This window comes from Erpetoichthys calabaricus, chromosome 1 (genome assembly GCF_900747795.2).
Source record: "Erpetoichthys calabaricus chromosome 1, fErpCal1.3, whole genome shotgun sequence".
Lineage (NCBI taxonomy): Eukaryota > Metazoa > Chordata > Cladistia > Polypteriformes > Polypteridae > Erpetoichthys > Erpetoichthys calabaricus.
The window spans coordinates 326438966-326511054 of record NC_041394.2 but is presented as its reverse complement, the minus strand read 5'-3'; the positions used below and the strand labels follow the sequence as shown (position 1 = coordinate 326511054).

Below are 72089 nucleotides of genomic sequence, written 5' to 3'. Positions count from 1 at the left end.
TAATGAGTGCTCAATTGGAGCTTTTTACAATGTTCCAATCAGAACGGATGCAACATTTATCTCATAATGTAGTTTGTCACTGTATAAGCCTTGAATCGTAGCACTATGTATACGTTATATAAATAATATTTTCTTCAATGCTTTTCTTTTGCAGCATTGAACAGTAGTTGGGCATTGACAGGTATATTTTGGTATTTCATGGTAATATGGACAGGGCAAAATGGAATGTAAAACGCATTAATCTGAGAAAAAGGGCTATAAAGAGGGTGAATAAGTTGATAGATTCATTGGAGAATGAAAGGCAGGTTAGTGGTGGGATTGAAATCACTCACAGTGAAATACATGTGGATGAGATTCAAACTTCTCAGTTTGGTTGTTCTTGTGATGATTTGGAATCCAGTCAGTCAGAGAGTGACAGTGATGATAACTTTGATTGTGGGCAGAACGATTACCAGGACACCCTCCAGGCAAGTTTGAGAAATTGGGCTGTTCAGTTCAGTATCCCTTAATTGCCTTATCTGCATTACTAACTATACTCAGAATTAATCATGCTTTTTTGCCAAAAGATGCAAGGTCCTTACTGAAAACTAAGACTGCTTACACAGTTGAAATGCTTGGTGGTGGTTCATTTCATTACTTTGGCATTAAACATTCTCTGAGAGCTTTCTTTGAAAAGGTATGGTCAACTGTTCCAAGTGGACACACTTTTAATTTGCAACTTAATTTTGATGGGCTTCCTATTTTTAAGAGTTCTTCACTTCAGTTTTGGCCAGTTCTTGGAATTGTTAAGAATTATATCAAGATTCCAGTTTTGATTGCATTGTTCTGTGGATGTTCAAAACCAAACTCACTTTCTGAATACTTGAGTGCTCTAGTTAATGAGTTAAAAACAATTGGAAAAGGATTTCCTGTGAAAGGAAAAACATTTTTCATCACTTTATCTTCAGTTGTTTGCGATGCACCTGCTAGAGCCTTTATTAAGGGCATAAAATCACACACTGGATATCACAGTTGTGATAAGTGTGTACAAAAAGGAGTATATGTAAACCACCGTATGACATTTCCAGAAACCACTGCAAGTCTTCGAACAGGTGAATCATTTAAAACATTAGATGATGATGCACACCATGTAGAATCTTCACCTCTCTCAGAAATCATAGATATGATTAAGGGATTCCCGCATGATTACATGCACCTTGTATGCTTAGGAGTAATGAGACGTCTCTTGGGTTTGTGGATAGGAAGCAATGGCCCACTACAGTGCCGTGTTTCAGCCAGTCAAGTGTCGTTAATTTCTGATAAGTTGGTAGCGTTACGTGGTTTCATTCCTAACGAGTTTGCAAGGAAGCCCCGTTCACTTTTTGAAAGACTACGGTGGAAAGCAACTGAGTTGAGACAATTCTTATTGTACACGGGTCCAGTTGTTTTGAGAGAGATATTGCACTCTGAGGTGTATCAAAATTTCATGCTGCTCTCTGTGGGTATATACATTTTAGCAAGTCCTGAGTACTGTTCAACTATGAATGATTTTGCTAACTCTCTGCTAGTGGCATTTGTCAAGCATTTTAGTGAGTTATATGGTCCTGAGTTTGTCAGCTATAATGTACATGGGCTAACTCATTTAAGTCAAGATGTTAAAGTCCATGGTAGTTTGGATGTTATATCAGGTTTTCCATTTGAAAATTATCTAAGAAAGCTAAAGAAAATGGTTAGACGACCTCACTGTCCTTTAACACAGGTTATACGTAGGATTTCAGAGCTTGACTTCTTGCATTTAAATTCTGATTTTAGCATACACCCTCAAAAGAGGTTTAAAATGCAACATTCAGATGGTCCAGTTCCATTACACTTTGAGGTAGTACTCCAGTTTAAAGAGGTGGAGTTTAACGGATTTGTCATCAAAGTTTCTACAGGGGATTCCTGTATTAAAATTGACAATAAAATTGTCATAGTTCAAAATATAATTGTGCATGAAGACAGGGAATATGTTGTCTGTCAGGAATACCAACACAAGGCCATATTTTTTGAATATCCAATTGATTCTTCATGCCTGGGGATTTTTGTTGTGTCCAAGCTTTCCCCAAATCTTCATTGTTTACCTATTGGTTCTGGCATGCTGAAATATGTCCGTTTGCCACTAGATGACAAATATCTTGTAATCCCCCTACTTCATATACAGTAAATACAGATTAATTGGTACAGTGTTTTTTTTTTGTTTGTTTGTTTCTTCCTTCCTGTTGTGTTAGAGTTCAGAAGTGCTTTTTTCTAATTAGTTTTTTAAACTCTCATCAGCCCACCACTTGCATTCTTTATATTCTGGACTGATTTATGGTGGTGTGTGAAGTTGCTAGGTAAGCAAATTTGATTATTTCAACTGTACAAATGAAATCATGTTTAACTAATATAATTTACTGTATATATTAATCATATGTATTATTATTGTTACTTATATTTGATTAGTAATTGTAAGCATGCATGCATGTTGTAAGTGCATTTATCAAGGACTTTTATAAATGTTTTAAAAAAATCTTTGTTTTTAGTAATTTTTGTAGGCTATGTATCACATTGTGAATTTTTCGGAATGCAATGAAGTTGAGTTGGTGCCATCCAATTGGGTATCCAATGGAGTGTGTGCTTGGCCACCATATAAAACTGGAGATATCCATAAGGCTATAATAAATAAAGAGCAGCCGAAAGAAAACTGGAAATCATTTAAGGTTGAAGTTATGTACACGACAGGTTTGTATTTATAATATTTGGTATAATTGTCATATCATGTCATCTTCCAGCCCACTATATCCAGAAAAGGGTCACGGGGGTCTGCTGGAGCCCATCCCAGCAGGGTGCAAGGCAGGAACAAACCCTAGACAGGGCTCCAGTCCATCGCAGGGTGCACACGCATACACACACTAAGGCCAATTTAGGATCTCCAAATCACCTAACCTGCATGTCTTTGGGAGGAAACCGGAGCACCCGGAGGAAACCCATGCAGACACGGGGAGAACATGCAAACTCCACACAGGGAAGACCCAGGACAGGAACCCAGGTCTCCTTACTGCGAGGCAGCAGTGCTACCACTGTGCCACCCTGGTATAATTGTATTCCTGAGTACTGTATATCCATATTATAGAGTAAATGCTCTTACATCTGGAATTTAACAGATAATTACAGAACTGCAAGACTGAAGCTTCCAGTTGCCGAAAGACACTCAGATTTGCAGACAGCAGAAGATGAAGAAGACGATGAAATTCCAAAAAGGACAAAAAGAAGGAAAATGTAAGCCTGAAATAGTTAATATGCTTGAACTGTAGCATCACCTGCCGACTGTTGCTTGTGTTAATACAGTGAATTTTCAAGCTGTAATACTTGATCTTTTAAAGAGAAAACACTAAGTTTAATGATCCAGTTATCTCATTTTATTTATATACTGTAATTTAATTTAGTATAACTACCACAAGGCTAATTCATGAAAATTTGTCTAAATTGGTAAAGCATTTTTTCTCATAATTGTACAGTTGTATGTTGTATAACTGTGTATTTTGTCAATAATTTCTTAATCTTTTCCCAAAGAGCAAACACAAGATTTGACAGTGATAGCGACGGTGATGTCTGTAGCAAACCCAAAAGCCATCTACCTCCACCACCCAAGATAACCCTTCCTCAAAAATTTTCAAAATCAACCACCAAGATATCTGCTGACCTTGGAGAACTTGGACGAAATGCAAAATCAATGTGCAGGATGCATCAACCTGACAGTGTTCAGCTACATTCTGAATGTAGGTCCACTGAATGTGGAAGATGCACTCAAGAAATGAAAAGCCTGAGAAATTATTACAAAAATCAAAGTGCATCTACAGTGGAAGAGCACCTAACCCCAGAGTGTGTGGAAATTACAAATACTGCATTTAGACACTGGTCTACCTCACAACAAAATGATGGACCAAATCAAGACATTAATGGCCGTAAGTGTTTTATCTCAGTTTCTCTTTAATATAGCTGCCTCTGTGTTTGTCACTTTAAATAAAGCCCTGATAACCAGACTCAACTGTGAAGCACGAAAATAATTACCCTAAATGTTTTACATTTTGAGTAAAAGAATTATGAATCTGTGCAACTTTGTGTGTGTATTTAATGTTTCTCACAGGACCCACTTTTCATTACCTTTATTCATTAATACAGCTAAATTGATTTTACCTTCTCTTTTCATTCCACGTCCCAAGAGCCAGCTTCTGTAGCCGAGGATCGGACCGCTAAGGTCCCCGCCTTCAGCCACCACCCAACTCACACTGCACCCGACCTCCTTGGCCGCTCCCATAGGTGGTGAGCCCATGGGAAGGGGGACTCACGTTGCCTCTTCGGGCTGTGCCCGGCCGAGCCCCATGGGTGCAGGCCTGGCCACCAGGTGCTCGCCTTTGAACCCCACCTCCAGGCCTGGCTCTAGAGGTGGGCCCCGGTGACCCACGTCCAGGCAAGAGAAAACGCCGTCCCAAGTTTTCATTCATCATAGAAGGTTTTCAGAGTAGAGCCGCTGCTCCTCCACATCGAGAGGAGACAGATGAGGTGGCTCGGGTATCTGATCAGGATGCCTCCTGGACACCTCCCTGGTGAGGTGTTCCGGGCATGTCTGACCGGGAGGAAGCCCAGGGTAAGACCCAGGACACGCTGTAGGGACTATGTCTCTCGGCTGGCCTGGGAACGCCTTGGGATTCCCCCGGAAGAGCTAGAAGAAGTGGCCGGGGAGAAGGAAGTCTGGGCATATCTGCTCAAGCTGCTGCCCCCGTGACCCGACCTCAGATAAGCGGAAGAGAATGGATGGATTCTCTTTTCATCTGTTTCCTTTATTTTTCCACTTTTCATCATGCCAATTTTTAGTTTACATTTCATCCCCTTTGGTAAATGTCTGTGACAATTATGATCTTATTTTGTTTGATATTAATTTTGTGGTGTTTGTACATTGTTTTAGCCATTCTTCGAAACATTCTGGTTAAGCAGGAAATGATGATGGAGCAAGTCAAAGTGATTTTAAAAACCGTACAAGACCTACATGAGAAATGCTGTAGTGACAGTGGTTCAGATCCAGTGCTGGAAAAAGACATTCTTCCACTTCAAGATCTCACATCCATGCAACAGCTTGAAAGTGACCTAGCGGTTGGTGGAGATTTAAAAAAAAAAAACTAGTAAGGAAGAACTTTTTTAATAACAACTGAAACATATACCTTCAAACAACGACAGCTTCAAGTTGTATTGTCTTAAATGCCCAAATGGCGCTCATCAGATATGCACAAGCTGTGATGTGTAGTCAAAATCGTAGGCATAGTTAAAAAATAAATATATTGTTAATTATTTAAGTCAGAAAAGCTTTTAACAGTCTACAACATTACATTTTTAAAAGGACTGAAAAAATTCCTATCCGAGCATGGTTGTCAGTTTTTGGGAGTATTGAAGACTGCTACTGTAGTCAAATCTTTGTTGAAAATTAAATGAAGTGCTCATAACTTGACATGTCTGACCACAGATAACATCTGTAAAGGCCGTCAGTATTGGGCATGACAATATGCTAAAGGACTGTCAAAAGCTTTTTTTTATTTGACACTGCTGGCATATCATATCAAATGGTGCTTGGAGTCCCATGTCCAAGTTTACCCCAAAGATTCAGCATGTACATTTTATTATATAGCTCCACCTATATTAGCTTTATTGGAAAGCTACCTAAAAACATAGGTGCTTGAACTTCTAGTATATTTTACTTTGTTGCTTGTTCCGATTCCTCCTAATGTTTCTATTGCATCGAGCATTTTAAGAAGTTATGAACTCCAGTGAATTATTATTTTTTCTTTCTGTAAACCTTTGGCAGATTACATTGCTTGGGATTCAAGGAGGCATTGATGTGAGAGACACGGTGTGGAGAATCATGAGGCAAACTTTCACCAATTCATTGGCCAAACAACTTAACTGGAGGGGAATAAATGGAAAAACATGTTTTCATAGCCTTCACATTAAGGATATTGTGATTGGTGAGTATTTATAATGATTTCAATATGCATACACTGCCATTTAAAATGAAGTAACCTGTGACTGAAAATTTCTGTGAGATGAGTATCTTTTTGTTGTTTGTTTACAATAAATCAAGCTATTAAAGGTAAACTATATGCATTATGACCAGATAAAAAGTGTACATGTTCTCTGCATTAACCATCTTAGGTTTCACAATGACATGGACAATAGTTCCTTATTAAATGTCACTTTCCTTGTCAGAAACTACTGTTTGAAAAAACCTTAACACACAAACATTTTTTTAATAGCCAGGTCAAGATGTAAACAAACTAAGTGGCTGCTCAGGGCCCTCTGGCCACCAAGGAAACCCCAGTTGAATGGGGGGGGAAAAAGATCTAATGTTTAACATTCAACATTAAATGAAATATATCAGGCAAAATACTAAATGGTGTTAAAAAATAAAGGGAAATTATAGCCATGTATGATAACTACTTTACTTTATTTTCCATATACAAGTTCTTACATTAGGAATTTGTCATTTTTGCATACCCCAGCTTGTTCTCCAGAGACACAGAGAGAGGGAAAGAAGCTTTTGCATCAGAGTGCAATCTATTTGTACAGAATAAAATTCTACTTTGGGTCTTAAAGTCTTCAGCCAGCAGTGATGCTAACCTGTAATCGGGTTAAACATTAGTGATAAGCAATTGGTCATGTTTGTGAACTAACTACAGGAAAGTATTTAAAGCCAGTCATTTAGGCAGTAACGAATGCAAATACTGTATTGTACAAATATCTCTAGTTGTAAATATTGTTTCTTGTCAGAATACAACTACATTTTATATAGTCGCTTTGTTTACTGAAAATAAACAACAAAGACATAGCCTACACTTGCAGCCTGTTTCTTTACCATTATGGTTGGATGCAGTCAATGCTCATGTCTGACAAATAACCAAGTATCAACTGCTGATTGACTCAGACTGTATAATGACTGTTCTTTAGATGCAGTACGAAGAAACTCTGTAACATCAAGAGCCACAACTCAGGAAATAGAAATGTGGATTAAGAGATGGCTTCATCTGGCTGCAGATAGGGATGGAGGGAGACGAGCAAGAATGGAGCGTCAGAGGAAGAACAGCTATCAAGAATCAGGTGAGCACTATCAACCCTCAAACAGGTCTAGTAAGAAGTTAATTAGGAAATTGTATAATTTCAAGTAACTGATCAACTGTTGATTTCTTGGCTGCAGGTGAAATGCATGTTCTTTCAAGTCATCATTAAGACCAGCCTTCTAAACCTTTGCTGAGGACAAGCTGGACAAATGTGATACCTTGATCTGCCACAACCTTCCCAAAGAGATTAGTGCTCATTCAATGCTTTCTGAGTTCTAACATCAGGCACCATCTGGAACTGTGTGTAATAGTGAGTATCCAATCATGGACTTTATAAAATTAATGTTTGTACATTTTGTTGACTGAAATTTTTACCATCACTGTTTGATACATTCTTGTTTTGTGCTTGTTTTAAAGACTTACATTTAGGAAACCTTTCCCTGTTTGTTTATTTAAATAATTCGTTGTGCAAGACAACAGTTAAAATTAAGTTCAATATGTAAAGTAAAAATCTATTTTATAATATGTGTATCTCACCTATGTGATGTTTTTTAGGCACATACAGGCTTATTTGTTATTTTTCCATGTGTATGCTCACATGATTCATAAGAAAATGGTAATGTAAAACTGTATAAATTGTAAATGTATTATAGACTATTTTGTCATGGTGGTTTATTTATTTGGATATGTCAGAAACGCAAGGAACTTTGTTTTGTTTGTTTTCTATATAAATAAAACATTTACTTTTATTATTGTCACATCTACAAACTTTAGTATTAGTAATTTTGTTACCGATTATGTAATGCAGATTCAGGATTGTTCTGTTTGTTGAAATGCATTACACTGTATATGACAATAAAATGTAATAAGTTTAAATATGCGTATTTGGGTTTGTTTGTTCATATTAAAGATATGCAGTAGATAATAGTCGGATAGCGTATATGGAAAGTAAGAGTAAATAATTGGTATTTAAATAAGTAATAGTGTAACTTAAAATACTATATACTATTATACTATGTAATACTATAGTCATATAGAATATAGAATAGTATAGAACTATATAGTATAGTATATAGTTATAATATTATTTACTCCATATTTACTACTACTTATAATTATATTACTAGGGTGTATAATTATATTTAAATTATAAATTATATATTTATAATTTATTATATACAATTATATTAATTGTATATTTAAATTATTTTAATTATATTTAAATGAGCAAAGTGAAAATCTGACCTGTGGCCCACATGAGGCCCAGTTAATTTTCATCTGGTTCAGTGCTGGGCAGACTTCGGCAGGTTTGGCTGAGTTTTAATTTTGCTTTGGCTGGGATGCGGCATCCGGATGTGGTCCACTCTCTTGCCATCAATCCATGTGGTAAGTGGGCCAGAAAGTCCTAGCAGAAGTGGACCAGATTTGGGCCAGATGAAATTTGCTATCTGGGAAGTATCGCTGCGTCCACTTGCTATCGGACAGACGGGTTTCCGAGTCGAGAATTTCACGTAAACGTTCCAAGAAGTCGTCGCTCCGAGTCAACTCCAATTCTCTGAGTTGTGACGTAACTTTAACCTTTCACCGTAGTCGATTGTATAATATATAAAATATCATCAGGTCAGATTGCATGTGTAGCAGTGCGATCCACCTTAATATAGTACGTTTAGTTTATTTTTATTTTCCTCCAAAAATGTACTTTACCTTGATTATTATTATTAGTAGTAGTAGCATTTTCAGACCATATAACAAATAAATAGCTACCTCACATTCCTCCCAAAAATCTAACCTGAAACTGACGTGAATGCGCTGAAGTGGGAAGGTGAAACGTCACAAATCAGAGCTCCGAAAATGAACTGTACAAAGTTTGTATATTTTGTATTTCATTTCCTTATTTGTATTTTTTAGGCATTTCATATTGAATAATAAAAAAACTCCTATAGCATATGAAAACAGCATGTGAGTCATTTTAGGAGCAACGCATCACAGATCCGGTAAGGACCGTAAGAAGGGACTGGACACAACTCCAAACCTGTCCCACAAGAAGCATCACGGACTTTACGAACAAACAAGAATAGTCCAAGTGTGCAGCGATTCCAAATATTCCAGCGTATTTGTGTGTGTAGCACTTAGATTAGAGTTCGGGCGCTTTAAAGTTGTAACAGGGGTCGTCGTAAAAGTGAGGCGAGTGGAGTGGACACTGTCTAGACCTGAACACACTCAGCGCAAGAGATGTGGCTTCAATAAACCCTAGACAGCCCCGATCAGTAACCTCAAGTCCTCGCCGACCGTATACTGCCTGTTATTCTGTGCATGTGCGTGCTTGCTTAGCTGTTGTGTTTATTTTTGCACTACTTTGAGCCCCTCAGCTGTAGGCCTATATTTATGTGGTATAATACTGTTATGCATCACTCGCGCTGCTGCCGTTTTCTTTCTCCTTTGTGCTGTATTATTTTAGCACGTACCAATCTCTCGCTCGCCTTTTCTTTTTAAAGTGCAGAGCGCGAGACACAAAATCCAAGTACGGACTGACCATTGGTTGGTCAGTGACCAACCCGATACCATCAAGTGATGACGATACGACTGATTGATGGCATTGTGAGATCGTTCATGATGCCTTGATGCTGCCATCTGGTGGACGGAGGATCTCAGATGCTAGTGTTCTGATTTTAACGTTATCAAATAAATGAGTACACCACCTTTCAACATAAAGATGCTTAAACCAAGACTATTGCAAATGATTTAATACATTTATTAAACGGTAACATAGAAAGATATCGGCAAAATAAGTAAATTAGGCACCATTGTGCAAATCAGGGGCGGCAGTGATAGTGTTGCTGCCTTGTCTGGTCAGCATTGAGAGGAGGATGAATACAGCCAAATACGAGAGATCTTTGAAGAAAGCCTGCTCCAGAGTGTATTCATCCACAGACTGGGGCAGTGGTTCACCTTTCAGCATGACAGTGACCCAAAGCATACAGCCAAGACAATGCTGGAGTGGCACTGGGTCAAGTCTCTGATTGTCCTTGAAAAGTCCAACCAAAGCCCAGAGTTAAACACCATAGAATAGTTGTGGACCAACCTGAAGATGACAATTTACAGAACCTTCCCATCCAATCTAATGGAGCTTGAGAGGATTTTCAGGGAGAATCTGATAAACTGCCCAGACCCAGGTGTGCAAAGCTTGTAGAGACTTACCTAAGAAGGTAATTCATTACAGTTATTATTACTTTATCAATATTGTTCACTACCAAAATCACACATTATCAATATCTTCTTCACCAGTGAGAAATTGCTCAGAGCTTTACATGGAAAAGCTGGCTGGCTAGGCCTCAGCCTCTGTAAGTCAAAAGTGAATACTGTAATTTCAAATTAGAGGCATCAGAAAGAGGCCACAAGAGTGCATATCAGGACCAGAAGATGAACAATGTAACTAAACTCACAAGGCTTTGTTAAAAATGAAAACAAAAATAAAGGAATGAAGTTCGGGGTCCTGGAGGATGTTCTGCTTTATGTTGATGCAAAGCTCTACTCAATTGAGAAGGTTTTTACTTTGTCTTACATGTCAATGATGTTATGAGATAGATGTGGTTACACTATGGTTAAAATTAGTTTTGTGGGAGGGTTATCTGAATCAAATAATGACAACTAAGTAAGGTAAACATGCTGTCTACTGTAACTGGCTGATCAGCAGAGCTCCTGAACCATTCTCTCAGAAAATGTTCCACAAATGAAAAGTGACTTCCAGTGAGGGTTCCAGTTATACAGTATAAGTTAGCGACTAGGAAGGGGTGTGGTTTTGTGGATGACTGTCATGACCTCATCAGTTTTCTGAGGTTTTCTCCTCCTGCATCCTAAGGAGACAGATGAAGCAAAAATGAGTGACTGTGTCATACTCATCTCTTCCTCTGTATTCTCCTGACACAAACTTGTAAAACATTTCCCACGTCCACATGTCAGACACCAGGAAGTCAATGATTTTTAATTCAAAATCAAAGCACTAACTAAATTCATGGTTAAGCACAAGTCAAAAAATTGTAACACTAAATGAGAAGCAACCTTTTTTGTGAAAGTCTCTTGAAAGCAAGAAGCAACGATACTCACCATTAGCTTTTAAAGCATTGTGTTAGTGATTGTTAGATTGTGAGTCTTCTGGGAACTGCACTCCCAACAACAGAGTGCAGAGCCCTTAACTGGAGACCCCAGGAATGGTGGCACTCGCCCAGACACAAAATGGCAAAGTGGTAAATATGCAACATGACAGAACTCAAATTTCATGTTTCAATTAGTTTCTGTACTCACCCACTAGGCAACCTCATTTTTGTTGGTATCATCGGTTTAGAGTGTATTTTGTGTGGTATATGATGTAGTTTGTGTAGTTTTGCACATTTTGTATGTGTATGTGAGTGTGTGTGTGTTTTATTACTTGTTTTCTTTGTTTTTTTTAAAGTTCCTCTTGGTTCTTCACTCTCCATTCCTCACCCAGCCTGTGCTTGTCTTGTAGTGTAATGTTTGGATTAAAGTGCTCTGACAACTCTGGCTGAGCAGACTCCTCAGTTGAGAGTCAAACTTTATACACTCTTAAAAATTAAGGTACCAGAGTGGACCTTCAGACTGATATCAGAGAGGAATCATTTCGGGTTCCCAAAAGACCCATCCACATGAAGGTTCCAGAAAGGTCATTTATGTATTTGGATAAGTACCATGCTCCATACAGCAATTAACCATGAACATGTAACAGATTTGTTCTATGCCAGTAGGTTTGTAATTTTAAAAGGACTCTTGCTTCATATAGTAATACTAGCTAAGTTCAGGATTTCTTAATCTGTTGGTGTCCTGCTAGGTAGCCTACTTTAAATGAAAGTTTTTACTGTTTTTTAGACATATTAGAATTTTTTTTTTTAATATGAACTTCATAGGCAAAAACCCCTTCTCAGAATGAAATGGTGTTTGGTCAAGCAATGGAACTGCAAGGAACAACACAACCCAGTAAAGAACCATAAAGTGCCATTAAAGAACCAATTAAGAGTGTAATTATTTGTCAAATCCAGAATTTGTTGGTTAAACTGTTTCTTTTCTTAAATAGAATTAATGTTGCTCTTTTTACGACTTTGTTGTGCTGTTTCCTGTAAAAATTAATCAGAGCATCTGCATTAAATTCATTTAATTGAGTTAGACCTTATGTTATTGACATTAGAGGAAGGTGACCGCCTACAAACTAGGGGTGGTGTATTCTCCCTTTAATTATGTGCAATAATGCCCCCTAGAGGGCGGCACGGTGGCGCAGTGGGTAGCGCTGCTGCCTCGCAGTTGGGAGATCTGGGGACCTGGGTTCGATTCCCGGGTCCTCCCTGCGTGGAGTTTGCATGTTCTCCCCGTGTCTGCGTGGGTTTCCTCCGGGCACTCCGGTTTCCTCCCACAGTCCAAAGACATGCTGGTTAGGTGGATTGGCGATTCTAAATTGGCCCTAGTGTGTGCTTGGTGTGTTTGTGTGTGTCTTGCGGTGGGTTGGCACCCTTCCCAGGATTGTTTCCTGCCTTGTGCCCTGTGTTGGCTGGGATTGGCTCCAGCAGACCCCCGTGACCCTGTGTTCGGATTCAGCGGGTTGGAAAATGGATGGATGGAATGCCCCCTAGAAGCTACAATAGGCCCACTTCGATTTTAAATGGCTAATTGTAGGAATCATTTCTGAGTATTCAGCCCGCCACCCAAAATGTTTTCCCAATGCTGTTCTACAACAATATTTCAAAACCGCCGCTCATCAAAAATCAGGCATTATATATTCTAGCAGGCTTAGAATTTTCGTGCAGAGGGCAGAGCTGTACTGTTACCAGTCGATCGGCTCAAAACTCCACGAGCAATACCCTCGTAACGATCCACGAAAAAAATTACTAAAACTAAAACCCCGTCCAATTGTCCAAAATCATAAAGACCACTTATTCTACAGGAATCCTGGACTTCCAGCACAACTGGGAGGGACAGTATCTAGGGGACTTTTAGTTTGACACATTCTAATTCCCGGGAAGGGTCTGCAGGCAGATACTCAGGAATTTACCGTTCGTACCGGAAGTAGTTATTTTCTATTTCTCTCCTCACGCTGCAGTTAGAAGAGGCGGTCTCCTAATGAGAGGTACACTCTTGTTTGTTTTTTTGGTTCAGTAATTCATTTTATTCCCCAGCATTTTGCCAGACTTAAATCACAAACCTCGGACTCTATCTTTAACATTGACCGTAACCGAGGAAAATGGGTTGGCTGCTTATGGGCGTTGCTCGAGCCGCTACCAGTGTTTCCTTGCCCAGTTAAGTGTGGTTCGCTTTCAGTACCTTGATCTGCCATGGTCGACTCCCGGTGCTTAAAACAACACTGCATACCGCAACGTTATTATGTCGTTTCTAACAGACTTGAATCTCATCTCAAGATGCACTGTCGCCAGAGGCTCTTCTGGTTCACTGATTGCTGTGCTGTGTTTTAAGTTCGTGCGTTGGGTGTCCACTCGCCGGTACGATGGTGGAGGCTCTGCAAACGGGGCTTCCACGTCTTTGGTGTTGTCTCTGGGGGGATTTCTCTGGTAGTAGGTATTGTACTTTTTTTCTCTCCCATCCCAAAGACATGCGTGTTACGTTAAATGATAGTTGTAAATTGATCCAAAGTGGGTGCTGTGGTGGACTGGTGCCCAGTCTATAGTTGATTTCTGCCTTGCACACAATGTTGCTGCGATAGCTCTGAGCGAGTTTGGAATGTTTTTTTTTTCTTTATTTGTCCGTCTATGATTTTAAAGAGGTTTGGATTAAGAAAATTCATTTAAAGTTTAAATATACATACAAAGGATGGTTGAAAAAGTTTGAGCTCACCCAATTAAAGAAGTATTCCACCCACAAGTGATCCCTTTTTGTCTGTTACTAATTGTTATTAATGTCTAACTACAGTATATCAAATGTTTTTACTGACACTTTGTGACCAAGAGCAAGTCACTTCACCTGCCTTTGTTCCAATTGTAAAAACCAAATAAATGGAACCAGTTGTATCTCAAATTGCAAGTCACCTTGGATAAAGATGTTGGACAAATAATAAGCAATGATGATAAAATGTTTAACCTGGCAAGGAAGTTGTCTATTAATCTCTCAATTTTGAAATGCAAAGAAGCAGGATAAGGCACATGGACTTGCACATTTACTGTATATTCTAACTAGATCAGGTAAGAACATTTGTGAAACACCCTTTGGGTTTAAGACTTTGCATCTATCTAGTAGTAACCGGTTTCATAAGGGTTCTTTGCTATAACCCAGTGTGGACGTATGAGGAGCATTCTTTTAGTTTATACAAGTAAACCTTGCAGTAGAGGGGATCGGATAAAATTTATGAGACCCCAAAAGGAGGACACATTTTAACACCTTCCCTTCTAAGATAGCCTGGGGGGAATAAAGGTGTTTCAGATGAAGGGACATGAACAGGTCTGTGTTGGCCAGCCGCAGGAATGGTGGAGGGAAGGGAGCAGTTGTGTTAAATCAAAAATAGCCCCCACTTTTGCAAGAGGTGTTTCAAGGATAGCAAGACTGGACTTAAGAGAAGGGCTGAGAGAGTTGCTAAATGTCTCTCAGCTGTTCCATTCATGCTGAATAACTTTCCTCTACATGCTCTGATTATCCAGAAGTATTTATTGTAAAAAATATTTTAGCAGACAATGGGTGTGTTTTGTCCATTGTGAGCAAATGAATGGTTGACTTGACATGAGTAACTTGAGAATTTTTTCATGGAATTTTTTTTATTAATGTTTGCTGTTATGCTGTGGGGGTCCACATAGACGCCCATTACTAACAGAACATTTATTATCTCCATGCAGCATGAAGACATGAGGCTGACATTTTTTATCCACATTCACTAAAAACTACATGGGGTAAGTAACATACACATTTTTTTGGGTGGAAAATTATTTTTATTATTCAACATAATCCCCATGAACATATACATATATATGTACATACAGTCATATGAAAAAATTTGGGAACCCCTCAATTCTTTTGATTTTTGTTTATCATTGGCTGAGCTTTCAAAGTAGCAACTTCCTTTTAATATATGACATGGCTTATGGAAACAGTAGTATTTCAGCAGTGACATTAAGTCTATTCGATTAACAGAAAATATGCAATATGCATCATAACAAAATTAGACAGGTGCATAAATTTGGGCACCCCCCAGAGATATGACATCAATACTTAGTTGAGCCTCCTTTTGCAAATATAACAGCCTCTAGACGCCTCCTATAGCCTTTGATGAGTGTCTGGACTCTGGATGATGGAACCTCCACCAAATTTGACAGTAGGTAGCAGGTGTTTTTCTTGGAATGCGGTGTTCTTCTTCCATCATACAAAGCGCTTTTTGTTCTGACCAATTAACTCAATTTTTGTCTCATCAGTCCAAAGCACTTTGTTCCAAAATGAATTTGGCTTGTCTAAATGAGCATTTGCATACAACAAGCAACTCTGTTTGTGGTGTGAGTGCAGAAATGGCTTCTTTCTCACCACCCTGCCATACAGATGTTCTTTGTGCAAATTGTGCTGAATTGTAGAACAATGTACAGATACACCATCTGCAGCAAGATGTTCTTGCAGGTCTTTGGAGGTGATCTGTGGGTTGTCTGTAACCATTCTCACAATCCTGCGCATATGCCGCTCCTGTATTTTACTTGGCCTGCCAGACCTGCTGGGTTTAACAGCAACTGTGCCTGTGGCCTTCCATTTCCTGATTCCATTGCTTACAGTTGAAACTGACAGTTTAAACCTCTGAGATAGCTTTTTGTAGCCTTCCCCATAACCATGAAACTGAACAATCTTTGTTTTCAGATCTTTTGAGAGTTGCTTTGAGGATCCCATGCTGTCACTCTTCAGAGGAGAGTCAAAGGGAAGCACAACTTGCAGTTGACCACGTTAAATACCTTTATATCTCATGATTGGACACACCTGTCTATGAAGTTCAAGGCTTAACGAGCTAATCCAAACAGTTTGGTGTTGCCAGTAATCAGTATTGAGCAGTGACATGCATTCAAATCAGCAAAATTACAAGGGGACCCACATTTTTGCACAGCCAGTTTTTCACATTTGATTTAATTTCATACAACTAAATACTGCTTCACTAAAAATCTTTGTTTGGAAAACACCCCAGTACTCAGATGTTCCTAGGAAATGAAAGACATACCACTGTTATCTTTTTTGTTGAAAGTAGAGTAAATTGATTATGCAGGCTGAGAGGGCTTCCCAAGCTTTTTCATATGGTTGTATATATGTATATATATATATATATATATATATATATATATATATATGGTATCTATACTGTATATAATGTTCACAAAGCTTTTCCATTCCATTCAACAAAAATGTGCAGCCAAGAGGAGGAAATGGCAGGCCACAAAGGCAGTAAGTGACCAGTGAGATGTTAGTAATGTTATTAGTCAAAAACAACAAATCATGTCTGTTGTTCACTGGAATCAAAATGTAAACCCGAGTCACTGGCATAAACACAGTCACTAATGTATTATCCAGTTACCGATACCTAATTACACACAAGCCTCTTTAGAGTGTATCCACTATTCTTGAACATTGGGTAATTTGTGTATATTTTGTCACTTGCCAAAATGTTTAAGAGACCTAGCACAGCAAACGCATCATTCACAAAGGCTATCCAGAATGGGGGCATCACTAGTGGTAAACAATAATTTATTTATTTAATGCCGTACCAATATCTCATAACAAAAGTAATCAAATGTTTGCAATCCTTATGTTTCAAAATATATGACAGTCCTCATAACCAATACAAAATTTTCTCAAGCCTGGAACAAAATAACTAAGCTACATAATCATAACAGGAAGCATGTAATCTTTTTCATGTAACCACTCTTCTGTAGCCAACTTGATATTGTCATCACTGACACAGGCACACCTCACAGATACTTCCCAGGCGAAGGTAACACAGGGCCAAGTCTGGGAGAAATGCGTGGATGTGACTTGTCATTGAATCTATGATTTCTTAGAGCAGCATTTAGCAGCCCATGAAATGTGACAAATGGGTATTGTAAACGATGAGAACTTTTCTTCCAACCTTTTCTGATTGACTGCTGTGTACATCAAAGTAAATCTGCTTATTATTGAGTAGTTATATGGACCTATTGAAGAATGTAGCCAATATGCAGTACATTGTAAACAAATGTGCATGTTACTTTTCTGGCACAAACGTGGACCTTAAATTATTTTAGTGTTGCAGAATCATCTGCCTTCATTGTCTGTTTCGTTGTTTGAACTCCTACTGATGAATCCCAGTATTTTCCCAATCTCTCAGTTGGAATTCATGAGTTTGTGATTCTTCTGTAAACACTGGATGTGGTGAGGCATCATTTCAGGAGTCAACACTTTGGTCACCCATCTTTCACTTAATTGTCCATGAGACTGTGCCTTAGCTGGCTGTCCTGTGTAGTGTTTGGACCCAAACTAGAGGTCTTTAATGTAAGACAAGCCACTGGCCTTTGAATAAATAACAGCAGAGTACACTAAATGCTCGCACTAAATGTGTGGGTGATCATATGTTAAGACCAAGCATTGCTGATATGCGAGAATAATATAAAAACAGTATAATAGGGTTAATAGGAGTTGGACTCTTGTTTTGAGTCTGAGTGTTTATAAATCCATCTGTATTGTTTAAAAATGTCAGCCTTCTAAATTTTACCACCCTAGGCGACTGACTAGTTTGCTTAAATGGCAGAGCTGGCCCTGACTGTGGATCCCCAACTCTGGTCCTGGAGGGCCGCAGTGGCTGCAGGTTTTCATTCTAACCCTTTTCTTAATCAGTGCCCTGTTTTTGCTCCTAATTGACTTCTTTTGTATTAATTTTAATTGACTTGCTCTTGAAGACTCAGACCCCTTAATTGTTTCCTTTTCCTTAATTAGCATCCAAACAATAATGAGATCTAAAATGAGCCAAAACAACTGGTGTCCATCATACAGTATCTGAAAATAAAGCTGAAGGTCTTAGGAATGCCTATCTGCTCAGGTTCCCAAAACATTTTCACAATGCTCTTAGAAAAGAGAAAATCAGCAATTTCAGAAATGTCTGTTATTGCACAATGAGGGCAGCAACAAGCCATGGAATTTAATTACGGGTTTAATTAACGACAAGACTTGGTGCCTGAATAAGCAGCTGGTTGGAGTGAAATTGGTTGGATTTTGAGGCCCGGACTTCTGTTGGCTCTTTCACTTCACATTTCATTTCTGAAAGAAATGAAGCAATTCAGAGGAATAATGAAGAAATTCAGGGGCACAAATCTTAAAAAAACAAGTCAATTAAAATTAATTCAAAAGGAGTAAATTAGCAGCAAAAGTAGGTCACTAATTAAGAAAAGGGTTAGAAAGAAAAACTGCAGCCACTGTGGCTCTCCAGGACTGGAGTTGGGGACTCCTACTCTAAACCATTTAATTCAGTTCTGTCATTTACTGAAGAGGGTCTACAGATGAAGGTAAAACATGAGCAACTGCTTTTGTTGTATCCAGCAGGGGCTCATGCATCCTGGGAAGAGGTTTGTTAGAGATGGCAGCCATTACTAACCGAACAATATACATAAAGATATACAGTATCTTTCCCTACCGGTACGGAGGTGATTATAAACGGAATAAAGAATTGGTTAACACTAAAAGAAAATTATACTTGCTTCTATTTAATATAGACGTAACACTCACAAGAATATAATACTCAAAGGAGAGCTATACTTGTCCAACATATAATACAGTTGGGGATTAACACTTGTCCAACTTTAAGACAGAGTGTGGGAAAGCACGTTGTTCTTTGCTGGTTCATCACTCACAGAAAATAGAATGGCCATTTTTAAACCAGAAACTGAACTTCTGGGTCACTGCACACTCCTTCTTTCCTTGAATATCCTGCTTTGGCTGTGAACTGTTGCTTGTTGCTTATCATCATTTCATATCACTAACCCTATCGTATCTGCCCCCTCTGCCAGTCAGCTTGCCCTGTGTGTTATCATTTTATTTCAGCTATCCAACCTAAATGTGTCTGGTCTCTGTTCATATGAATAAAATCCGATATGATGAAATAAACTTTACAGATCTCAGTGACATACTTTAATTTGGTTCATTCCATAAGGAGTTAATCTTTTTTCTTTTTTTTACATTGTAGAAAAAAAGAAGCAGCTGCCATTTCTAGTAATGCTTACATTGTCATGATGGAGGGGATGTGCCAGACCTTTCAAGAGCCTCTGAAAGTTGAATTTAAAAGTGAAGAGGGAGATTCTGAAGAGAAGGACTTTGAAGAGGAAGGGAACAACCCCTCACAAGATATGAGCCACCTCTTAATGACTACCTTGGAAAACAGGTCTGTGCACATTAAGGAAGAGGATTGTGAATGGGAGCCCATCAACTGTAAACAGGAGGGAATGTGCATTAAAGTTGAGGATTTTGAACAGAAGGCTGTAGGCCTTGCAGATTATGAACAGAAGTCAGTTGGCACTGAGCTGCAAACTCAGGCATCTCTTAACATTGTTAAGGAAGAAGACATTAAGTCAGAGTTTGTCTCTCATTTTTTATCCATTGGTCCACTTCCAGAACCTTCTTATGTGTATCCAAATGGAAAGGCTTTGGGACTAGAATCTGGTCTTCAGGAACATCCCGTCACTGCAAAGTGCGAGACTTTGGACTTTTATGCACAGAGAACTGAGAAGCCATCATCTCCATGTTGTTCTGAAGAAGGTAGGTATTAAATATACATTTTAGGCATTGAGCAGATTTCATTTACCTGAAGCTGGTGGTGGGATGTGCGAGTTCTTGTTCTGCACACTGACCGTGAAAAGTCAGACTTGCTTTGATGTATAATGTGTACTTGAAGTCCGTGTCTGATCCATATATCTCTGAGCCTGATGTGTTTTTATTGTAACATCCATCCATCCCATTTTCCAACCCGCTGAATCCGAACACAGGGTCACGGGGGTCTGCTGGAGCCAATCCCAGCCAACACAGGGCACAAGGCAGGGAACCAATCCCGGGCAGGGTGCCAACCCACCGCAGGACACACACAAACACACCCACACACCAAGCACACACTAGGGCCAATTTAGAATCGCCAATCCACCTAACCTGCATGTCTTTGGACTGTGGGAGGAAACCGGAGCGCCCGGAGGAAACCCACGCAGACACGGGGAGAACATGCAAACTCCACGCAGGGAGGACCCGGGAAGTGAACCCGGGTCCCCAGATCTCCCGACTGCGAGGCAGCAGCGCTACCCACTGCGCCACCGTGCCGCCCTTATTGTAACAGCACTTGTTAAATTATGTACATGGTTTAAAGTGTGGGCAACAAGGTTTCAGGTTTTGAGAATCTTTCTCCCCCATATATATCCGGGTTGAGCGGGAGTCTGCATATAAGCCTGTTCACATTTTCAGCTTCTTTTCTGGGAGTTTGTTAGAAGTAAGCAGCTGGAGTTGATATCCTGAATAGGGAAAATGTCAGCTGCACTGATCAGGGTGGTCAGTTTGAATCCTCTATGTCTTGCTAATATGAAGATGCAAGTGTCACTGGGGTGATTTAGATTGGTGTAATAATACCAAAAATCTATATTTTGATCACTGATTTAAGCATTGAACATTCTGCATGTTTTTGTAAACAGAATTCCTCTATCCGTGTTTTTCCAGTTCATGATTGCAGTGTGCAAGGCCTGGTCTCATCTACTTGTGGTTCAAGGCAGGAACCTGTCTAAAGTGCTTACACCAGTTTAGTGCCTGGTGCTTTATTTATTTATTGACCCTCACTGAATTCTATATTTAAGGTAATTTAAATTAATTACAAACATAAAACACAAAATAATTGATTGCATAAGCATTTACTGTTATACTGAATCACAGTGTGTTTCATGACTTTTTTCACATCGATCAGCAGGAAATGTCAAAGTGACGATGGATCTCTGCTAAGTGGTCTAAATTTACAAATCTTATATTGTTTTTGCTTATAATGTTCTGCCTCTGAAGAAATCCTATTCTGTGCTATTAAGGTACAGTGACATTGCAACTGGTGACTTTTCTCTGTACATTTAACAAGCAGCATTTTATGATAAATGTTCCATTATTCCTTTTTTTTTAAACTTTATTTTTCTATATCTTTTTAAATCACCAGAATAAGTTACATGACCTTCAGGCTCTTCAGGGTTTATTGTTGTGTAAATTACTAAAGCTCACAATCATATGCTGAACTTGAATTTTAGAATGTTAAATAAGACCCAGTATGCAACTGTGTAACACTTTTCTGAAATCTTGAAAATGGAATCATATTAACAAAAAAAGAAAACCAAACATTTCCAAATTGTAAAAGGTGCCTATGGCTTGAAAATGCTTTTTTTTTTTTTCTTATATTTTACTATTCAGTATTGATAACATCACTGTGCTATGCCTGATGTTGCTTTTTTCCTTAATCAGAAGATTTTAATTGTTATATGGAGTCAAAGTAAAATGAAAAAGAAGGTTCATTGTTTCGCAAAAAAAAAGACATTTTACTAAACTCACAGTCTACTGTGCTTTTAATGCCATGATATTTTTGGGGGGGATTAAGAATCACAAACAGGCAGACATACAGTATAAAGCAAAGGAAAATGAACTGAACCTGTTAACAAAGTTAAATTCAATACTTAAACTGGGACAGTGAGCGAACAGCCATAATCTGTTTACGCTGATTGACATTTGTTTCCATATCTCTGTTTCCGGTTCTGTTTTATTTATTTAAAATACATTCAAATGTAAGGGTGTGCTTTATCTTTCTACAGGTTTTCAAGAGACTGGCAGCTTCTCCCAATCTTCATTTGCTCCAACATCTAACCAATGCAGATCACAACTGAAACAACTAGATGAAAATATGAAGAAATTGACATCAGGATTAGAGAATTTAGTACCAGTCTCTTTACAATATTGTTCTCCACTTATGAGCAAAACAAACACAGATGGCATAAACACTCATGGAGTGTTACAGAATACTCACCCAGCAGATCTGTTTGTCTGCCAAGAATGTGGTAAAAGTTTTAAACGCAAATCTAATTATAAAGATCATCTGTGGATTCATACAAGAGAGAAACCACATTCCTGTGCTGAGTGTGGCAAGCAATTCTCTAAAATACGGTATCTTCAGAGCCACAGAAGAGTTCACACCGGAGAAAAACCTCACTCCTGTTCTGAATGTCATAAACGATTTTCACAAATTAGCAGCCTTCAGAAACACACAAGAATACACACAGGAGAGAAGCCATATTGCTGTCCTGAATGTGGGAAACGATTCTCACAAATACGAAATTTTCAGAACCACAAAAGAATTCATACTGGAGAGAAACCATATTCCTGTTCTGAATGCGGCAGACAATTTTCACAAGTAAGTAATCTTCAGGCACACACACGAATTCACACTGGGGAGAAACCATATGCTTGTTGTGAATGTGGCAAACGCTTCTCTGATAATAGCAGTCTTGGAAAACACAAAAGAGTACATAATGGAGAGAAGCCATTTTGGTGTCGTGAATGTGGCAAACGGTTCTCCTGTAGCAGTAGTCTTCAGATACACACAAGAATTCACACTGGAGAGAAACCATATTGTTGTTCTGAATGTGGCAAACGATTCTCTGACAGTGGCAGTCTTGGGAAACATCTAAGAATTCATAGTGGAGAGAAGCCGTACTGCTGCTGTGAGTGTGGTAAGCGATTCTCCTACAGCAGCAATCTCAGAAAACATATTAGAATTCACACAGGAGAGAAACCACATTGTTGTATGGAATGTGGCAAAAGTTTTTCACAAATATGCTACCTCCAAAGCCACATAAGAATACACACAGGGGAAAAGCCGTATTCTTGCTCAGAATGTGGAAAACGTTTCTCAAACAGTAGCAGTCTTGGGAAGCATACCAAAATTCACACTGGAGAGAAGCCTCATTGCTGTATTGAGTGTGGCAAGCGATTCTTACAAATAAGCCACCTTAAGACACACTCAAAAATTCACAATGGGGAAAAGCCATTTTCTTGTTCAGAATGTGGAAAACGATTCTCAAGCAGTAGTAGTCTTGGGAAACATAGAAAAATTCATACTGGAGTAAAACCTCACTCCTGTAGTGAATGTGGCAAGCGATTCTTGCAAACAAGCCACCTTCGGGCACACTCAAAAATTCACTTGGGAAATAAGAGATGAGCAGCCCAGGAGCAAAACAAAAAAAGCCACCAAAATTACAATGGCTGCCAGGCTTTTTTTTTCCCCCATAGACTCAATCCTGAAGCACAACAGAAAGATTAAAGTGTAGAAGCAACACCTGTGAAAAATGCAGTGCCAACTGTAAAATAAAAGATTCTGGTAATCAAGATGAACCTGCTTCAAGATGAATCAATACACAGAACTTGATTTAAACAAAATACAAATAAAAAGCTGCAGAAGAAACATTGGCGTGTACCATTTGTAATCTTAGATCCAAAAAGAACAAAGTCATAAATGGTATACATTAAAGCAACTTAAATAAAACAAATGTGACCAAAGATTCAATAACACACTGCAGAATTAATTACTACATCAATCACCATAGCACAATGGAAACTAAAGTAAGTCTTACAGGACTACATTTTCCCTTTGGTGGGTAAGAGTGAGGGAAAAGTAAATATGCTATAAATAATAAAGTTTAAGTACACAATAATATGCACTAAAGTCAGAGCACTTCATTCTACTGCATAGTGAGCTGAAACACAACCTTAAATCTTGTCAAACCCATGACTATTACAGTATAGGTAGAAGCGTAAGAAGGGTATACCAATCATACAATTCTGGTAAATCTCAAGAGATGCAACCTTTTAATTAAGGTATTTTGGAGAAAGATATGTTCAAAACCCTAGGAAGTGGAGAGGTGAAGTACAGATGAATAGTAAATTGTACATTTTAGTAGGTCAATTGGACAGTGATTCTGGATGAAGAAATAATAATTAAGGTCACAGTGTCTGGCCACTAGATGTCACCAGCAGCAATTCCCAATCAAGAGGAAACACAGAAGTACAGTTGTATGTAAAGGTGTGGGTACATCTGGTCAAATTGTACGTGTAGAAAACATAAAGCAAAAAATCTGAAATACAAAGACAACACCAGGCACCATCTGCATACAACTAGATATGGCCAATCCCTGGGCTCAAATCTAGATTTATTGACTGGCTAGAGCTTTCATGTTGTCCCTATGCCTATGTGGGTTTTATCCATAGTGCTCCAATTTCTCCTGCATCCCAAAAAGAAGTTGAGGGAATATGTGGAGCAGGGGACTGGAAACCCATTGTGGATTGGGTTATGCTTTGTGCCTAGCACTTCCAGGATAGATTCTGGCTCCCTATTACCCAGAACTAGAAATGTATGCATGTAGGATAGCCATAAACTTGGAGTTTTGTTATACTTGAAAGCTTCTACTCGTAATAGGAAGAGTGAACAATAATGCCAAGTAATGTATGTAAACTGAGGTCAACAGGCATGGGAAAAGCGGAAGACAAAAACTGCAAAGATTCAAGACTTGCACACAGTCGGTAGGATAAAGACAAGTCTGAGGTGATAGACCAGTCCTTCCCTGGATGTGCCACAGTGACAACTAGTGTCCAAGCACAGTCAGGTTTTAATGCTGAAGTTGTCATCATAATGTCCGTTCGTTATGAGGTTGGGTAGAGTAACTTGGATCAAAGTGGCAGAAATGCAAATGTCAACATGGGACGCTCCGCTCAAAATGAGTATGGGAATGACTTGGCATCCGTCAGATTTATTTAAAAAAGCAGTATGTCCCGCCACACCCCCGACCCAAACAGCAGCATGCTGTTCTCACTTCAGCCTGGATGCTTGTTTGTATTAAGTGTAATAATGATTACTGGATTTGAATGTAATTTTCAGACTATAAACAAGAGCAACCATGATTTGTTGTCTCTCCGTTTTTAATTACATTTGTTATAACTTAAAAATGTCACTGGAATCTGATAAATTTAAACTGAATCCATCTTATCTCTGATTTTCTCATTTTAGGTATGATAATGTGGATGTCTGATTCTGCATGTTTTTCAATCAGTATGCCAAGAGTCCAGTTAAGATGGTTTAGTTGTGTTTTATTATTGTTTTCACATTGAAAGGATATGTTATTAATATCTTATTTGTCTTATTGTAATAATTTATCTAGACTTAAGCAGCTTTTAGAGTGAGGATCTAAAAACAACAACAAAAAAAGTTTACAAAATGTGGGATGAGATCAGAGGGTGCAGTACAGTGGCACAGCAGTTAGTGTTGTGCCTTATAGATCCAGCCTACCCACTACATGGCTGTTTATGTAGTTACTTCCAAAGACGTGTTTGGTGATTCTAAATCCAAGTGAGCCCTGTAATAGAAGGACATCTCATCCTAGGTTAATTCCTGACTTGAAACCAGTGCTGCTAGAATAGGTTCCAGCCCACCATTGGATTAAGCAGGTTCAAGAATGTTATGTTGTACTGTCGGACACTGGGCACTTTAAAGTGGAAATCTTCAAATTGTGAATGGCTGTGCATCACTTAACAGAACACTTACAAATATAAGAAATCTGACAAGTGAGAAGCAACCATTTGGTCCATCAAGCTTGTTTGGTTAAGGAATAGCCAAGCTGTCCCAGTATTTCAAATAGTCATGGGGGGCATTAATTAACTGGGCTAGCCTTATAGATAATGGAGAACAAAAACATGTTTTTAAATGGAATCAGTTTTTTAACACAGAATGCTAAAGCAACAGTACTTGCTTGTCCAGATTTAGTACTTTATAATAATCAGGGCAGGATTCAGGGTGTAGATGTGATTGAACCATTACGATCTAGTGGCCATTATGTGGTACATTGTGCAGTGTTTTGACAGTCAGTCAGTCATTTTCCAACCCGCTATATCCTAACATAGGGTCACGGGGGTCTGCTGGAGCCAATCCCAGCCAGCACAGGGCGCAAGGCAGGAAACAAACCCCGGGCAGGGCGCCAGTCCACTGCAGGGCACACACAATAGGGACAACTTAGAATCGCCAATGTACCTAACTAACCTGCATGTCTTTGGACTGTGGGAGGAAACTCACGCAGACATGGGGAGAACATGCAAAACTCCATGCAGGGAGGACCCGGGAAGCAAACCCAGGTCACCGTGCTACCCTTGTTTTTGACAGAGTTCACATTGAAAATCTAAAGCTGGTAAGTTTAATTATGGTAGAGCAAAGTTTGAGGAGACGTGGCAAAGTGTAAAGACATAAATTGGGAAATTCTTTGAAACGTGGAGACCGTAGAGGAGAATGAAAAACATTTTATACATTATGTGGGACAAGTTCATCACAAAATTTGCAAGCAGTAAGAAGTTAAAAAAAATTAAAACAAATCTCCATTGGGTAAATAAGAGGATAGAATAAGAAGCTTCAAGGAAATAAACAGATGAATAAGGTGGAATCTTCTCCCATTGTCTGTTGGTGTGTAGGATACTTGCCTGTCACTGCGCTCATCCAACACCAGCTGGCCTAAGTCTTCCATTAGAAAGAGCAGCAGCCAGAGCAGACATTGCAAGAGGTAGTTGAGTAGATGTGTGGATGTTGGTGTGTGTGGCCTTGCAAGCAACACAACTTAGAACTGAACAGGTTGGAAGCAGCAATTAAACAGACAGCATGTAACAAACAAGGAGTCTGTAAGCGTGCTGCACAAATGGATCAGTCACTACACATGCCCTGCAGTCGCACCGCCATGACACAGAGAAGAATACACACTAAGCCCAATGATTTGAAGCTGGTGCTCCTGCACCAGGACCAGGCAAACAATGGTACATTGTTTTAGTGAAACCTAATCATATTGTAATTAAGAAGTTCAATTCAAACAATCTACACTCAAAAATAAATATAAAATTACTAAAAAACACTATGAAGGATGCTGTTTTTATCCCCATTAGTGTGTTTCAATACAGAACAGTCAGTGTTCCATGTGTTCTAATTCTTTGAATGAATATAATTATATGAGTGACTACTAACAAAGAACAATTGTTTTTGGATACAACTTATGTGAAGGAAAATGTTCAAAAATCCCTGTGCCAGGCCATTGAACAGAACACTCACTCGTACAGTCACACGCACACTAGGCAGGTTTGATGAAGAGGATTTTTTCTTGGAACAATTGTACCTTAGTGAAGGTTTCTATTGTTCTGGTAATTTAAGTGTAAGGTGAAGTTTCTGAATTAGGTAGACAGTTTTCAAAGTATTTTTTGCACATTTTTACCAAGGGCGACAGCAAGTGTAGAGTAACAGATGTGTGCGCGCGCACACACACACACGGGGTATTATATTGTTCTTCCCATATCTTTAACAATTAATCCTGCCAACTACACCACTGTAAAGAGAGCCAAAAAACAAGCATACAACTTTGGGGAGTTGTCCCCGTATACTTGGAAAAAGGTATGCAAAATAGCAAGAGTTCTTTACAGACAGAGCTCAGACATAGAACTGATATGATCATTTAAGATGGTGGATTTACAGTAAAGACAGGAAGACCAGGGATTTTGAGGGACCAGAACCAGAAATAGAATCTACAGGCTACAATGTCTTGGGAGATGGAAATTGCATCGTTAGGAGGTGGACTCTTCTGATGGTCTGCAAAGGGGGGTAAAAAAAGGAGAAAGCATGAAAGGATAGCTCCAATCCTTAGCTAAGAAACACTTATATCTGAGCCCACAAAACGTCTTCCATGCAAATGTGTGTGACACTGCCCCCACCCGACCCATTGGGTGAGGTGGTCTCAACCAAGGGGTCATGAACCTGGAGAGAGCATCAACAATAAAATTTAAAGCTACAAGGCTGGAGGTCCACACACAACACACACCCCTTATGACTAACAGGTTTGACTCCTTGTGCACTGCCATCCACTGTAAAGTGGCATCATCAGTGACCAATATACAGTGGTGTGAAAAACTATTTGCCCCCTTCCTGATTTCTTATTCTTTTGCATGTTTGTCACACAAAATGTTTCTGATCATTAAACACATTTAACCATTAGTCAAATATAACACAAGTAAACACAAAATGCAGTTTTTAAATGATGGTTTTTATTATTTAGGGAGAAAAAAAATCCAAACCTACATGGCCCTGTGTGAAAAAGTAATTGCCCCCTTGTTTAAAAATAACCTAACTGTGGTGTATCACACCTGAGTTCAATTTCCGTAGCCACCCCCAGACCTGATTACTGCCACACCTGTTTCAATCAAGAAATCACTTAAATAGGAGCTGCCTGACACAGAGAAGTAGACCAAAAGCACCTCAAAAGCTAGACATCATGCCAAGATCCAAAGAAATTCAGGAACAAATGAGAACAGAAGTAATTGAGATCTATCAGTCTGGTAAAGGTTATAAAGCCATTTCTAAAGCTTTGGGACTCCAGCGAACCACAGTGAGAGCCATTATCCACAAATGGCAAAAACATGGAACAGTGGTGAACCTTCCCAGGAGTAGCCGGCCGACCAAAATTACCCCAAGAGCGCAGAGACGACTCATCCGAGAGGTCACAAAAGACCCCAGGACAACGTCTAAAGAACTGCAGGCCTCACTTGCCTCAATTAAGGTCAGTGTTCACGACTCCACCATAAGAAAGAGACTGGGCAAAAAACGGCCTGCATGGCAGATTTCCAAGACGCAAACCACTGTTAAGCAAAAAGAACATTAGGGCTCGTCTCAATTTTGCTAAGAAACATCTCAATGATTGCCAAGACTTTTGGGAAAATACCTTGTGGACTGATGAGTCAAAAGTTGAACTTTTTGGAAGGCAAATGTCCCGTTACATCTGGCGTAAAAGGAACACAGCATTTCAGAAAAAGAACATCATACCAACAGTAAAATATGGTGGTGGTAGTGTGATGGTCTGGGGTTGTTTTGCTGCTTCAGGACCTGGAAGGCTTGCTGTGATAGATGGAACCATGAATTCTACTGTCTACCAAAAAATCCTGAAGGAGAATGTCCGGCCATCTGTTCGTCAACTCAAGCTGAAGCGATCTTGGGTGCTGCAACAGGACAATGACCCAAAACACACCAGCAAATCCACCTCTGAATGGCTGAAGAAAAACAAAATGAAGACTTTGGAGTGGCCTAGTCAAAGTCCTGACCTGAATCCAATTGAGATGCTATGGCATGACCTTAAAAAGGCGGTTCATGCTAGAAAACCCTCAAATAAAGCTGAATTACAACAATTTTGCAAAGATGAGTGGGCCAAAATTCCTCCAGAGCGCTGTATAAGACTCATTGCAAGTTATCGCAAACGCTTGATTGCAGTTATTGCTGCTAAGGGTGGCCCAACCAGTTATTAGGTTCAGGGGGCAATTACTTTTTCACACAGGGCCATGTAGGTTTGGATTTTTTTTTCTCCCTAAATAATAAAAACCACCATTTACAAACTGCATTTTGTGTTTACTTGTGTTATATTTGACTAATGGTTAAATGTGTTTGATGATCAGAAACATTTTGTGTGACAAACATGCAATAGAATAAGAAATCAGGAAGGGGGCAAATAGTTTTTCACACCACTGTAAATTCACGGCCTAGGAGGCAATACCTCAGCTGTGTAACTGCCCCTTTAATCATCAAAGCCTCTTGTTCCAACACCGTATACCTGGTTTCCCGCTCCAGCAGTTTCCAGTGTGCATAACAGAGTGTTGGACACCATTGACACTTTGGACACATGACTTGGTGCCATGCTAAGCCAAAGAATCGGTCTGGATGATAAAATGCAAAGAAAAGTTAGGTAGCATCAAAATCAGCGTCGACATCTGAGCCTGCTTTAGGGCAAAAAAGGCAATGTCAGTCTTTTCATCCCATGCCATGTTATTCAGAGCCCCTTTTTTTATTAAATTTGTCAAGGGTGTTGCTCTCTCAGCAAAGCTTGCGACAAACCAGCGGTAATCTCCCAGCAAACCGAGAAAGGAATTGGACTATGATCGAACAGTGCCCTGTCCACCAGGCAGCTTAAAAATATTTGGTCTCCAACTCATACAAATATTTGGATTAATCCAAAAACCGACCTCACCTACTGTATGAAATACAGCACAAACCTACTCCAGGCGTTTGAGAAGAGACAACGCCATACTAGGCACTACTATAGGAATTGTTGGGAAGTAGCACGGTCAAGACGTTGGAAGGTCGCTGGAGCCCCGTGCAAACCAAATGGAACAAGAGATTGCCTAAGGGTACTAAAAACGGTCTTGGCCTTTGCGGACTGGTGCATGGCCCTTCTCAGGAACCTTTTGCATCTGACACTGCGGACAGGAAGTACAGAAATGACGGACCCCCTCACCGATTCCCGGCCAATAAAAGCGGAGCTTTATGTGCTCTGTGTGTGCAAATTCGCAGACCTGCCACCAGCAAGTCCACGGAAGTAACCTCAGCGACCTCACACATATATTCACCTACCTTATATAATAGGTCGTTGTTAATAATAAAGTTGGGTCCTGATAGCATGGGAAAATTGGTGCATTGGCTGTTTACCGACACCACTGCATTTTTTGGCAAACTTAAGGGAGTTGTCATTCCATTGCTCTCTTTTTAAAGGAGCCAGAGTTTGCCTAAATTGAAAGTGTAAAATATTGCGAGGGTCCAGGCCGACCTCAATGGGCGGGGCGTCGCGGTCTCTACCACGTGACTCCTCATTTCTAGCAAGGCGTCTGTAACAACGCCTAAAGACTTAACATGAGTGGATTGTGTGTTAAACCGCTTTTACTTTCGGACCAGTCTCGCCCCAGTATTACTAGAGTCTTACCACCTGCAGCGCCCTTAAAGTATCATCGTAATTTAGGAAGCAAATGGCGGAGTGATGCCGGCGGGTTTCTCCATAAATACAAGACAGACTGGTTCTCCTGCTAAGCCATTGTTCAGTTAATACAAAACGGCGAATGACAATAGAAATGATGCTGCCAAAATCTGTAAGTGCGACGACCCTGCGCCTATTAACCATCACTACTCCTGTACAAGGAAAAAACAAGGGGTTAGCGACAGCACAATACCTCTCTCCTTTTGTCCAGCTGCGGTCCCTCGGCGTGCGGAGTCGAGGGCTGTTGGGAACTGTATGCCCGACTTCCTCGCACTTCAAACAGCTTGGGGGAGGGTTCACCCGTCGGCCTGCCTACTTAGAAGACTATGAAGTGTTTTATCCTAGCCAAGAATCATACGCGGCACATAATATACAACATCAAGCAGGGACCAGGCCAATTGGCATGGAGGGAATTGCCAAGATGACACCCCTCAGTCAGCAGAGAGTTAGCTCATCCTATCATGGATATCCTAATACCAGTAGAAATCCAGTTGGGTCAATACCCTATGACTCACCAGTTTCACAAGAAGAGCACTGGTATACAACAGTTGATAGGATGAATGGATCTGAACAAGGATACATCCTTAGCCAATTGAGGGAAACTGATTACCTGCCAAGGAGGTTCCAACTGGCTGTATACGAACTTCAAAAGGAGAACCAGCAATTGTGGCAGACACAACAAGCAATGAATAAGCAAATAGAAATATTGAGAGATGCTCAGGAGGAGATGAAGACACTTACAATAGCTCCTAGACAGATATCTCCACAAATTCCAAGTCATCAGACTTTAGGCAATACACCAGTGCCACGTCCACGTATTACCAACAGACAATTAACAGCTGCAGCATCTGAATCACTGCCACGGACTACACCAGTCCCAATGCCACGGCATCTTCTTGCCCATCTTCAAGATGAACAAATTGATACCATGAACAAAGACTATTTAGATCAAAGGCACAACAGTGAACCCTCACCTTCAGTCCAAAGCTATTTTAATCCTCCACCACTTCAGCATTTCTACCAGGAAACGCAGGGCCGTACAGGCACGCAAATTTTACCCTTTGCCAACTGGCAAGATAAAGAGCAGCTAATGATCCCTAATTATTCAGCTCAAGTACATTCACAGCATTGTACGCCCTTGTTAAGTCAAGCTGGCAATAAGCAAGAATTTAAGCAAGAAATGCAGTATAGGGGGCCAGAACCAACTATTCTCGAATTTATCCGTCATGATCCAAGTGAGTTTACTAGATTGAAATAATCATTGGGTAATCTTCTCCGTAAAGATGCAACTGAACTTTTCAAGTACCAAGTTCTAGTAGATCATTTGAAGCTGGAAGAGGCCCGTTTAGTGGCAGACGCTTGCCTGGCTGAGAAATTTGGAAGACCTCACCAACTAGCTGTTAAGAAGACAGCAACTGTAATGGATTCCCCTAATATCCAACCAAATGATCCAATAGGATTTGAATGGTTTGCACTTCATATCCAATCATTGGTTGGTTTACTTAAATCCCTAGGTCCAGAAGGTGAGGCTGAACTGTACTGTGGCTCCCATGTAGCTCGTCTTCTCACCAAGCTACCACCAGACATGAGGGCATCATTCCGTACACAGATGTTTCACAAGCTTGGTACCTCATACACCTTACTAGACCTTGCCAAGTGGCTTAAATTTGAATCCTGGTGCCAGGAAAGTGAAAGTCAACCCAGAATAAAGACTCAGCAAGATTGGACAGCACAAAGGACTGATTGGCGTAAAGAGTCAAGGAATAAACTCAGAACAACCACTGTCCTTCATGGTACTGAGCAATCACCAGAAACCCACAAATCAGAGTTACCATCAAAACAAATGCCAATAGAGAAGCCCGACCAGAAACCAAAGTACTGCCCTTATTGTGAGTCCTCTGAACATTATCTGGGTCAGTGTCCTACTTTCCAGAAATTATGTAAAGAACAAATGATACATTGGATTAGGACAAACAAGCGCTGTTGGAAATGTGGCAGATCTCATCAGGCTGCACAGTGCACCCTAAAAAGACCTTGCAATTTGTGTAAAGGAAATCACCTCAAAGTGCTTCATGAGGTTAACAGTAAACCATTAAAGGAAGAAGCACCTCCAATTCCAGTAAAGCCTACTACAGAGACACTCTGCCTTGATCGTCCAGGCTCACCTGATCGAGTCCTCTTAAAGGTAATCAGAGTTTTACTTCGAAAACACGGATCAAACTTTAGACACCTTTGCAGTGCTTGACGACGGATCAGAGCAAACAATTTTGCTCCCAGCTGCTGTTCAGAAATTGGGTCTTCAAGGGAAAGAAGAACTTTTGTCCTTGAAAACTATTAGGCAGGACATCAAAGACCTACAGGGTGCTTCCGTTTCTTTCAAAATATCTCCTGCATCCCAGCCTCATAAGAGATATCATATTCAGAAAGCTTTCACTGCTGATCATCTAAGCTTGTCAGAACACTCCTACCCTGTGGCTACATTTGTGGAAGATGAATGTTCTCTTCGTTCCCTTGTACTAATCCATGTCTGAGAAGTTAAGCAGAAGTAAGCTTTACGAAATCATACATTATGTAAAAGCATGCTTTGATGAGCAAACAGAAAATATTTGTCCAAGGGACTCAAGGTCTAAGCATTCCAAACATGAGTCTGCCTTATCCCGTTTCCTCTTATCATGAAAAGCCTGCGCCTGCTTACTTTATTATTTTTCTCTTTGCAGCTGCAAGCCACCAATATCTTTCTGCAAAGCTTAAAACTTCAGTCAAGGACACGGTTGCACTTTGAGAGGGCTAAGCAGATCATTGTTTTAGAAATGAAGCTGCTTGAAACTTCAACCTTAAGAGATGACTGTTGCATTCCATAATGATATTAAATCACGCGTTCTAGGGGTATAAAACTTTGCCCCACCCGACAGACGGGGTTCAGAAGAGCCCTGACACTGTCATGTAATATTGATTGCCTGTTTTTCTGAAACTCTGCTCACTGTGACGATGAAAAATAAAGCTGCTATATGACCACACCTGCTGTCTTGTCTAAGTCTTCGTCCACACGTTGCAACAGAAATATCATCACCTTAAAGACCTGCCCCTCCAGGCAATCCATAAAGCACGTCCTCTCCTCCTTATTGGTGCTGATAACTCCCACTTAATTATCCCCATTGAACCAGCAGCTATCAAAACAAAATTGGTGTGGACACTTCAGGGTCCAGCCAAAGCCCTCCAACATCATATTACTATGCAACAGTATTTCTTAACAACCCTTAGCCATTCAATGTCTGAACTGTTTAAGAATGTAGAAAAACTTTGGTTGGCTGACAATCTACCTCATAGGAATGAGAAAGCGGTGACAAGGTCTAGAGAAGACCAGGAATGTTTGGATCTTCTTCAATCAAAAACACAGAGAGTTGTGGTGGATGAAGTTAGCTGCTATGCAACACCCTTGCTACGCAAAGGATCAATTCCTCAATTCCAAGCTACTCTAGAAGTTGTAATGCCAAGTCTTAGGAACACTGAAAGAAAATTGATTAAGGATCCAGAGCGAGCTACTGTCTATAATGAGGAAATCAGAAAGTCAGTAGCAGCTGGATATGTAACCAAACTGACCTCTGAAGAACTGAGCAGGAAATGAGAATCATGGTTTATTCCGCATCATAATCATAATGGAAAAAATCGAGTAGTTTTTAACTGTTCATTTCAGTACAAGGGCCTTAATGTAAATGAGCACTTACTTCCTGGATCTGCACTAGGCCCATCTCTTTTAGGAGTACTTCTCCATTTCCAAGAACATACTACAGCTATTAGTGGAGATATCAAAGGCATGTTCCACCAGGTACATCTCCTGCCTGATGACACACATCTACTCTGTTTTGTCTGGCGTAATATGAACCGAGACAGCTGTCCTGATGTGTATGAATGGAAGGTCCTCCCCTTTGGCACCACCTGCAGCCCATGTTGTGCTATTTTTTCACTCCTCCAACACATCATAGACAACAGTGAACCCAATGAAGATGTGAGATTATCTGTACAAAGACGTTTTTATGTTGATAACTTTCTACAGAGCCTGTCATCTGCCCAGGAAGCAAGACAACTACTAAACAAGATGACAAACCTTTTGGCTTCAGGTGGGTTTGAAATACGTCAGTGGGCCAGTAACGTCTCCAGTACCATAGGACATCTGCCAAAGGAAGCTCAGTCAGACAATACGGAATTGTGGTTGTCTCGGAACCAAACTGACATTCAAGAACCTACACTAGGATTATGGTGGCATTGCTCATCAGATAAACGTGGATATAAATATCGCCAAGTACAGCAAGGAGCACCAACCATGCGTAATATCTACAAAGTGCTATCTAGCCAGTATGATCCTCTTGGATTTCTACTTCCATTTACCACTCAAGCAAAGGTATTGGTCCAAAGGCTGTGGGACAAGCAGAGAGACTGGGATGATCCCCAGTTACCAGAAGACTTGCTCAGAGTTTGGAATGAGTGGCAGAATGAGCTCCACCTTCTATGTAGTCTTACATTTCCCAGGTGCAATACAACACCAGACATGGATCAGTCTGATAATAAAAGAGAAGTCCACATTTTCCATGATACCTCAGAAAAGGCGTATGGCTCAGTAGCTTACCTGCGTAGAGAAGACAACCGTGGCAATGTGCAACTCGCTTTTGTCATGGCGAGATCAAAGGTTGCTCCACAGAAGCGACTTACTGTTCCCAGATTGGAGCTTTGTGCAGCTTTAAATGGTGCCCAGTTAGCAAAGTTACTTACCAATGAGCTGACTACAGATAATACAAATCACTTTCTGGACTGATTCCACTACTGTGCTGTTCTGGCTACAATCAGATTCTTGTTGTTTTAAAGTTTTTGTTGGTACTAGAGTGGCAGAGATACAAGAACTTACAGATCATCATTCATGGTGTTATGTGAACTCTGCCAATAACCCACCTGATGACCTTACCAAGGGTAAGACTTTGGCAGAACTGATATAACCTAATCGATGGTCACAACGTCCATCTTTTCTATTACTTTCATCCAAAGAATGGCCATCGACACCAGCAGTAGACCTAGCAGAAGACGTAACAGAGTGCCGCAAAGGTGTCTTTTGTGGAATTAATGTAATTTATACCACTGCAGATGCCTACAAATACAAGACATGGATGGAACTAGTAGAAGTTATGACCCAGGCAGAACACAGGGCGGCAGATATAAATAAGAAACCAACTGCTAAAGAACATCAAAATGCTGAGTTGCGGATTTTCCAGACAGCTCAACAGGACAGCTTCCCTGAAGAATACCATTTACTAAAGGCCGGGAAATCAGTTCCGCCTACCAGTCATCTGCTCACTCTCGCCCCTGAGTTTGACAAATCTAATGATCTCATTAGTGTTGGAGGACATCTGTGTCAACTTGAGAATGTGGAGATATCCATAAAGCACCCCGTAGTACTAGATCCCCAGCATCCCACCACTAAGCTGTTAAAACTGTGTCATTCAGGTCCAGAGAGAATTTTTGCAGATATCCGAAGAAGTATATGGATTCTTCGAGGGCGTGAGGCTACCCGCAAACATCAGTACCACTGTTTAAAATGCCTTAAGTGGAAAGCTAAACCAGTAATACCAAAAATGGCAGATTTGCCTCCAGTGCGCTTATGTCTTTACAAACCCACTTTCTTTAGTACAGATATGGACTGCTTTGGTCCATTTCAAGTAAAGCTGGGAAGACGCACAAAAAAGAGGTGAGGAATTATATTTAAATGTCTCACCACTAGATGTGTTCATCTTGATATCATTACCGGAATCGATACAGATTCCTTTCTAATGGCCTTAAGAAGATTCTTTGCTCGACGAGGTACACCATATGAGCTTCTTTCAGACCAGGGTACTAATTTCAATGGAGGAGACAGAGAATTGCAAAGAGCCTTTGCCGAGCTTAGTCCTGAACTACAAGAACAACTGGCTAAGCAGAAGATCACATTCCGCTTTAATCCACCAGGTGCATCCCACTTTGGAGGAACATGGGAAAGGGAGATACGATCCGTGAAAAATGCATTGTATATATCAGTAAGATCCAGACTGTCACCAAAGAAGTGCTTAGAACAGTTTTGACAGAGATCGAAGGAATCTTAAACAGCAAACCATTAAGCTATGTATCCAGTAACATTGCTGATCAGGACCCAATCACACCGAATCTTCTTCTTATGGGGCGGCCTGACAGTTATCTCCCACAAGTTTGTATTCAGAAACAGAATTAAAGGGCAATAGGAAGTGGAGACATAGCCAGATTTTAGCTGATCATTTCTGGTCTAAATTTGTATGCTATTATTTACCAGACCTTCAGAGAAGGGATAAGTGGCATGCTTCAAACAAGAACTTATCAGTAGGTAATGTAGTGTTGCTGGCTGACCACCAACTCCCTAGATCATGCTGACTAATTGGTAGAGTCATCAAAGTGTTTCCTGGGCCAGATGGACAGGTCAGATCGGCAGACGTTAAAATCAAATTCAAGACAATGACTCCAACGATATGAATACCGAACACTAAAAATTCCACCCCTCGAAGGAGCAAATATGCACCACATATTTGGGGGCGGCAGTGTCTGAGAGGCGGAGTTCAGTCAGCAGGAGGACGGACTTAGATGCTGCCTTCCGCTGAGTGAAGTACTGTGGGTAGCAGTGGTTGTTTTCACTGTTTAAGTATTTGCACTTCACAAAGTTAGAGTTCTTTAGAAATAATGTGCGTCAAGCGAAGCAACGTAAGTACTGTTCATTTGTTTTTTGGTTTGTATTATAATAGTTACGCGTGTAATTTCATTAACACTAAAACGTTTCTCGCTCAAAGGGAACTTGCCTTTAGTTATAAGGTGCCACCTAGTGCCCAACTTCAGTATTGCAACTTTAAGATTAATATTTGTGTAGGATTCGCAACGTGATTTTCCTTTATAGATAGATAGATAGATACTTTATTAATCCATCCATCCATCCATTTTCCAACCCGCTGAATCCGAACACAGGGTCACGGGGGTCTGCTGGAGCCAATCCCAGCCAACACAGGGCACAAGGCAGGAAACAATCCTGGGCAGGGTGCCAACCCACCGCAGTATTAATCCCAATGGGAAATTCACATTCTCCAGCAGCAGTATACTGATACAATAAATAATATTAAATTAAAGAATGATAATAATGCAGGTGAAAAACAGACAAAAACTTTGTATAATGTTAAATGTTAACGTTATGTATAATTTGAAAACTAAGAACAGATCTACTTTATTTTTTATCGTAGACCACACACCCACACTGTCATATGTACAGTTATATCTGCAAATTAAAGGTTTGGATTTGAAATCTACCTTCCAAGTGTTTTAATGGACACTACTGCGAATGCCAACTATTCCTGCACAACCAGAAGAAGTCGTTTAGTTGTTTCTCTATTTCAAGTTTGATTCATCATGGTTTTGAACTGCACAGCCTTTTTTACTAGGTTGGAGGATGGAGAAAAGGATTTGTTGGGTGGATATAGGCATGTTGGCTACAACTGGTAATTTGTGGGAAAGGTCTCTAGAAGAAGCCCACAAAAGAAAAAAATGGAGTATGTGGATTTAGCGCCTGAAGCCAAATCGAAAGGTTGGGTTGCGCATGTGCGAGCAGTCAAGATAAGTTGCTTCATAGTAAAATCAATGACCTCGCTAAAGAAAGAATTCGGCATTTCATGAAGTCAGTTTAAGATAGAGACAAAGAAACTGAGTAATGTAATCGAAGAAGCGAGCCGATGGATATGACTAAGACGGCATAATACGAAGTGGAGAAAAGACTTCATTTTTAAGGGTGAGTTTTAACAGTACGTCGCAATGCGTGCCATGTTAGTATTAATTTATCTGTGTATTTACTGTTTATTTTAACAGTTCATATGTTTTAGTATTTTATGGCCATTTAACTGTATTTTAAGATTTCGCGATGCATGTTTTAGAATGTATTTCTTATAGGTTCCTGGGCGGTATTAGTAATACAATTTCAAATAATACGAGCGAGTCCGGCGCGACTCCGATCTGAGTTCACTTCAGAGGTTGTCAAGATGAGCTCGAAGTACGAGCCTGGTTTGTGACCGCGATTGGAGTTTACCTCAGCGGTATAGGAAATAAGTGTGTCATTTGGTTTATAGGTTGTATTTAATTACTTCGTAATATCGTTTTTTGATTATCTCTCTATTGTAAAAAAAAAAAAAAAAAAAATCCTGGAAAGAAAAAGCAGGGCGATGATACGTTATCTTCTCGGAAGACATTTAAAAGACCCGCGAGACAAAAAAGACTGGCCACGGAGCGTCTCGCGGGGACCGTAAACCGGAGGCGTGACCACGGGGGGGCTGGCCACCATGCGGAAATGCTCTGTCTGTCCAATGAAAACTCTGGAGAAGAATAACATTTGATTTTCAAAACTGAGTTGCTTTCCAATTGGCCCGTTTGAATTTGGGACGTATCCGTCAGGATTCTATTCAATAAGGGCGCGCACAAAAAGGCGACCTTCAAAAGGGCGACCTCAATTGGGCGCGGAGAATAAAAGCGCACATAAATAAAAGCGATCTTCAAAGGGGCGACTTCAATTGAGCGCCGAATAAATGCGCGCGCAAATAAAGGAGCGCTTCAAAAGGATGACCTTCGGAGCGAATTAAATTAATTGTCCTTGATTATGCTAATAGACCGCATCTCGAATATCTACGTGGCATTGCACATAATCTACAGCTTCAAGTGCAACTTGCTTTCACCTTTTTATACATTCAGTCATTGCCTTAATCTAATTTTCTGTAATTTTGAAAACAAGGAAATATAGAGAGCTTTAGAAATAGTTCGTTAGAAGTAGTTCATTAGAAGTTCATGCATTAATTAATTGGATGTTTTAATATTCTTGCTTTCACCTTTTTATACGTTCAATCATTGCCTTTATCTAATAAATTTTCTGTAATTTTGTTGCGTTTGCCTTTATTCGCTGCGCCCAATTGACGTCACCCTTTTGAAGCACTCCTTTATTTATGCGCGTGTGGCTGAGTTAGTTTGTTTTATTGTGAACATTCTCAAAACTATATTTTTTTATACTGAAATTCTTCTGTTTTATATATTGTGAATTTTGTTTAATGTGAATGTAATCATTGTATCTGTTGTATATAGTTCCTATTTGTCTGTTGTAGCAGGGGGGGGGGCTTTAATTAATGTAACACCTATAGGACGCACATGTGACGTACAGCAGGCTCCTGGCAAAAGCTGGAGGACGCTTTTGCAGGTAAGGTGCCTCTCAATGCTCTCTGTCTCTTGTATAAGCTGACAAGTTTTAAATGAGTGTTTTTCTGTCTGAAACTGAGTGGAAACATCACACCATGTGGTTGTTGATGTGTTTTGAGGTTCTGTTGTCACTTTTGGTCGGCAGAAGTGGATTTTAAAAGTGTTTGGTTTAGCGGAGATCCAACCTCATTGGTATTTTGTTTGGCTTGCTACAGGAGACAGAGAGCGCCTGACGTTACATGTGCTGACTGTGCCCTTTACTGCTTGTCTTGTAGGTATGTTGCAACGTTAATTATTGTCCTTCATTGTTGCTGTTTATATTCAATTGTTAAATTTGTATTTATCGTATTTGTGTATATATGGTTAATTAAAAAAAAAAAAAAAGCTGGAGGACGCTTTTGCAGGAGACAGAGAGCGCCTGACGTTACATGTGCTGACTGTGCCCTTTACTGCTTGTCTTGTAGAAAAAAGTGGATGACGCTTTTGTAGAATAAACGGCAGAATTCGGGTATTGCTGTGTCTGTCTTCTTCCAAATCACCAGCAGCCATTCTAAAGCCGCTACACGCGCAGTTATTCCACGCTCAATTGAGGTCATCCTTTTGAAACGCTCCTTTATTTGCGCGCGCATTTATTCGGCACTCAATTGAGGTCGTCCTTTTGAAGATCGCTTTTATTTATGTGCGGTTTTATTCGCCGCGCCCAATTGAGGTCGCCCTTTTGAAGGTCGCCTTTATGTGCGCGCCCTTATTGACAGATACCATCCGTCAGTGCCTCCTCCACTAGATAGGCACCGTGCAGCTCACTTTGCCGCACATATTGCAGCACGTTTTGAATTTGTTGACCGCATTCTTTAATTAAAACAACATACGTTCCATTCTTATTTTATTTTCTGGTTGGTAACACCAAAGGCTATGCATAGGTGGCTTATTAAAAAGCAGACATCTTCAACCTCTGTCTGTCCGCAAGCTGCTGGCTCCACGGTTGAGCCCCGCACCGCTGCTACGAACACGGAACACTTCGCACCCACGTCGGGAACTGAAACTCAAAGATGTACATAAGCCTACACAATCCTCCAGCTCTGCGCCCGTGTCGGGTACTCCAAACCTCTGCCTTCAAAAAAATATACAGTCTGGTCTGCCTGACTTAAATATGGATAGCCCATCCCAGCCCATTTTAATTATCCCAAGCGCGCATTCGGAAAGACACTCAGATGTTTTAGTGCAAGCTGGTATCAGTCTCGACCATGGCTTGAATATTCTGTTGTCCGTGATGCCAGCTTTTGCTTTGCCTGCCGCAAATTTAGTGTTTCCAATTCGGACCACGAGGACATATTCACCAAACACTAATTGGGGAACAAAAGGTATAGAAAAAGACGCTATCGGCTTCCACAAACACGCGTCTAGTATCCCGCACGTCAGAGCCATGTCTGCATGGCAAGAGTATCGGCGCCGGGCAGAGACGGGTGAAAGCATAGTTCAACTACTGGGATCAACCCAAATAGAAGAGAATAGACATTATGTGAAAAGCATTGGGGAGGCCGTTCAGTTCCTTGCAGTCAATGAACTGGCTCAGCGTGGTCACACTCACGAAGGTGGGGAGGAGGGACTTTTCCTTAAGTTCTTTGATTACACAATCAAAAAAGATGCCAAACTTGCAGAAATTGTAAAATACACACCCAATTTAATTCAAAATGAAATAATTGAGACTCTTGCCAAAATGGTGGTAAAAGATATCAGAACCAAATATGAAAAAGCTGACTCTCCTGGGGCCTCATGCAATCCCATCCTAACTAAAGTAGCACGTTAAATGGTTTGTTGTGTATTTGACCTTATATGTGCTCTAAGTGCCTGAATCACTACGTGCTCATCCTCCGATAGGGCACTGAATCTATTACATTCGTAATATTACAGCTCTCTGAATAATTAAAATACTGAGAAGTATACGTGATGTCATTTTCATGATGATATGAGTTAAAGCATGTTATTAAACATGGGAACACGGTGGCGCAGTGATTGTTCATGTCTTACGAAAGATGCTTACTGCGCCATGTGCGGCCTTCGATGAAATGCTTTATTACAGCAGTACTGTCTCTTTCAAAAGTACTAACCCCCAATTCCTGTCCTTACTTTTCTTTCTCCAAATACCCAATCGCCACACAATCAGCTCTGTGATAGACGTTAAGCCATCTGTAAGCTTAGAACACCGATTCTTCAAAACTTTTAAGGAACATCGAAATATTTTCGTAATGTTTAATTATTCTATCCATCTAACCTTCCAGTGTCGCGCCAGCCACAGCATGAATACGGCGCAAGGCAAGAACAAACCGTGAACGAAGCTCAAGCTCGCTAGCGCTGAGGCACCGTGTAGTTAAAGTTTTATCTGTATGATATAATTCATTCTGGCACATGAGAAAAACATCACAGAAAATCTAATAAAAATGAAGTAAGAAAAGAAAACATCAACTTCTCAGGCAACAGCCCCCAGTTTCACCGCCCCCCACCTGACACTCATTAGCCCTGCTCCATAAGTCTCTACTATCGATCAGAAGTCCGCTCACTTGTGGCCACAAGTACACTCGTAAAGATGACTCAATTTTCCCGTACGGCATGCGTGCAGACAGGAAGACACCATGTTGGTCTTGTAGAGGGATTTGCACACCTCAAACTAACATAAAGCGCCCACAAACAAAATGAACATAACCAATCACTAACTAACATAATAAATCATCGTTTTTGCTATTCTTGACTTTACTAAGAAAAAAAAACAAATGCGTATCTCATTGCTAAATAAAGTGGACTCCCCTGTGGCCGTCCTTCTGGATTCCCAAATATCCGCGACTGCGCTCAGCCTCGGCAGCAACACCGGTCGGTAAACATTGCTGACTACACTTGAGATCCATAGCTGGAACAAACGTCGGAACGTAAGAAAAATATAGAAGCAACCTGTCAGTAGGTCCATATCCTTATTTACTATAAACCTTCCGGCCGTTATTAGTTGCTTTTCGCGTTAATGCAAGGCTGTTGTTTATTATTATTAATGTGCATGAATGGAAAAAGGTTAATGGTTTTATCATGGTGTCGTCACAAAGCTTATGACTATTGACCTTTCATATTGCTTGTGTGGGTGGTGGTGATTTTTAATTTTTTTTTTTTCTAATTTCATATGAGGGAGACCCCAATTGTTTTTTTGTTTTTTGCACTAGGGTTCATCAAAGATTAGGACTCACCATCTCATTGATAACACAAGCAGAGGTGATGATGATCTTGTAGGTGTTGTGACTAAAATAACAAGACCATGGCAATGAAATGGTGTGATTGCAAAAATGATGGTGTTTTATATCATTGAGATAAAAAATAATATTCTTCCAAAAAAGAAAAAAAAAGCAAAGTGTAAAACAGATTTATAGAAGTAAGAGTATTATAGATTTATAGAGTAAGAGTAAGTATGTTCATAATAACATCAAACTTTACATTCACTTTCTTCTTTGATGATGTCCACCTTTACATCCCCGCACCCCTCACCCCAATTAACCAATAGGGTGTAATTTAAAGTCACTGTCCCCAAACCACATATCTCAGAAATAAATTAAAATCACGTGACTTGCTATATTTAGAATAAATCATAAATTTAGGAGTTTCACTGTTCAAGTCATGTAAATAACACTAAGTAAAAAAGCTAAGCTAACACCCCCATGCTCAACACATGAGGCTGGACTGGGCCTAATATCATAGTTCTACTTTGGTTCCTTGTCCTAACAAGGCCCTCTCCAAAAAAGCAGCTTCAGCCCCAATCAGCAACACCAGCATGTGTTACTACAAAGAGGAGAATACCAATGGTCCTTTTTTCCCCTTTTCCTTAACCCTCTAGCCACCCAGGATTTGCTGCTCTTTTTTAGTGTTGTTAAATAAAGGTGCCACACATACCTACCCAAAATTATTAAATGTTTAAGTAAATTACAAGGTAACTTTCTGAAAGTTTACATAATGTCATAGGGAACAAACAAAACAGCAAATTGGCAACCACTTTCAGAAATGCAGTTGTTTAAAAGTTCCCAGAAAGGTTAGGATTGTTTGGCATGAAGCAAAAATGGTCACTTTTCAGAAAGAGTAATTTTTTGATCAGGACTTCATGAAATATGATAATCCAGGATTGACATAATGCTTTGAAACAAAGAGTTTAAATAACAAATTACAGCTCATTTATTGATGACAGATGACACTCTACTGCCTCTGAGGAAAACATGGACAATGTCAGGCCCAAGCGTGCAGTTCCATGGGTTAACTTTAGTTGTTTGGGAATGTACCCCAACATTAAAGTGGTTCATGGAATTGATCGTTGTTGCTTTTTATATAAAGTTGCATAACAAATCAGTCATTTCAACAAGTAATAGCCAGTTGTGACATTAGTAATATCTTGACTATATTTTTTAAATCATTAGAGTAGTACCATGATAAGTAAAGTTAATTTATATAAAGAATGGACATTTCTTGGTGATTTTTGAACATGTAAGAGCTGCTCTTTTGCTGACAGAAGGCATACGGCTGGCTTGCTCTTTTTGTGTGCATTTTGCTCGTCTGTGGTGTTCACAGCCTGCCAAAGCAAGCACTCAGTTCTGCTGCCATGGTGTCACTTGAGGGGGCTGTTTCATTTTTCATGACCTGCTCCGTTCGGTGACACTTAGGAACTAAAACTGAGTAAACGGAACTTCGCGGCTTCCTCTTTTCCTGCGCCAAGAATCAGCTCGGCTGCCTATTGGTGATAATTCGAAAAAAGGCGTGGTTTCGTTGGTCGGGTTAAACGTTTCTCGGAGTCACATGCAAATGATAAGATCGAAGCCGCTTTGAAACAGTGAGTGTGCGGCTGTTACTTTCACTTTTGTAGGACCGAATAGGTGATTGTGGTGAGTACTTGGGCCAGCGTGGGGGTGTGAAGCGAGATTCGTTTAGCAAGGAGGCTAGCGTAAGAAGGCCAATTCCAGGAAGATATAAGTGAGCACAACTCGTAGACCCGAGTCAGTATTACGAGGAAGTACAGCCTGCTGGCACAAATCCTGCGGAGGAAGTCAGTACAGTGAGCGGACGACCATTAGTCTCGGAGAGAGCAACGAGCATAGCTGGCGATCGAACAAATTCCTGACGAGATGATGGAGTGACACGCTTGACGTGAAGGCTCTTGAATGTAACCTTTGTTCTTCAGATGAATTGTCTGACACAGCGTGAACAGACAACTCAATTCCAAACCAGAACAGGGACGGAGTTCTGAACCGATCCCGAATGGTTTTGTAACTCGTTCGTTAGGCGAGTGATTGGGCGGACGTTTAATTTATTAGTATGTGTGACTAAGCGGGACACTCATTTCTGGTACACTTTTTAAAGTTCCATCATGCAGGCAGCACATCAGTTATACCTGTGAACCAGCGGTGGGAGAGTCTTTTTTAAGTCGATATATTTTTCTTTGAACAGCTAACAGAGTTGAACTACATACGTCTTTGCAGTGCATCTTAAGTCAGTAATTCAAAATTGTTTTACAATTATTCATTTTGATCTGGCACTGTACAGTCCATTAACGGTCCTAAAGACGAATACATTTTATTGTAGGACAGGTTCACAATTTGCGGCATGATGGCGCAGTCTGCAGACTCGCAATCAATGAGACAGCATTTACGTACCGGGCCTGTATGTTCTCTGTGTGTGTGAGTTCTGAGCGGGTACTCTGGTTCCTCATGAGCTCTCCCTCGCGCTCTTGTTTATTCTCTGTAGTGGATGAATCAGACAGGCGGAAGATTGTCACGCGGGTCTTTCTCGTTTCATGTAACTGGACGCCCAATAGCCAGAGTCTGAAAAAACAGGAAAGTCCCCGAGCAGAAATTTCACTCGTTATTTATGCTTTTTCAGATTACATAGGCACATACTTGAATGATTATCATAGTTAGGCATAAAGTGAGTTTGCATGGCATTTTAATGCTGATTAGTTGTACACCCGTCACACTCTTAACGCTTGTTTCTGATTTGCTACCTCATAAAAAGACAAAGTGAGTTTGCATAGCTACAACATTCTTATTGGTCCACATACCCAAAAAGCAAGACTCTCCCAGGTGAGCTGCCTTCCATACTGTACATCCTGCATACGTGCAGTTTGCCATGCACATTTCACAACTGCTCACAGAGTCTTTTAACTTCCATACCTTCCACAATCCAGAGATATGAAGGCTCAGTGAATTGGCATTGCCATGTTTATCCTTGCTGTGTGAGTTCACCCTGTGATGGACTGGTCTCGTTTCCATTTGTTCTCCTAATACTTTGTTCTAAGCAGTATTCTCAGACTGCAGTAAAACACAGCCTTTTATTAGACTTTGTGCAGCCTTTGGAAACATTGCAAAGACTTTGTGCAGCCTTTAGAAATATTGCAAAAGAAGTAGCTTACCTCTTAATATATTGATGTGCTGCTTTACTTCTTCTAACTTCATAACTGTATTTGCTGGATAATTATAATAGTAAAAATATGCTCAATGTATGTGGCGACTCAAAATACCCATCGACAATCTGTTATGAATAAATTCCAATACAGCTTTCATAAAGAACCTCTTCTTTCTTATGTCTTAATACTGTCTGATGAAATCGCAAACTTGCTGAAATGAGGGAAATAAAGGCCTGGACTGACAAATTGGATGATTGATGTTTAAAGTTTTTTTTCAAGTTGATTGATTCAGTTGGTTAAAAGAGACTTATTCACTTTTACTTTGCATCAACCATGAAGGCTGAAGTTTTAAGCAGCTTCATTTCTAAAACAATGATCTGCTTAGCCCTCTCAAAGTACACTGTGTCCTTGACTGAAGTTTTTAAGCTTTGCAGAAAGATATTGGTGGCTTGCAGCTGCAAAGAGAAAAATAATAAAGTAGGCAGGCGCAGGCTTTTCATGATAAGAGGAAATGGGATAAGGCAGACTCATGTTTGGAATGCTTAGACCTTGAGTCCCTTGGACAAATATTTTTCTGTTTGCTCATTAAAGCATGCTTTTACACAATGTATGGTTTCATAATAATAATAATTTTTTGCATTTATATAGCGCTTTTCTCACTACTCAAAGCGCTTAGCAATTGCAGGTTAAGGGCCTTGCTTAAGGGCCCAACAGAGCAGAGTCCCTTTTGGCATTTACGGGATTCGAACCGGCAACCTTCCGATTGCCAGTGCAGATCCCTAGCCTCAGAGCCACCACTCCGCCCATAAAGCTTACTTCTGCTTAACTTCTCAGACATGGATTAGTACAAAGGAACGAAGAGAACATTCATCTTCCACACGCCCGTATTGGTTAATAATTGAGTAAAAAAATATTTGAATTGGATTGGATGTTAAGATTATTTCCAATTGATGGTGCATTAACTGTATGCCACAGAAGAAAGACTGCACGCTGGACATCATATTATTTAATGGGTACAGTGGTGCCTGTCATTTGCCACCATAAATGGCACTGATAGTAAAATTGTCAGCTTACCACATTTGCTTTGTTTGGATGGAGTTAGGTGAAGAGTTTTCAGGGTTTAATTAGTGATCTGCAGGAGCACCAGCCAAATACATATGCTGCTTACATTGTCTGCACTGAGAAAGAAAAATCATTGTTGAATTGTAATCCTTTTTATGTGTCTGTACTAAAATGCATTAAGCTACAATGAGCTAAATATTGAGTCACATCTATTAGGGTAATGCTCCTGGCATAAGGAAAAATAGTAGTAGAAGTATATTACATGCTGCTTTAATGTATTAATCAAATTGCATAAATATTGCTACTTAAAGTTGTGTGCGAAACTAAAAGAACAAATTGTAACATTTCTTAAGAACTGCTGACTTTTACTCTGTACGCAAGAAACTGCTAATCTCTTTAGAAACATCACTAGGGGGCTCCGCCCCCTGTTCGCTTCGCTCACTATCCCCTGGTGTTGGGAATGACAAAGAGCGTGATGTATGAATGAGATATAGAATAGTGTGACGGTGTAGATGATGCAAATAGAAAGCAAACAATAAAGTGTGTGGCACAGTGTAAAGGTTTATTTGAAAATTTCTTTGTACACGCCGTTTAAGTGTAAAAGGTAATTCCAGCTCAGAACTTGTCATTTAAGATGGTTATTGTTGTGATCAGAGTCAAGTTTGTCAGAGCTTAGAAAGAGTTGTGTCTCTCCAGGAAGTAATGGAATGACTTGGGTATTAATGTTTTCCATATTAATATTTTTTGGACATAATATAGTGCGTTGTGTTAAAAGGGGCATTTGGTCTAATGAGATTGCTGTTCCAAATCTCTCTGTAACTAAGTTGTCGCAGATAAAGGCTTGAGGAATTGTAATAATATGTGCCTGAAGTCCAGCTGTATTGGTGAGTGTACCATCTCTCAGTTGTAATAAGCAATTGTTATGATCTGGTTCTGGACATCGTATCTTTTTTACTAACTGTATCTTTTGAAAGCAATGCCAATTGTCTGCGTATTTTAAGGTGCACTGAACAATAGCTGAGTGCATGGCATCTGGAAGAATAGCTAATCACTGTCTAAAATCTCCTCCTCATAAAAGTACCTTTCCTTCAAATCGAATATTATTATTCATAAACGTTTGTAGAAGTTTATGAATGGTGTTGAGTAAGTGACTTCATGCCATTGAACATTCATCAATAAACAACATTTTTTCAAGACGGATGTCACGTGCAGTGCCACCGTTAATGTTCATAGTGGATACCGATTTGTAGGATCTAATGTAGTTGATAAAGATTTCACTTTCAGGTACATCGTCAGTTATAAGCCTCTGTAGATATTCAGTATATGAATGTAAAGAAGGCAGTCTAATTTGACCCTTTTGACAACAACGTGTAAATGTATAACTTGTATTGCCAGTTGTTTCTTCAGGGAAGTGAACTGAATGACAATGATTGCAAATGACATTCATTAATCCGAATGAATTTTACTGGCGTATGTTTTTCTTGTGCCGTTTGAGAGGCGCGTTGTTGCATGTGTAGTATTTGGGACGTGTTGTTATGGAGCTGTAATCGATTTGCCTGTGCTGTGTGAGAAGCCCGTTGTAGCCTTCGCTGCCATTAACGTATGTCTGAGACGGGAGGTGTTTCGTTTTGAATCCGTGCCTGTTGCGATGCAGCACTTTGATTGATAGTTTGCGTCATGTGGATCTAGGATGTAGATTTGTGCATATTTGCATTGTTGATTTGTTTCAGGGTGCACTGTTCCAATGCGATGCAGTATTTGTGCACATATGCGAAAGTAGTATGGGCCATTGCCTTTTGGTGGCCTGATATTTACTCCGGTATATGCAAAAGCAAATGAACCATTGTAGGATCTAATGCAGTTCATAAAGTTTTTACTTTTAGGTACATCGTTAGTTAGAAGCTTTAGTTGAGCTTTGCGTTTTTGGAGTCGAGACATTTTTTCTTTTATAAATATGGATAAGTAATAAGGAGTATTGCACTCTCTGTTAATATGGAGCCTTTTCTGCGGTTGAACGGTTAATAGTGCCTTATTGTAATGAGATCCACCTATGCTGCATAGCCGTCTATTTTGTTGTTTCTTTCGTTTTCGTGTGTTTGTTCCTGTTATCCTTTCCTTTTCGTTTTGTACCCGTGACCGTGTATTCATGACTTGTTTCTTTCTCAGCATGCGAAATATGGATAAGTAATAAGAAGGATCGCAGTCACTGTTAACCGTTCAACTGCAGAAAAAGAAACATATTAATAGTGCTTTATTGTAAGGAGATCCACCAATGCTGACACCTATGCTGTCTAGTGTGAAGGTGTTGATGTTCACTTTAGAATATGTGGCTTTGGGTGTCACTTCTTATGGATGTGTGTGTGTGTGTGTGTGTGTGTGTGTGTGTGGGGGGGGGGGTTGAGGATTGTTGTCGCGCGAGCGTCTTCTTTCTTTTTGTGTTCCTGTGTCTTGTTGAATCCCCCTCTTTGTGTGTGTCCCGTCCCTTGCTTGTAGGGTCTGTGGGGTGGTTTTGTGTTCTTTTTTTTGTGTTCCATGGGCTTGTTGAATCCCCCTCTTGGTGTGTGTCCCGTCCGGTGCCTGTAGGGGGGGGGGTGCCTTGCTGTTGTGCGCGAGCCTCTTTTTTTTTTTTTTTTTTTTTGGGTCTAGTTTCGTGTGCAATGTGTTTCGTGCTTTGCTTGCGTTTGAATACTTTTTTATGTGCCGTTTCCTTTTTTCGGTGCTCTTTGCGCCTCATTTCTCAATTTTTCCTGTGCTCACTCCTTTTTTCTGTGGTCTTGTCCGCCTCTCGCGGCCCCTCATCCGCCTCTCTCGCCCTCTTCTATCCGCCTTTCTCGGCTCCTCAGCCGACCCTCGCGGACTCTTTTTGCGCCTGCGCAGTACGTCTTTTTGCAGCTACGGCCCATTGCCGGATGTGCCTGCGTCCATCATCCGGTTTAGCATTCTCGGTTAGTAATATGGATTGTTTAACCAGCAGCAACAGGCTCTTCTACTTCTGCTTAAGTTGTTTTGAACAACAATGTGTTGTAACCCTTTGGGCATATTACTGAACCCACCCTATTGTGCAACCTTGTCTCGTGCTTTAGCCTGTCTCTGAAAGAAGTAGACAACTCTGTTATAAAAGGAAGTGACTCTGTGTAAAGAGTAGACGATTCTGGTCTAGCTGTCAGTGACACCAGCTGATGGGCTGCAAGCCTCCTCTCACCAAGAATAAAGAAATTGCTTTCTGCTACAAAATAGTGTCTGCCTGCTGTTCGTCTCCAACTCTCGTCCACAGCACCATAGCCTGCTTGTCCTTTGATAAATGCTAGAAATCCAATCAAGGCAGCCAGAAAGCAAAATCCTTTACTCAGATGTTCATGGCTGCAGCACATCATGTTTCCTTTTATAATAACTAAGTAATGTTATAAACAAACAAAATTACTTGTTACTTTTATTCAATTTGTTCTTGAAGCTAAAGTAAGTGGCAAATGGCAATAATATTTAAGAAAATAAAAATGGTAATTCCTGCCTTGCTTGTGTTGGTTGGGATTGGCTCCAGCAGACTCCCGTGACCCTGTAGTTAGGATATAGTGGGTTGGATAATGGATGGGTGGAAAATGGTAATATTTACCTTAAGTTTTCAGCTGATGACAAAAATTAATCAGATGCAATTGTTTTCAAAACTGAATTGATAGTTTTGAGAAAATAGTGAGGTATGAGAAATATCTATGTTGGAATTGGTAGATGTAGCAGAGAAAGCATTGAATTTCATAATTCACCCAACATTTGTTTATCCCTAATATTAATAATTTGGTTTGATAAACTTTATTAACCCCAAAAGGAAATTTAGACTCGAGAATGCTAAAGTGGTACAGTTTTCAAATGTAAAATGTACAACCCTCCCACCATTATTGTTTATGTCACTGATGTGATGAAGCCATCAAAGAGGCCCCCTTGTAAGTCTTGTGGTGGGCATTTTATTTTTTTTAATAAGCTTATCAAAGTGGGGGAAGGAAAGGGCTAAGGAGTGCTATCACTGAAAGTTTGTAGCACCTGTGGTATGGAAGCAGAAAGACACTTGGGCATGGCACGGTACTAGTCCGGACTCACAGTTAATGTGCCAAAAAGATTCTCAAGATAATGGAGTTAGACTATTTAAAATTTCTCTGTATAACTTTCATTTGGGTTGTGCGCATAGGAGGGCTGGGAAGGGAACATAAAAGTGTGTTTGTTTACTTTTATTAAAGTAATTATTTGATTTTTTTTTTCTTTTAGTGGGAAAGATGTGGAGTTTCTAGTTCACCTGATCAAACTGTGAGTTTACATAATGACTTGGAGTCCGGCGCTAAGAATATGAAAAGGGCTGCACAAACCGTTTAAAGGATTTATATTGCATTGAACATGGGCTCGTCAAAAGATGACGTCATAGAGCAAAGGCTGGCTCGCATCAAACAAGAGGACTGTGAGTGGGGCTCGGTGCCCATTTCTCCAAAGGGTCTTTGCATGAACAGGATGGATTGTGAAGAGGGGAAGTCTGCTATTAAAGAGGAGGATTGTGAGGAGGAGTGTTTTAACATTAAAACAGAGGATACCAACCACATCTCCATGAATCTCAAAAGTGAAAGCTATGACAGTGTAAATATTATCAAGGAAAGTATTTCCCCAGTGGAAGAGTCCAGTTTACCGGAGTGTCCAGCTTCACTGACGAAGACAACTTCTGTTGATCCTTTTCCACAGCAGCATTCTGTCACTTCAAGCCAGGAATTACCCAAGATTAAAGATGCAGGTACAGCTAAAGTATATCTCAGAAATATATAATTATAGTAACTCCTCTGGAGTGTGTAAGTTGTGTAATTAAAAAAAAAAAAAAAATCTTATACAGTAGGTACTTTAAGGTTATACATACCTAGTCTGTGTAACCGCTTCTCACAAACAGAAGGTTCATTGCTTAAAACAAGTGAGAAAAGATATTTTAAACAGTCTTTTTTTATACTAACCTTTTTGCATTTTTACATCTTGCAACATTTTATTTGCAAGATTCACTTTGATTTATATTAAATTGCTTAGTATTTCCCTATTTCTCCTTTCAGTTTGGTTCATTACCAGTTATACAGGTTAACTATACAAACAATAAGACGGATTAAAAGTTATGCTGACATAAACTTAAATAATATGCTGTAGAGTTCATTGAGTGACGTGTCGTTTGCAGAACTAGCTTTATGGAGAACGTGTTTAGTTTGGCCTGGACTTTAATCCTGTGTGAAGTTTAAATATTTTTGTCATGGTTTCATGGATTTCCTTATCCCGTCTCCTAGATGTATCTGGGCTCCATGAATGTGAGCTTGATAATCTGCTTGCTTTTTTTGGCTGACACCTTTATGTAAATCACTTTTGTTTTTCCCAACTGGAGTACAGACAAGTGAAGAGACTGTTCATGATCACAAGGGGATCTGAACCAGCATCCTTGGGGTATGAAGTCCAAAGCCTTAACTACTATGCCACACTGCCTGCCTATTTAGTTGTAATGAGACTTTTTAAAGATTCTAAATTCATACCTTCCTCCTTCCCTTTTGGTTTTGTTGGTGTGCTTTACTGACAAGCTGATGTTTAAGTGCATGGAAATGACCAAATATTTAATGATGTGGTGAGTGGGGTGATTTATTTTCAGCAAAGAATGGACTATACAACAGAATAGAGGTAAATATTTTCCCAATATGTGAAGCAAAGTGTTTTTGTATTGTTGATCTGAAAATTTCAACCTGATGGCATTAAACTTGATAGACGCATCAGGATCTTAGTACTCGTAGTGCTTTGTGTTTGCATGTAAAAGCATCAGTGTTTTTGACACTTGTAAGCATAAGTTTAATATGTCACTGTGCTCTGTGGAAATAAATCTTATAAATCTGCTTTTTTTTCTGCTCACATGCACAGCTGACACATAGCCAGATTAAGCACAGGGGTTCACCACATAGAATTGCTATCCAAGCAGTATGACATAAGACAGATTGGAACAACTGGAAAGCGTGCAGTCAGACTATGAGATGCTGTGTGCTTCTATTTCTGTCTGTTAAGTCAGCATGGAATTGCATCCTCGTTTAAGCACCTTGTTTGGAACTGCATGTTTGCCTAAGGGGGGCCTGCACATGGAGAAAACCAGTATAAAGTCTCAGAACATTGCCCGGCACACCTTTGAAGCCAATGGACGGATGGGAAAAACGCTCATCTGTTCCTGAACATGCCTTCCACTGCACCAACAACATCGACAAACTCTACACCTCAGGCCCCCACTCCCGGACAGGGTTTTGTCATTGGCTTCATTCGTCTGATATGCAGCGTAAGCCGACATTAAACAAAGATAAGTTATTTCTCCTACGTGATTTCTTACTTAGGGAGGGGTATCACCTTTTATGTTATATCTAAATAGATTTGGTTTAAGTAACACACTGCAATTACAAAAGGATTCATTCCTAGCGAGCTAGCACCCCCTCCTGGACACAACAGTCACAACAGTGTAAGCTAATTTATTTTTTTCAATTTTACATAATTATATTTGGAAGTCACCAGTGAGAGTATTGCTTTCACCCTGATGTTGTTAGGTGTCTTGATTAGTCAATCTACCTTTCAGTTCAGTCTAGCAAAGCTGTGATCGATGAAATGCATTTTTTAGTGGAATGCAAAAACTGACCTGTCACCTCAGAAGCCTTGTTGCATTTGTACATCTTAGCATGTTTTTATTTTACGTTGCATGGTTTCCCCTTGTCTCCTTTCAGTTTGGACTAGAACCAGCTTATCCTAATTTAATCAGTAACTTTATTTTTGTCTTACCCCAGTTATTTGACCCAGTTATTTTCTTTATGGTACACACTGTTGATGCTCTGTATTGCCCAAAGTATGTGGACTCCCCTAGAAGTGACTCAGTTCAGGAGTTTTGAAACCTCACCTATTGCTAACAGGTCCATAAAATCAAGCATATAGCCTTACAATCTCCATTGACAAACAGTAGGTTGTACCAAAGAGCTCAGTGACTATAAACATGGCACTGTCAGAGGATGCCACCTTTACCACACATGAGTACCTGAAATTTGTTCTCTGCTATTATTGTGAAGTTGAAGTGTTGAGGAGCAACAACAGCTCCACCATGAAGTCTGTTTTCTGTAGCATCACTCACAACAGAGTTCTAAACTGCCTCAGAATGGGTTTTCATGGCCAAGCAGCTACACACAAGCCTAAGATCACTAAACACAATGCCAAGTGTTGGCAGGATTGGCGTAAAAAGTATGCCACCATTGGACTCTGCAGTGATGAATCGTACTTCACTATCTCTTAGTCTGATAGATGAATTTGGGTTTGGCAGATTCCAGGAGGATGCTATCTTCCGGACTGTATAGAGCCTAATGGTGGAAAAGAGATGATGGTCTGTTTTGACGTGTCTGGACTAGACCCCTAGGTTTCAGTGACCTCTGCTGTTAATGCTACAGCATATAAAGACATTTTACACAATTTTATGTTTCTAAATTAGTGACAACAATTATGAGAAAACCTATTTTCTGTTCCAGCATGACAGCACCTCTGTGCATATATCCTGGTCCATAATGATATAGAGGAACTCGAGTGGCCTGACTGCAACCCTACTGAACACCTTTGAGACGAATTGCAATGCTGACTGTGAGCCAGGTCTTCTCATCCAACATCAGTACCTAACCTCGCAAGTTCTCTTTTGGCTGAATGGACACATAAGAGTGGAGGAGTTTGTTATAGCCACAAAGGAGGGGTCCACTCCTTAGTAATGCCTATTGTTTTGGAAAAGGTTGTCCTTCAGGATCATATAGGCATGATGATCAAGTGTCCACAAACTTTCAGTCTTACTGTGTATCTGCATGTACCTGTAATCAATTTTGTCACGAAACTTGAGCCTTGAAGTCCGAAAGTACCAGCTTACGCAGATGCACTAAAGAGGACTCCTTTTGATGCAGTGGCTGATCAGAGCGTCTTATTGCCAAGGAGTTTCTCGCATTGCAGCAAATTCTCTTTCAGAACATCCTTCCTCTATAATGCTTCCAGGTCAGGGCATCAGTTTGTCTCTGTTCAGGAATTCACTAAGGGCCTTGGGGCAACCGAACACCCTTGTAGCTCTCTCAGGGCTGCTAAGGGTCACACAGTCCAAAGATGGCAGTTTGTTTGCTTTATTACGGAGACCCCAGGAATCCACTTGCATGCAGAGACGCTGATAAGTGGCACAAAGACTCTTATAAATAATGAGTTAATAAAGCATATATTAATCAGATAATGTAGAGAAAAAAAACAATTTTAAACAAAAATGTGTAAAGCCCTCTCCAGTTCCGTGATGGTGGTAATTATTCACGAAACACTAAGCACTAGACAATAAAACACTTACGACTCAGTCAGTCCAGTACTACAGGTGCGGATGATCATGAGAATGAATTGAGATGCCAAATGAACAGTTTCCTGAATGTTGTGAAAGTACAGTGTTTGACGTGTTGTGTGAAGAATCGTAGATGTTGGGAGTGCTCCATATAAGAACACGTTTTCCAGCTCGGATGAAATCGCGTCAACAAACATAAATCCAGAATGAAACTGTAATCCAAGGGTGATTTGTAGTTGCAATGATGTGTAGAAACAAATATACACAGATGATTGCAATCCCCTCAGCATTTTTGGCTCCTTTTTAAAGAGACCACTGATTCTTCCTTTCATTCCAGCAACCCCTGCACCTTCTGAATGTGTCCAGTTGCGTAATACTGCCGGGGCTGTTGGGAGTTGTAGGCAATTTAAGTAGTGCTGCTACACCTTTGTCAGCCAATAGAACAAAGGGAGAACCCCCCCTTGGCTCAGCTGGGTAAGCTCGCACTTTCTGGCTTAAAGGCTCCCAAGTGTGCTGCCAGCTCTTCCTTATGAGCTTGCGAATTGAAGAAGGCTGGTGTCCTGAATGATATCTCCCTGGTGATGTTTAGGGGGTCGCCTGGGATTGTTTGGGGAAGAGGTGGATGTAGCAAGGCTTTAAAAAAAGTGAGAGAGAGAGAAACCTCTATGTAACACAGCACCCTCAAAATCAGAAGCCTGCTTGCTTACTTGAGTTCCCTTGCAGCTCATCTGGGAAAAACTTGGCTTTCTGGCTGTAAGGCCCTGAGTTTTGGCTTGCTGCTCTTTGTGATGATGCAAAATGCAGAGGGGCAGGGCTCGGAGTAATTTCATCTCCTTCATAATCTTTGGGCTTGTAGCGTGGTCTGGAGCCTTTTTGGCATGAAAAGTATTTTGTCTGCTAATGCCTGCTGATAACACATTTCAGATGCTTACTTTAGTTTTGAGAGTCTGTTGTGTTTCAAAGTGCATTTGGTAGGGATGTGCTGTTAGCTCTCAGAACATTTGCTGGAATTGTTTTAATAATGTGATGAAAACTTTGGTTATAGGTAGGGCTGGGTGATATGACATTTTGCCAATATGATATATAGTGTGAAAGAATGAGTCTCAACCCACGAAAAAGGTTTGGGACAGCCACCCGTATATTGTCCCTGGCTGCAAAAGGGTATAGGAATAAGTTGAGATGTGCTCTCATTGAATTCCAAACTGAACTGATGAAGTAGTGAAGTGATGGTGGCTTTAAAGGCCAAAACTGGAAGTGACGTCATCTGTGGCCAGAACCGCAAGTGATGTCTTTTGTGGTGCCGGAACCAGAAGTGACATCATTCTTGGCTCCACAACCAGAAGTGACGTTGTTGATAATAAATCAGGTAGGTTTTCCCGTATCTGACCTGCAGAGATAACAGAAGTTGGTTTAGCGCCCCCTGCCCCAGTGGGTAATTACCTTCACTTGGTCCACTCAGCTTCCTCCTAATCACATGTGTGTGACAACAGTCAGGAGTACACCCCATGGAAACTGTTGTCTTTTTCAATATATTTGATCAGGCAAACATTACATCTTCACACAAACAGTGCCTACAGATAAAGGTGAAATACTTGAACAAATAACACACAAAACTGATATGGGGTATTCATTCTCATCGCTCTATTATGAAAAAAAAAATCTTGGAAGGAGATGAGATGTGATTTTCTTGGAGAGACACTTACACGTCCCGTGAGATCAGTCTTTGTGCCAAGAGATTTAACCACGCCCGGGGCTGGAAATAAAAGACAGAGTAGATGACAAAGTAGAACGTCGTAAAGAATTCAAAAACGTTGGTGTGGTACACATGTAGAGCAGGTTAGAGGTAACGAAAGTACAAAAATTCGAAAGTCTCAAAAAAAGGATAGTAAAGATCACATTAGCGCAAACAAATGGAAATTATTACTCGGTGAAATAAAGGAACAGCGAAAAGAGATCAAATATATTGTTCGGATTTAAACTTTAAGTCGGAGACTTGTAGATTGTCTAATTCACAGGTGTTGAACTCCGGTCCTCGAGGGCCACAGTGGCTGCATGTTTTCATTCTAACCATCTTCATTAGTGAGCCATTTGTACTGCTAATTAACTTCTTTTGCTTTAGTTTTAATTAACTTGACTCAGGGCCCTTAATTGTCTTTTTCCTTAATTAGTAGCCAAACAAGCCACCATATGGCCAGCTTACTTGTGCCCATCACACGATATCTGAAAATAAAGAAAGGTTAAGGTCTCAGTAAGGTTGATCTCTCAGGTCACCAAAATATTTTGACAATGTTCTTAGAAAAAACAGAACATTAACAGTTATGGAAATGTCTGCTGTGGCAGAATGAGAGCAGCAACAAGCCATTGAATTAAATAATGGGCTTAATTAAGAGCAAGAATCAGCTTCTCATTAAGAAACTGTTTGGAGTGAAATTGGTTGGAGTTTGAAATCCCAGTTTAGCTGGTCATCCTTTGGCTCGTTTCATGTCTCATTTCTGTTTGGCTGCCATTTAATGAAGAAACAAATCAATTCAGAGGACTGAATCCTTAAAAACAGGGCTATTGAAATGAAGGGAAAATGAGTTAATTAGCAGTGAAAACTGCTCACTGATTAGGAAAAGGGTTAGAATGAAAACCTGTAGCCACTGCGGCCCTCCAGGCCTGGAGTTCGACACCCCTGGTCTAATTCATGTTGCCAGCGAGAATTAAAAGATTCAAAAATGTTGTTGCGGTATGAAGTCCTGTGAGACAGAGACTTTAAACATGAGATTCTTTCAAGTCATGCCATACTTACAACCTTTGGAAGCAAGTCCCGTGAGACGGTAACGTTTGCCATTAGATTCTTTCAAGTTACGCCCTACTTACAACCATTTCCAAAGAAGACCACGGTCATCTAACCTCAGTCATGTGGATGCTTTTGTCAGACACACTTACTGTGCTCTCAGCTCTTATACATTTTATCAGGAGAATAATTTTATATGTTCTAGATGACACGTCAATGACTAAGCGAAGAAGAAAGAGCATGGACAAACATTCGAGAAAGTTGTTTTATTTATTAGAGAAAAAGGAACGATATTCACTCACAGGCAGTTATACATTGCGTTGTCACGATGGAAGTCCAAACACGGAATCAAAATTCAATGCAATCTTGAAGAAAAGTTAATTGCAAATATTGTTTTTACTAAAGTTTTAAAGTAAAAGTTAAAATAATGCATATGTAACAATTCCCATGAAAATAATCTCTTTAAATTGTATATACGGTTAACAAAGCGAGTAGGGGCTGGAGCCCCCTAGTAATCTAAATTACCAAAAATGTTTTTGTCAGATGAAACAAATAAGTATACCCCTACATTTATCACCACTTCATATCCATCTAATTAGAATCTGGAGTTCCAGACTAGGTGCCAGTCATTAGAACCTCTTTAAATACTATGCAGGTGAGACCTGTCTTGTTTAATTGACAGCTATATGGGATCTGGTGTTCTCTTTGCTAATAATGTGTGTGCCGTCATAATGCCAAAATCAAGAGAGCTCTCAAAGACCCTTAAATAAAAGGTTATGGATGCCTAGGGGTCTGGCAAGGGATTTTGAAAAGATCACCAAATTATCTGAAATCATTCCAGTCTAAGGAAAATCATCTACAAGTGGCATAGGTTTCAAGTTACTACGAATTTGTCCCAGACTGGTCAGCCCGCTAAATTCAACGCAAGAGCTGACCATTTGATACTAAAAGAAATCTCCAAGAACCCCAAAATGTCATTACAGGATCTGCAGGTAACTCTTGGAAAAGATGGTGTCAAAGTTCATGCATCTACAATCAGAAGGAGATTTGATCTGCATGCCTGATGATCCAGGAAAATGAATTTACTGTCCAAAAAGAACATTCAAGCAAGGCTACAGTTTGCCGTTGAACATCTAGGCAAAGACCAGGCCTACTTGAACAATGTGCCCTAGACAGATACATCAAATATAGAGTTGTTTGGCCACAATAATATTAGACTTGTTAGAGGCAAACCTAAGATGGCATTTCATTAGAAGCACCTCATACCAACTGTGAAGCACGGTGGTGGAAATGTTAGGGTTTGGGGATTGTTTTCCTGACTTAGAGCCTGGGAAGTTTGCAGTCAGAATCAACTGAATTCTGCATCAGATGAAAGTGTACTTGAGAAGAATATGAGACAGTCTGTCCGAAAGCTGAAGTTGAATCAGAAATAGACCTTGCAACATTGTAATGATGTGAAGCATTTTAGCAAATTTTCCTAGGAATGGCACAAAAAGAAGCAATGGAAGATCACAGACTGATCTAGTCAAAGCCCTGTGATTTGAATCTCATTGGAAAGTTGTGGGAGGATTTGAAATGGGCAGTAGGTGCACAGAAACCCATGACCATCATGCAACTGAAGGGGTTTTGATGGAGGAGTGATGTGGTCACAGATTTCATTATCAGAGAATGGAAGGCAGTGCTAAATGCCTACAAGAAATTATTTTTACTGAAGAGGGCAATGCTAGCATCTGAGGCCAAGGGTGTGCTTACTTTTTCTCCAGTAGACCATGCTATCAATTTATATTTTTGTTAAATGAATTATTGAAAAGTCGAATAAAAACACAAGGTAAATTTAAATATAACACCTTTATCTGTAGGCACTGTTTGCAAGAAGTTCTACTGTTTGCCTGTTGAAAGTTTCCATTAGGTGTATTTACATGTTCAAATGACTGTATACAGTAATCTCTCGCTATATCGCGCTTTGACTTCCGTGGCTTCACTCTATCACGGATTTTATATGTAAGCATATTTAAATATATATCGCATATTTTTGGCTGGTTCGTGGGTTTTAGTGGACAATGGGTCTTTTAATTGATGGTACATGCTTCCTCAGTTGGTTTGCCCAGTTGATTTCATACAAGGGACGCTATTGGCAGATGGCTGAGAAGCTACCCAATCAGAGCACGTATTACGTATTAAATAAAACTCCTCAAATATATTGTGAGCAGGGGGGCTGTTCGCACCCCTAGGGGATGCGGACGCTCCTCAAAAAACACTGAAAGACTACCTTCACATTGCTCCCTTCCTTGCTGGGCTTACTTGCGGCTGCTTTGTCAAGCGATATGCTTCCTTCATGGTGCTTAGCATACTTAAAAGCTCGAACAGCACGTATTGATTTTTGATTGTTTGCTTTTCTCTCTCTCTGACATTCTCTGCTCCTGACGCGCACTCCTTTGAAGAGGAAGATATGTTTGCATTCTTTTAATTGTTAGACGGAACTGTCATCTTTGTCTTGTCATGGATCACGTTTAAACTTTTGAAAAAGAGACAAATGTGTGTTTGCAGTGTTTGAATAAAGTTCCTGTCTCTTTACAACCTCCTGTGTTTCTGTGCAAATCTGTGACCCAAGCGTGACAATATAAAAATAAACATAAAGTTTTTACTTTGCGGATTTTCACCTTTTGCGGGGGGTTCTGGAACGCAACCCCCACGATGGAGGAGGGATCACTGTATCTCAATAATTATGCATGCACAGATCAGATTTTACACTAATACTAGAGGGCTTGGCCCCTTGCATGCTTCGCTCGCTAATGCGATCTTTACTCTCATTTTTTTGAGACTTCTGAATTTTCCTACTTCCATTATCTCTAACCTGCTCTGCATGTGTATCACGGGACTTGTGTCTGAAGGTTGTATTTTTACCTTTCTGTAATTAATGTTAAAATGTAATCCTTCTTATTCTAAAACGTTTTAGTTAAACAACATTAAGGTAATTATGCTGCTTTAGTTTTTCTTGTTAATTGTACAATCATTTGGTTGATACAAGTTTAGATAAATATATATTCTGTCTTGCTGACGCAATCACTTCCATGATATTTTACTGAAAGTTATCAGAGGTGAAAGCAATGACCAAAACGCCTGCGTCTTCTCCACTTGTCTAACACCACTACTTAGATTATGTTGGCTGTACTATCAAAGGTGATGATGTTCACTTATTGCTCCTCTTCCAATTTCCATGATGAAAGGTCTTCAGATAACACCTCAGCAATTAATTCATCTCTGTGAACATCAGGAAAGTGTCTTGTTTAAAGATAAGTTGTCTTCATCTCCAAGTCCTCAGTAGAATTATGCAAGTGTAATGTAATGGGGCATTCTGCATAATACACAGCTTAATGTGTGACATGACACAACGGATTTGTTGTACTACTTTTTTTTTTTTTTTTTAAAGTGAGTACATTTTATAAAATATCACACTCTGTTCTACATCTGAAATCTATCCTCTATATCAATGAGTGTAGGTTTCTTTTAGCAACCAAAACATCTTTCTTTTCTATCTTTTTCTCAGCAGCTGTGTTGCATCTGTGTATGTGTATTCTATGTTGTTAACCTGTTACCTTATCAAGTTATCAAAAAGCATTTTTTAAATTTCATTTATTAAAAGCATTTAACATTCCATACAATCAAGTCAAACTTAACAAAACTAAATTCAGTTCAACCCCACACATGAGAGAGGAAGGCTAACAGCCAGAGTAAAACGTTTGAGAGTAGTATAGAAGGGAAGGAGTCCGTCCTCCCCATTGTAAGTGCTTATTCTAAAATACCAGTAAAGAATCGCAAATCCTTCCCTTCGATCTTTGGAGGGATGAAAAATCATGGAGGGTGGGAGCATCCTGGGAAAGTTTTCATTTAATTAAATAAATATATTTGTACTAACTTTAACCAATTTATTAAAACTAAAATTGAAATTTAATTGTTATATCAGTTAAGTCCAAAATGTCTTTGAGTTGCTGCACTCAAGTAAAAAAAAATATCGAAGTGCAAAGGTTTAAATGAAGTAAATTTGAAACACAAAATTCATAAAATGGTAAATTCAAAATAGTTAATCAAAAATTTCCTTATAAATAATATTTTTGGTAAAGATGGTTTCCTGTCCTTGAATCAGCTGTCCCTGGTATGGAGTAGTTAAAACCTTCACTTTAACGTCATACGAACGCCAGACTCTTGAAAAGGCAACATAAAGTTGTCCATGTCCAAATACAGGCTCAGATAGGTAAATCCCTACTTTGTCCATGGTTTGTCCTTGGGATTTGTTGATCATCATGGCAAATGCAGCCTTAACGGGAAATTGGCGTCATTTAATTTTAAAAGGTAATTCCAGGTCAGAACTTGTAAGGTCAATTCTGGGAATTAAAACAGTATTGCCAGTATGGGATCCCGTAAGCACTTGTGCCTCAATAACATTTTGTCTCATGGTGTTCACAACCAACCGTGTACCGTTGCATAAACCTTGTTTAGTATTAAGGTTTCTTAATTGCATGACTATTGTCCCTACTTTAAGGTTAAGATTGTGTTGTGGTAATCCGGTCGGGTTAATAGTGTTTAAATATTCTAATGGGAAATTAAGATGCTCACTTTCATCTTCAGAATCAACACTGTCAGTACTTAGAAAGACACAGCTTTGTCCAGGAAGCAATCCAATCACTTGGCTATTTATCCGGTCAACGTCAATATTCTTTGGACATACTATAGCCCGGTGTGTCAAAAGTGGTATCTGGTCTAATGATATTGCTTTACCTAAAACCTCTGTTACCAAGTTGTCGCAAATAAAGGCGTAAGGGATTTCAATAATATCTGGGTGAAGTTCAAACACATTGCTAAGGTTTCCATTTCCCAGTTGCAACAACCAATTGGTATATTCTGGATCTGTACACCGCATGTTGTCTACCAAGCTTAGTTTCTCAAAGTAATGCCAATTTTCTGCATATTTCAAACTGGACTGAACAATAGCTGAACGCATGGCGTGTGGAAGAACAGCCAAGCACTGTCGAAAATTTCCTCCTAATAAAAGTACTTTTCCTCCAAACAGAATATTATTATCCATTAACGCTCTCAGAAGTTTATCAATGGTATTGAGTAAATGACTGGATGCAACCTTCAGTGTGTTGTGTTTTTTGGGCATCACCTACTGAAGCCTCTGGGTTTGACTCTGGGGCGCTGAGGCGCTGTGCGTGTGCGCTTTCGGCATGGCTTGCTTCTGGCGTCTGGCATCCGTGTATATATACAACCTTTGTTTAGTAATGTAGATTATTGATTAGATCCTGCCAGGTTTTAAAACATTTAATCTATTACAAATGCAGTAAGTAGAGCATAATACTTATAATGTAGCATTATTTTGTATTGTCTATAAAAAATGAATAGATTGCCAGCATTGTCCAACCCTATTGACATGTTTATGTTAAGTTGAGCAAAGCAGATTATCTTAATCAGGGGTGTCCAACTCCAATCCTGGAGGACCACAATGGCTGCAGGCTTTCATTCTAACCAGATTTATTGGTTAGTCTCCAGTTTCTGCTGTTAATTAACTTCTTTTGCCTTATTTGTAATTAACTTGTTATTTAAGATGCATACCCCTGAATTGTTTCTTTTTTCTGTAATTAGCAGTCAGACAATAATGAGGCACAAAACTGAGCCAGTGCGTCAATCATACAATATCTGAAAATAAAGAACAGTGAAGGTCATGTAATGTTGATCTGCTCAGGTCCATAAAACATTTTGATGGTTCCCTTAGAAAAAAGAAAATAAACCATTTTGGAAATCTCACCTATGGCAGAATGAGAGCAACATTAAGCCATGGAGCTAAATAACAGGTTTAATTAATAACAAGAATCGTCTTCTAATTAGGAAACTGGTTGGAGAGAAATAGATTGGAATTCGCTGGTCATCTGTTGGCTAACTTCACATCTTATTTTTATGTGGCTGCTATTTAATGGGAAAAAAATCAATTCAGATGATGGAGTCTTTAAAAACATGACAATTAAAATAAAGGCAGTAGAAGTCAATGGACAGCAGAAATTGGTCCCTGATGAAGAAAGCGACAAGAAAGAAAACCAACACCCTCTGCAGCCCTCCAGGATTGGAGTTGGACACACCTGATCTAAATAGTTTCATGGTCAAAAATACCTCCACCAATGTACACCCCACCAACATGTTAGATGTCATGTTGTCCAGAGGTTCTTCAGGGCCACCATTACCAATTCCCACAGCCTGGTTCAAAACAAAATTGTATGTGAGATCTGTTATATTAATTTAAACTGATCCCTTACAGGAATATGCTGGTTTTTTTCATAGACAAAGCCTTAAAATTATTAATTAATTTAGCATGCTTATGTTTGGTAGAATGTCCAATGGGAGCTGAGTGGTTTTTGGGCCTTGGTACCCCTGCAGATTTTGTATAGTTCTCCTTTTTCCTTTCCATATGTATGTGTGCTAATTGTATATTTATTTTTATATGTTAGCTACTCATTATGATTCTTATCTAATTTTAATTGGCCTTTCTTTTCTTGAAACAGATTCTCTGAACTCCTGTAAAGCAACTTTGAGCTACATCTTGTGTTTGAAAATCCACTATGGAAATCAATGTTTTTATGTCAAACATCTTTATCTTTTGTATTTAACATTGTTATAGTACCTAAACTATATGTCTTTGTCTTAATGCAGGTTTTAAAGAGAGGGGCAGTTCTTACCAGTTATTTTCTGAGACCCATCTTCAATGCAGTTCTAAAAAGGAGCAGTGTGATGAAAGCATGAAGGAATCAACATTTACTACAGAGAGTCTGAAACTAGCCGCCTTGCTAGATAAACGTAGTCCTGTTGTAAAATTAATGAGAATAGATGCTATAGACACTTATCAGGTGAAAAATAAAAAATCAGTAGCTTTGCATGTGTGCCAGAAGTGTGAAAAAAACTTTAAATGCAAATATGATTATGAAGATCATCTGTTAATTCATACCGGAAAGAGGCCATATTGCTGTCCATATTGTGGCAAACAATGCTCTGGTAGAAACAGCCTTCGAAAGCACAAAAGAATTCATACTGGAGACCGACCTCATCAGTGTTCTGAATGTGGAAAAAGATTCTTCCAAATAAGTCGTCTTCTGATTCACAAAAGAATTCACACTGGAGAGCAACCGTATTGCTGTGCTGAATGTGGTAAACGATTTTCACACCTGAATAGTCTTCAACGACACTCAAAACTTCACACAGGAGAAAGACCTCATTGTTGTTCTGAATGTGGTAAACAATTCTTAGACACAAGCAGCCTTCAAAAACACTCAGTAATTCATACAGGAGAAAAGCCATATTGCTGTTCTAAATGTGGGAAAAGATTCTCTGACAGCAGCACACTGCGGCAGCATCTAAGGATTCACACAGGGGAGAAGCCATATCGCTGTTCTGAATGTGGCAAACGATTCTCGCGCACAAGCAGTCTTCATATCCACACAAGAAGTCACACAGAAGATGACTGAGAGAGAGCTCTGCTAACACAAGGTAGATCAAAGAATCAAAAATCATAGTGTAGTCATAAAACTAGATTTAGCCATCAAAGTCAAATGTTTGTACATAGCTCAAATAATTGCAGCTTCAGTCCTAAGTCGCTACTTTACCATGCAACTGGAGAGACAAAAGTTAAGAAAAGAAATAACCGATTCAGTTTTAAAACAAGTTACATGTGGAAGATGACAACTTGTTCTAATTGTTTTAGACCCATAGAACCTATCAAGAAACACCAAGGAGCATGAAGATGATTGTGATTATTAGGATTTCTAATATATAATTATAACCTCTTTCTGTATGAGCTACAGAACAAGAATTTACTGGAGACAATGCAGGTGTTATGTCAGGCTGTTACTGTAAATTAAAGACAAATTAGTAATTAAAAGAAAAAAAAAAAAATTATCAAGCGATTTCCAAAGAAATTTCTGTGTACCAAACACAGAATACAAAGAAATGCAGGTTGAAATAAGAAAAATATTGAAATAAGTATTTGAAAATTTTCAAGTTAATATATTATTGCAGATCAAAAAAACATGTTTTACTATATGCACCTTCCCAGAGATTATATTTGCACAGTATGTTTTCCAGTACAAGACTACCATCAATGTTTCAATTCTGTCATTGTCCTTGCAGCCAGAGCTTCCCAGTGTTAAGATTTAGCCAGGGATTTGTCCCTTTCTTACGTAAATCTTTCCTTAGTTTAATATTTTTGCTATTTTTTAAATATAATTATGTATGTTTTGTTATTGCTAATGTGTTTGGTCTTTTTGGGTGTTATTTTTTTATATTTTTGTTCCTTAATTATTTGTTCTGTGTATATTATGATTATTTTTGTGTTAATGTATTCATATTTAGCTTGGTTGCACTGGCCCCTTTAAACAGAATATCAGAGGGTGAGGCCACCAATTTGATCTGCTGGAGGACCACCCTCTGCCTATTTTGCTTTAAGCAGAGAGTCAGGCCCCATAGAATGGCATTGAGTTAGTGGATTGAAGATCATTAGAGTGAGTCATGTGTTTGATTTTTCTGGTTTTCTGATGTTTCTGTGACTTAAGAATTTAACTGCAGACTGAATTTGTTTGCCTTTTTAGGCACATACTTTTTATTATTTATGTATTACTTTCTCTGATATATCTTTCTATGTACTAAGTAAAAAAAAAATCCTTCGTTTTAGATATTGCTTTTTTATTGAAGTTTTGTGAAATGGGCTAATGGTGGCAACCGAATGTCAAAGGAAACACGCAAATGAAGCCTTACAATGTACTGAAAATGCACATTTGGGAGATGTAAATGTTCCTCCTACATACTGTAACATGTCAGGTTGTTTAACATGTTGACTGCTAAATACGAGCTAATCCGTAAAAGGCGATCTAAAGATGGACGCCACCTACTAGTTATCTTGTGTGCCATTTTCATGGCTGTAGTGCCAAAAACAAGCATACAGTCAGGTCCATAAGTATTTGGACACTGTTTTGTCTTTGTAGAGTAACATTTTACTCTACTTTCTCCTATTGTATTATTAATATGTAGCCTTTGTCAGAATGTCTTGGATCTCACAGGTTTACCACTGTTTATAAGGTATTATAGTATATAACTTCTCCCCACCTTCCCTTCTACATTTATAACCTTAGGCAATTAGGTGTAGTAAAAGACAAGCAGGAGTTAAATTACAATTTAAACTATGTATTATTGATAATATTCATAAATAATAACAATATGCAAAGTACATTTGAATATTGGCAACCATACAACCTGATAAATGTTGTTGTGTAGTTTCAGGCGGCACACAGACTTGTTAGTTATTTAAAATGTCTCTAGTTAAGGTGTCATTTGTGGTCGGCTTTCTTCAAAACAGGCCACATGCCTGTATCAATATGGCTGCCGAGCTGTGCTGTTTATTGTGTTGTCCTTTTCAGTTCATGCATCAGTTTGGTAAGAGAGTGAGGGAGTGAGCAAATTTATAGATCTTCTGTCCAACCCCTAGAGCCAATAGGGTGTTGTGGTACTTAAAGGCTTCTGATACAAGCCAGTTCCAAACAGCCATACTTCAGCCCAATGGGGGGATAGAACATCTTCACATCTGCCCCTCAAACCATATGTTAAGGTAAAGCTTGGCAGTTAGGAAACCTGGCTTTGTGTGGGGGAAGAGAGAGAGACTTTTGCAGAGAAACATTTGTTTCAAGCACTTCCCCCAACTCTGTCGTAAAATTCACTTTCCTGACTTAGTTTTGCCTAAGTTACAAATAAAGACATACAAAATATTTATCAACTTGTATGCAAAATTTCACATCACAACAGACACTGATACAATTGTCATAATTTTGGCTTTGTGCACCACCACAATGGATTTGAAATAGATAGATATTTTATTAATCCCAAGGGGAAATTCACATACTCCAGCAGCAGCATACTGAAATGAAGCAATCAAGATGTGATTTAAAGTGTAGATTTGCATACAAAACATTGTATGTGCCATTTAGAGAAGACAAACATTTTTATACATGAGCTCAAGCAGGAGCTGAAAAGTATTTGGACAAACTAACATAATCATAACTAACACTCATTTTCAATATGTGTTTGAAAATCCTTTCCAGTCAATGACTGGCTGAAGTATGAACCCATGACCTTCTCCAAGTGCTGGGTTTCCACCCTTGTGATGCATTGCCAGGCCTTCACTGCTGCTATCTTCAGGTGCTGTTTGTTTGTTGGACTTTCTGCCATCACTTTTGTCTTCAGCAAGTGACATGCATGTCCAAGTGGGTTGAGGTCAGCTGATTGACTTGGCCATTGAAGAATATTCCACTTCTTTTCCATGAAAAATACTTGGTTAACTTGCCCAGTATGTTTTGTCTCATTGTCCATGTGTACTGTGAAGCATTGACCTATCAGTTTTTCAGCATTTTTCTGAATCTGATCAGACAGTATAGCTCTGTACACTTCAAATCATCCTGCATCTTTTGTCAGTAGCCATAACATCAATAAACACCAGTGAGTGACCTCCACTGGCAGCCATGCATGATCAGGCCATAACACGGCCTCCACCATGCTTCACAGATGATGTGGTGATTTACAGATAATGAGCCATTCCTTCTCTTCTCCATCCATCATTCTGGTACATATTGATCTTAATTTCGTTTGTACATATAGAACTGTTCCAAAACTTGACTGTTATTTTTAAAAATATTTTCTGCAAAGTCTAACCTGTCCTTGCTATGCTTGAGGTTTATCAGTGGTTTGCACCATGTGGTAAACCCTCAGTCTTTACTTTCATGAAGTCTTCTCTTGATTTTAGACTTTGATAGGCCTACTTCCTAGAGAGTGGTCTTGGTTTCGCTAAATGTTGTAAAAGAGTTCTTCTTCACCAAAGGTAGAATTCTGTCATTATCCATGGCTGTCCAGACTTTTCTTTAAGAATGTACCAAATGGTTGATTTGACCACTCCTGGTGTTTCTGCTGTCTCTCTAAAGGGTTTGTTTTGTTTGCTCAGCCTAATGATGGCCTGTTTTTATTTGCATGGACAGCTCTTTGGATCTCATCTTGAGAGTTCACAGTAACAGCTTCCAAATGTAAATTCCACACTTGGAATCAACTGCAGACCTTCTACCTGCTTAATAGTAAATGAAATAATGAGGGACCTGCACACAATTGGCTATGGAACAGCTTGTCAGTCAATTGTCCAAATACTTTTGAGCCCCTGGAAATGGGAGACCATGTATGAAAATGGCTGTCATTCCTAAATGGCTCATACACCATTTTGTTAAACCCTTTGAATTACCTCTGAAAGCCTACCCTTCAATCATGCAGTTGCTTCTTCATTTCAGATCCATTGTGGTAACATAAAGAGCCAAAATTTGAAAAGTGTGTCACTGTCCAAATGCCTAATGGACTTGACTGTATTTCTGGGTAACACATGTAAATAGAGGACAGTGGGCTTCTGAAATATGAAAACAAATTAGTGTAGCATCACAGAACAGAATATTTTACTTTCCGTGAGTTTTACTTGTTAGCCATATTTTGGATAACTTATTTTGCACAAAAATAATCTTCATATGTAGAACCCCAACCTTTGAATATCCTTAATGGTTAGCATCTTACCACTATGAAGTTCAAATAGAAACTATGACATATGATCTGTTAGAGCCAACTGATTTATCGTATAGCTGACATGTGCAAACAATTTTCTGTCCCATGTGCCACTCAAATACATTTTATTTAGAGAAAATACATTTTTATTGTAAGTTTTACTCAATAACAAATTTTGTTTAATTATTATATTAAAATAACACCCTGATTCTAAATTGGTGTCAGGAGCAAATGTACCTACAGTATTTCCACTTTGGCAGTCAATGTGTTATCAGAAAAGTGCATATCATACTGTTTTTGTAATTTATTTTTTTCTTTTCGCATCTTGAGTATGGGCATTCTTTGGTGTTAAGACAATATACAGTGATCCCTCGCTATATCGCGCTTCGCCTTTCGCGGCTTCACTCCATCGCGGATTTTATATGTAAGCATATTTAAATATATATCGCGGATTTTTTGCTGGTTCGCGGATTTCTGCGGACAATGGGTCTTTTAATTTCTGGTACATGCTTCCTCAGTTGGTTTGCCCAGATGATTTCATACAAGGGACGCTATTGGCAGATGGCTGAGAAGCTAGATTGCTTACTTTTCTCCCTCTCTTGCGCTGACTATCTGTGATCTTTGACGTATGGGGATTGAGCAGGGGGGCTGTTCGCACACCTAGACAATACGGACGCTCGTCTAAAAATGCTGAAAGATTATCTTCACGTTGCTATCTTTTGTGCAGCTGCTTCCTGAAGCGAAATGCTGCACGGTGCTTCGCATACTTAAAAGCTCGAAGGGCACGTATTGATTTTTGACTGAAAAACAAACTCTGTCTCTCTCTCTCTCTCTCTGCTCCTGACGGAGGGGGTGTGAGCTGCCGCCTTCAACAGCTTTGTGCCGCGGTGCTTCGCATACTTAAAAGCCAAACAGCACCATTGATTTGTTTGCTAGAGATTGTTTTCTCTATCTATGTGACATTCTGTGCTCCTGACACGCACTCCTTTGAAGAGGAAGATATGTTTGCATTATTTTAATTATGAGACAGAACTGTCATCTCTGTCTTGTCATGGAGCACAGTTTAAACTTTTGAAAAAGAGACAAATGTTTGTTTGCAGTGTTTGAATAATGTTCCTGTCTCTCTACAACCTCCTGTGTTTCTGCGCAAATCTGTGACCCAAGCATGACAATATAAAAATAACCATATAAACATATGGTTTCTACTTCGCGGATGTTCTTATTTCGCGGGTGGTTCTGGAACGCAACCCCCGTGATGGAGGAGGGATTACTGTAGTGATAAATGGCCACAGACCTGTGCCATTTTTCAACCCTACTGTGCTTCCAGATGTTTTTGCAACTATGAAATTACAACTAGCATCAAGGTATGTTCTGCTGATGCCATAAAATAATTTTAAATGTGGATTGTTTAAATAAAAGTTTTCTTGAAGCAAAAGGCATTCTGTAACTTCATTGCTCACTGAAGAGTGCAGGCAACTTTCTCTTTGGTCAGGTTAGCTGACTTCCTATGAAATGCGTAGTTAAGAGCTTCTTTCAGTCTAAGTCACCTAGCAAGTTATTTAGAATAGAGGAACAAGTTGTATAAGAAAATGTGAAGAAGGTCACGAAGCATTATGGTCGGGAA

General features: G+C 39.6%; 3 protein-coding genes across 4 annotated transcripts in view; all 3 read left to right on the top strand.

Annotated features, from left to right (window-relative positions):
- Positions 1 to 2182, top strand: part of si:dkey-242h9.3 (uncharacterized) — a 2661-nt gene extending 479 nt beyond the window's left edge. Inside the window, exon 2 of the mRNA XM_051931769.1 lies at positions 155 to 2182. Within this exon, the coding sequence (XP_051787729.1) occupies positions 611 to 2182 (1572 nt within the window). The 5' untranslated portion in view covers positions 155 to 610. The remainder of the gene's footprint in view (positions 1 to 154) is intronic.
- Positions 2183 to 2299: 117 nt separating this feature from the next.
- Positions 2300 to 5178, top strand: LOC114664575 (uncharacterized). The gene is made up of 4 exons (XM_051931721.1): positions 2300 to 2739; positions 3162 to 3276; positions 3571 to 3962; positions 4964 to 5178. Exons 1-4 carry the CDS (start codon positions 2556 to 2558, stop codon positions 5176 to 5178), a joined length of 906 nt encoding a protein of 301 aa, XP_051787681.1. The 5' UTR covers positions 2300 to 2555.
- A 7982-nt stretch (positions 5179 to 13160) lies between these two features.
- On the top strand, positions 13161 to 71720 carry LOC114663235 (gastrula zinc finger protein XlCGF57.1-like). 2 transcript variants are annotated; one of them, XM_051925508.1, is made up of 6 exons: positions 13161 to 13233; positions 14945 to 14998; positions 19285 to 19853; positions 21914 to 23269; positions 45000 to 45013; positions 65905 to 71720. In XM_051925508.1, the coding sequence occupies exons 2-6, from the start codon at positions 14994 to 14996 to the stop codon at positions 66352 to 66354; spliced, it is 2394 nt and encodes a 797-aa protein (XP_051781468.1). In that variant the 5' UTR covers positions 13161 to 13233; positions 14945 to 14993; the 3' UTR covers positions 66355 to 71720. The 2 variants fall into 2 exon arrangements, with proteins under 2 accessions (XP_051781468.1, XP_051781464.1); XM_051925504.1 differs by lacking the exons at positions 13161 to 13233; positions 14945 to 14998; positions 45000 to 45013; positions 65905 to 71720 and adding an exon at positions 13281 to 13412 and having other exon boundaries at positions 19293 to 19853; positions 21914 to 24969.
- Positions 71721 to 72089: the final 369 nt, after the last annotated feature.

Bases quoted from the DNA above. Each gene is read 5' to 3' on its own strand.
- LOC114664575 (XM_051931721.1), top strand. From the start codon at position 2,556: ATGTATCACATTGTGAATTTTTCGGAATGCAATGAAGTTGAGTTGGTG. The intron at 2,740-3,161 runs GTTTGTATTTAT...GGAATTTAACAG, and splicing joins TGAAGTTATGTACACGACAG to ATAATTACAGAACTGCAAGA. The intron at 3,963-4,963 runs GTAAGTGTTTTA...ACATTGTTTTAG, and splicing joins AAATCAAGACATTAATGGCC to CCATTCTTCGAAACATTCTG.
- LOC114663235 (XM_051925508.1), top strand. The intron at 19,854-21,913 runs GTAGGTATTAAA...ATCTTTCTACAG, and splicing joins TCCATGTTGTTCTGAAGAAG to GTTTTCAAGAGACTGGCAGC.